Source organism: Canis lupus, chromosome 5, assembly GCF_011100685.1.
Source record: "Canis lupus familiaris isolate Mischka breed German Shepherd chromosome 5, alternate assembly UU_Cfam_GSD_1.0, whole genome shotgun sequence".
NCBI classification, from domain to species: domain Eukaryota; kingdom Metazoa; phylum Chordata; class Mammalia; order Carnivora; family Canidae; genus Canis; species Canis lupus.
The window spans coordinates 32,218,367-32,284,518 of record NC_049226.1 but is presented as its reverse complement, the minus strand read 5'-3'; the positions used below and the strand labels follow the sequence as shown (position 1 = coordinate 32,284,518).

Genomic DNA, 66,152 nt, shown 5'->3' with positions numbered 1-66,152 from the left:
TATTCCTGCTCGCATTCCTGATGCCTCATTATCTTATGTGTTTTACGAGGGTTCCCCCCCCCCCACTATATAAGCTCTTAGTTTTTGGAACTTTGTCTCCCAAAATTCTTTCAAGTCTGGTCTAGTGGTGTATTCCTCCAGAGAGGATTTGTGTTTGCTTCAGCCTGAGGTCCTAATGACTTGGGAGTACTTTAAATAAAGTGCTCAGCTGGAAAAAAATATGGGACCTCAAATGTGGTGCATATTTGTGCCCTGCTCCTGCTTAAGGCAGGCTTGTGGTTATGAGTTTTTGTAAGTTCTTCTCTACCCAGAACTGAGGCCAGGATGGACCAGTGTCCATCTCATCTTCTTTTTCTTCTAGATTCTATTTATTTATTCATGAGAGACAGAGAGAAAGGCAGAGACACAGGCAGGAGGGAGAAGCAGGCTCCCTGCAGGGCGCCCAATGTGGGACTCGATCCCAGGACCCTGGGATCACGACCTGGACCGAAGGCAGATGCTCAACCATTGAGCCTCCCAGGTGCCCCCCTCATCTTACCTTCTTTACGGTCTGTCTTTCTTTCTTTCTTTCTTTCTTTCTTTCTTTCTTTCTTTCTTTCTTTCTGATAGTCACACACACACACAGAGAGAGAGAGGCAGAGACACAGGCAGAGGGAGAAGCAGGCTCCATGCACTGGGAGCCCGACGTGGGACTCGATCCTGGGTCTCCAGGATCGCGCCCTGGGCCAAAGGCAGGCGCCAAACCTCTGCGCCACCCAGGGATCCCTTTATGGTCTTTCTTGAGGCTGCTATTATGGTCTTACTCCGTACCTAGGTGAACCCAAGGCTTTGTCACCTGTCACCCACTTGGGAATTCAGGTTGAAACTCTGTATTACTATAGTCAGGTGTTCACGCTATCTGCTTTAGCCTTTGCTTACCTCTCTGAATGTATGCTTCAACTCTAAAGGTCTCTCTTATTTTTTTTCTAGCTAAGCCACTAAACTAAAAGAGATATTTTTATTTATTTATTTATGATAGTCACACAGAGAGAGAGAGAGAGGCAGAGACACAGGCAGAGGGAGAAGCAGGCTCCATGCACCGGGAGCCCGACGTGGGATTCGATCCCGGGTCTCCAGGATCGCGCCCTGGGCCAAAGGCAGGCGCTAAACCCCTGCGCCACCCAGGGATCCCGAGATATTTCTTTTTTTTTTTTTTTTTTTTTTGATATTTCTTTTTTTATTCAGCATTTTTTAGATATTTTATAATGGGAAGGAAATATAGCTACCCTATTGGTAGAAAAAACAACTTAAATCTACTGCTTTACATTTATATATCTTGTATCTAGCCACCTTGCCAATATTTTTTATTAAGTCTGATAACTTTTTTATACTAGAACCTCTGGTGTTTTCCAGGTATTCAGTCTTATCAATATATATTTTCCTTTTTGCACTTGTTATAACCTCTAGAAATTGTTGAGTTATAATACTGCTAATGGGTATCCCTGCTTACTCTTTCTAATAAGGTAAATTTAAAGATTTTCTCTTTAGAATATTTGCCTTTTTAAAAGAAATGGCCTTTATTAAATTTAAGAAGCATCCTTCTGTTCCTATTCTATTTAGCTTTTGTTGTGGCTGTGGTTGTTGTTGTTGTAAATTAGAAAATGCTGCTGAAGCTCATCTAGTGGCTCCTCAGAATTTCTTGGTGTGATGTTATACCCAATTTGTAACCATGCCACGCCTGTGTAGCCATGCTGAAGCTGAGGGTCGGAGAGAGAGCTCTGAAGATAAGGTTTTCAGGCTGGATGGAAAGGATAAAGGGCCTTGTACTCCTGAGGGCAGTGGGGAGCCTTTGTGGGTAGATAACATCTGAATTTTGAAAAAAATCACTGCTGCAGTGAAGAGAATGGATTGCTCCCAGGTGGAGGCAGGGAGATCAGTTCGGATGTAGGTGTGGTCATTTGGACTTGGAGAAAGAGAGATATGCATGTATTTATAGCTGCTATCTTGATGCCCACAACATGCCAGACATTATGACAGGTCCTTTTTTTTTTTTTTTTAAGGATTTTATTTATTTATTCATGAGAGACACAGAGAGGCAGACACACAGGCAAAGGGAGAAGCAAGCTCCCTGCGGGGGTTCCAATGTGGGACTCTATCCCAGGACCGTGGAATCACACCCTGAGCCGAAGGCAGACGCTCAACCACTGAGCCACCCAGGGGCCCCTATGTCAGGTCCTTTACTAGAGTTTAGGTGTTTCTTCTTGCTTCTTGTGTGTATGTGTGGTGGAGGAGGGAGGAATTTGTGGTAAAAATCAGAGGCAACAAATTGCATTATTAGTAATGAACAACCCCCCACCTCCATGAGATTGGCCCTCTAGAGTAATCTTTGGTTTTCCAAACTCCTCAAGTTGGCGTTCATAAATGGTTTTGCCAGTACTGTTGACTTCCTACACAATGGTGCTTCTAAGTTTTTCCTCCTTCCTAACTGACCTTAAATGGTATTTAGGGATCCACCTTGTTTCAGATAGCTAGGCGCTTCAGGTGAGGCTGGCTCCAGTCCAGTCCCAGAGGTAGTCAATCATGGTGGTCCCATCCCCCTTGTTAGTTTCATCATGGGATACGAATCTGAACACAGATGATGGGCTGTCTTCTGGGGACAGTAGGGAAAGATTCACTTATGACTAAGGCAGACCCACCAGGAGAGATATGCTCATTTTCCCCTGAAACATGTTTGTGCCTGGATGCCACGTCTGAAACTGCTACTGCCATCCTGCAACCTTAAGGGGAAAAGCTAAAACACTGAGTCTGAGGAAACAGACTGAGAATACAGGAAAAACCTGATTCCCCGATGATGTTGTCGGGCCATTGATCTCCTAACTATGGGTATTCCTACCTCTAGTTTCATTAAGATGTGAGATAATATGCTTTCTGATTGTCCAAGCCGATTTGGAATCTTTTGTAACTTGCAGCCAGAAACATCATAACCAATACAGATAGTTTGTTCTGCCAATGAGCACACTTCCTGTGCTCTTCTGAAGGGTTTGTGATCATAGGCAACACAGTCTTCCCTTCCTTCTGGGGCTGACATTACCAGGAATGGCCATCCACTGAGCTTTCTGGGCACTGCCACTTCTCATCACCATCCCCAATACCGGATGGCATCATGGAGAAGTTGGACCTATAGCTGAAGACAAAGACAAATGTGAAAGTGAGAGACCATGAGACACTGAAGGGATGGGGTGGGTAACAGGTGTAGAGCGGGGCAGCAGAGCCTGAGGCTGCTCAAGCCCAGCAGGTCTCTTGATTTGCAACTTCAAGAGTTTCCCAGGTGAGATCTGAAACTGGCTCCTGGACACAAGGGCAGGGAGACACCAAAGAATGAGATGGCCACCCCAGATTGGTAGGTGGCAGGTTTAATAAGCATGTTAATCTTACATGTGGGGCTGGTCTTGGGCTGCAGCAAGATGAGTAGGTCTCTGCACCTGCCTTCCAGAATCTTAAAAGTTTATATAGAAGCCTTGACAGGGTTGATGCACATATCCAGGCCAGATGGTCTCAACAACACACTGTTCTCTCAAGAAAGAGAGAACTAGCTTGGGTCGAGCTTGAGGGCCACTTGGCAGTCATGTGCTCTTGAGTGTACATAGCTCCTTTCATGGCCTGAGGCTGCACACAACACTCTCTTTAGGTTCAGTAGCCCAGGTGAACTGAGATGGAACTTTCTTTTCTTTCTCTCCTTCCTTCTTTCCTTCCTTCCTTCCCTCTTTCTTTCCTTCTTCCTTCCTTCTTTTGAGAGCAAGAGAGCATGATCAGGGAGGGGTTAGGAGGGGCAGAGGGAGAGAGAGAATCTCAAGCAGGCTCCACACCCAGGGCAGAGCCTGACACATGACCCTGAGATTGTGACCTGAGCCAAAATCAAGAGTCAGATGCTCAACCAGCTGAACCACCCAGGTGCCCCTGGGATGGAACATTCTTAAAGACATAAGCAAACACTGAGGAATCCCCAGCTCTCCCACATTTGTTTATTTAAACAAATAAACTCTTAAGAGCTTCCTTCTTACCTAGGAATTATTCCAAATGCTTTACAAATATTAACTCAATCTCCACAACAACCCCACGAAGCTGTGCTGATAGTAACAAGGTGCTGTCATGACCACCACCACCATCATCATCGTCATCACCACCTTTTCTTCTCAGAAGTAGGTGCTATCTTACCATTATCTGTTTTATGGATGAGGGAACTATTGCAGAGATAGGTTAGATAATTTGTTCTAGGTCATACAGCTGGTAGGTGGCAAAGCCAGAATCTAAACCTAGCCCGTCTGGTTACAGGGGCCCTGTAACCTGTCAATATATATATATATTTTTTTTTAACCTGTCAATATTGTGTGTAGCAAAATACACTTAGGTTCCGCACAAAACATAAAATGTTTGCTGTTAAGATTTTTTTGAAAAATGTATCATGTCTGTTTTATTCCTCATCTTTTATCATGCTTGTGAACATCTTTTTTTTAAATTTAAATTCAATTTGCCAACATATAACACCCAGTACTCATCCCATCACCTGCCCTCCTTAGTGCCCATCATCCAGTTACCCCATCCTCCCACCCACCTCTCCTTCTGCAACCCTTTGGTTTTTTCCCAGAGTTAGGAGTCTCTCATGGTTTGTCTTCCTCTCTAATTTTCCCCATTCAGTTTCTCTCCTTTCCCTTATGGTCCCTTTCACTATTTCTTCTATTCCACATATGAGGGAAACCATATGATAACTGTCTTTCTCTGATTGACTTATTTCATTCAGGATAATACTCTCTAGTACCAACCACGTCAATGTAAATCGTAGGTATTCATCTTTTCTTGTGGCTGAGTAATAGTTCAGTGTGTGTGTGTGTGTGTGTGTGTGTGTGTGTATCCCACATCTTCTTTATCTCTTTATCTATTCATCTGTTGAAGGACATCATGGCTCCTTCCACAGCTTAGCTATTGTGGACATTGCTGCTATGAACACTGGGGTGCAGGTGTCCTGTTATTTCACTATATCTATATCTTTGGGGTAAATACCCAGTAGTGCAATTGCTGGATCATAGGGTAGCTTTATTTTTAGCTGTTAAGATTCTTGAAAGGATTTTCTTTTTTTTAAATTGCCTACAAGGAACTGATTGAATCCATGAATATTTAGGATAAATCATAGGAAGTGAGAAAAACTACCCCACAAATTGTTTTCCAACGTAATGAAATTTTAGGAATATGAAATTTGACAAAGAAGTTGATTGACTAATGTTATATTTTGTGTACATTTACTTAAATATGTATTTAGGTGTTTGATGGTTTCTTTTTGTATTTTAGACTTGATAAACTTATCTCAGGTCTGTAACCTATCTGTAAGCATTTGGAAAGCTTCTAGCCCTAAGCCCTGTGTACTCAGGGATAAATCTGCTATCCTCAAGGACGACAGGGAAATAAACCCAGAAATCACAAGCCACCTAATAACAGCCGGGCTTTACATACCAGGGAGCTCAGGCTCTGCTCTTACCCCACACTGCTGCTCACTGCTCTCAGCAATCACTGGCTACTGTCCCCAAACATCTGTCCCTGAGCCCTCAGCACCAAATTCCCACCTCCCAGATCTCTGGGTCCAGGAGGAGTAGGCCCATAACCCATAAATCAGGCTGCCTCTGCTAGATAGCTGGTCAACCAGATGCCCAAGGCCTTGCCTTCACCTCTGTTGACCCACCCAGATGTGACCTCCTTCCAGACCAGCTGCTGCCACCACCGTGTTCAAATAGACAGTAGTTATCACATACTACACATGTACTTTCAACTAGGATCCGTCCCACTGCCAGAGGTTCTGGTTGTAAATCAGGAAAGAGGGAGAAGACCAGATTTGAGTCTTGGGGAAGAAGGTTCAGTAAATGGCTTGCCTGATGGGATAGAGGGAAGGAGCCCTTAGGGAGAGAGACTGCCCAGGACTTGAAAAGCCTTGGGGAAGTAGAGAGAGGCAGGAGAGGGCTTTGCAGAGGTGGTGACGCTGGAGTATGGGGAAGGGCGGAATTTGGGGCAGACAAGAGGAGCTCTGCTGGAGGCCTAGATACTGCTCCCTGTACACAGACAAGAAGAGGTAGTCCAGCATCAGGGCCTCTCGGGGCCGCAGACCCTCCTGGCAGTTTTGAGACTCGCCCACCCAACTCCTCCAGTGTCTTCACAAGGGGGAAAGGAAACAGGCCCCCTCTGCTCATTTGGCCTCCAGAACTCCGTCTGACACATGTACGAGCGAGCGCCAAGATGTCTACGTTATTTCCCTGCAGGGGTGGGAAAACCTGTTCTGACTCCCAGTCTCCTCCCACCTTGGCTTTGGTCCTGGTTGACGGTGCTCAGCTGGGAGGCAGATTCCAGGGCCCGGTAGCCTGAGGGCAGATCCCAGGCTTGTCAGCTGAGTCTCCTAAGAGGCTGCTGGAGGCGAGGTCTCACCTGGGGCTGGGAAGGCAGACAGGGGCCCCGCAAATGCAGAGGTAGCTGAGAGGTTGGGTTACTGCAGAGGGGAAATGACAGGCCTCTCCCTCTCAAGACAGGAGGCATTGGACAGGGTAAGGGGGTAATGACGGGGTGACTGCCTGTGGTCAGAAGAATGGGAGGAAACAGACTGGAGGGGAACCTACCTTTGTTCTATGCTGTGTTGAGACACGATTGACAGTATGTAAAGCCCGGCTGTTCTTAGGTAGCTTGTGATTTCTGGGTTTATTTCCCTGTTGTCCTTGAGGAGAGCAGATTTATCCCTGAGTACACAGAGCTTGGGGCTAGAAGCTTTCCAAATGCTCCCCTTGATGGGAGGAAGGATCCATCTATCTGTGGATGCATAAAGCACCAGGTGCTCTCTCTCTCTCCTGATGTCCCTTCCACCTACGATGAGAGCCCGTGACCAGGGTTTGGGTGGTCAGGAGCACAGACCCTGGACCGAAATCTGGAGCTCACGGTGAGTGAAGCAGAGAATGCTCTGAGCAGCGGCAGCAGCAGCAGCAGCAGTAGTAGCAGCAGCAGTTTCCAGGTTCAGTGGTGGCAGAGACCAGAAGCAACGTCTAGCATCCAGTGGTGACAACAGTGGCCTTGGCAACTCATTTAGGCCTGGGGCAGCCCATGTTCTGCCCGGTTCTGTAGCCTTCTGGGTAATTCTGAGACTACTTAGTATCCTGTGACCAATCATTTCTCTCTTTGAGTCAGGGTTAGTGCCCACAGCCTATAACTAAGAACTTTGGGGGCACCTGGAGGGGCTCAGTCAGCTAAGCGTCTGCCTATGGCTCAGGTCATGATCTCAGGGTCCTGGGATTGAGGCTCCCTGCTCCATGGGGAGCCTGCTTCTCCCTCTCCCTCTGCTCTTCCCCCTGCTCATGCTCTCTCTCTCTTTCTCTCAAATAAATAAAATCTTAAAAAATAAAAGAACTTTGACATAGACGTTAGCTAAAGTCCCAGAACCAGAAAATGCCAGATAAGATACATCTGGACATTTAGACACGCAGACCAGGCTCAAAGCCTTTAGCTGGGCACTCCCACCATCCTGATCCTTTGGCCTTGGAAACTGGGCTGTCCGGAGAGACCCGGGCACCAGAGGTTACAGACCTTTAGCTTGGGAAGGTGTCTGGGGACACAGGGGAGGGGTGATGGCAGAGAGACTTAGAAGAGACACAGGAGACAAACTTGGCAGGGGGAGTAGGTAAGGTAGGGTAGGACTCGCTGCCTGCACAGCCCAGCCCAGGTCTAGGCTCCAGCCTCAGCTCTGTATCGCAGCTTCTGACTGTGATCCCATCACCAGGCTCCCCCAGCTGCAGACTCAGCAAATTCCTTACTACCCCCCCACCCCGGCCCCTGCCCTTCCCCCCACTGTTTGGGGGGGTGGGGGTGGGGGGCCTAGCTCAGATCTCCATTCATACACGGCCACCCAAGCGGACTGGTTCCCTGCACACATGGAGCCCCGCTGTCCCATGTGGGTGCCCCCCCGCTGCCCCCATGCTTCGTTACCCCCCTCTTCCCAGAGCGTCTCAGCAGATGTGCTGCCCTGGCTCCGAACCACGATTCCTGACCTTTATGCTCTGTTTTCTCCCACTTTTCCAGGCGCTGGGTCTGGCCCTTGAGGTCTAGGTTGACTTCCCAAAGCCTGGTCTCTGGGTGAGCTGAAGGAGAAGATTTGGGGGGTGAGGGGTAAGAGTCCCCTTTATTAGGCACTTAGAGGCCCTGGGTCAGCTGGACCAAACTCCAGAAAGCCTCATATTTTTGTGTACCTCAAGTACAGCCATTATTTCCTTGCCTGTCCTCTTCCCTCCCACCCACCCACCTCTGCAGAGGACCCCCCCCAGCCGGTAGACCCAGGGAATGGCTGGGCGCAGCTTGAGGCTTCCCCTGCCCCCCAAGAACCTCCTGCAGGCGCTTCCATGAGAAAGGCCCAAAGCAGTATTAGAGTTCACAGGCACAGATGCACTCCCAGATCCCATGGTCCCCAAAGGGAATTATCATGTATAGACTTGGACCCTCCCTTTTGATCTCTAAAGACCTGCCCTGGCTCAGCATCTGGTTTTGGGGCTTTCTCCACGTGGGCAGGCTGGTCCCTCAGAGCTGCTCCTTTTGATTCCGCCCCATCCCGTGGAGCACCAGGCCCTGGGTCTGCTTGTTTCAAGAGTCTCTGGCTCAGTACTGTCCCAGGGGAGGCGCCCACTGCAGATTGGCAGTGGGTGGGGACAGGCCATTACTGTTCTTGCAGGGGGTTTCGCTGCATCACCAGTGAGGACCTGGGGAGAAAAACTTAAATAATTTACTTAGTCATTTAAAGCATTATTTTCCCACACATCGAAGATTATGAAGTAGAGGGGGTGCCTGGCTGGTGCATGCAACTCTTGATCTTGGGGTTGTGAGTTTGAGTCCCATGTTGGGTGTGGAGATGACTTAAGTAAATAAAACTGAAAAAAAAAAAAGAAGAAGATTATGGGGGCCCCCTGAGTGGCTCAGTGACTGAGTATCTGCCTTCAGTTTGGGTTGTGATCCTGGGGTCCTGGGATCGAGTCCTGCATTGGGTTCCCCACAGGGAGCCTGCCTCTCTCTCCCCACCCCCTCTCTCATGAATAAATCTTTAAAAAAAAGATTATGAAGCAGAATGAAGTAGGATGCAAATGTCCACATGAATTTTCAAGGTAAGACAAGATGTTTCAAAGACATTTCCCACATCAAGAAAAGGTATAAGACCCCCGACTTTCTTGCCCACTCCGGCTGATGGGAGTCCCCATTCTCAGCTCAGCATCGAGTATTACTGACTACTAGTGAATGCTAACATCACTGGAAATTTGGGTGAAGCATCAGTCTTTGGGGAAGCATCTGGATTCCTTAGCCTGGCCTTTGAGACCTGTGACTATGGGAGTCTCTGCCCTGTGCTATCCTCCATGCTCTCTTGTCTCCACAGAGTTGCTATTTGCAGCTCTCCAAACAATAAATAATATGCCAAGCTGGTTCATGCCTTTGTGATTTTCCACAAGCTGCTCCCATTGCCTGGAATGCCCCTGCCCACGCAACCATCTGGCAAACTCCTACTCATCCTTCAAGACCCGGCATAAAGGGCTCCTCTTGTGTGAAGCCTTCCCAGCAGGCCCAAGTGGAATGAGTCAGCTCCTCCCATGCAGCACGCCGTGAGGTCTGTGTCCATCTCATTGTGTTGAGCTCTCTGCATTTCACCTTTTCCCTAATTTCATTGTGGGGGCTCGGAGGGGAGAGACTGTATTATTCATAGTTGTATCTCTAGCCCTAAGCATAGCATCTGGCATGGTTCATGTCTATAAATATTTTGTATGAAGGAGCAAACGAACAAAGCTTATTTTGACTCCTTTCTTTTTTGTTCATAGTCAAGATAGGGAGGCTAGCATTTTCTCATAAACTTTGGAAAATGCTAAGAAAACTGCTCACCATAAAGGAAAAACAAAAAAAAATCATAAATAAATAAAAAATAAAGGAAAAACAAATTCACTTGACCTTTTTGTCACCACTCATATCTTATAACCTGTGTAGTTCTGCTGAGAACTCATGAGACCAATATGGTTCTCTGCCGTCTAGGCATGTGGGGAGAGGGTGGCAGCACTGGAGGGTCCAGCCAGGGTCCTCCAATAATCGCAGCAACAGCGACTGACACATAGCACACTGCAGGCACTGAGCTAGGTCCCATAAACGTGTGTGTCTACACAATGACTCATTCCAACCCTGTACCAGCCCTACCAGGTAGCTACTCTCATGATCCCCATTTTAGAGATGAGGAAGCTGAAGCACACAACTTGCTCACAATCCTACAGCTAATACCTGGTGGAGAGTCCAGCTTGGGAAGTCCATTGTCCCAACCTCAATGCTGTGTGAGCTCCATAGGCAAAAGATGTGTAGTGATGATCATTTGGGCTAATGATCATCGAGGGCCGTGCCTTTTGGGTTTTTTTTTTTTTTTAAGATTTATTTATTTATTCAGAGAGAGAGAGGGGGGCAGAGACACAGGCAGAGGGAGAAGCAGGCTCCATGCAGGGAGCCTACGTGGGACTCAATCCCAGGTCTCCAGGATCCCACCCCCGGCTGCAGGTGGTGCTAAACCGCTGCGCCACCCGGGCTGCCTTTTGATGTCTTTTGATGATCACTTACCCCACTCCCAGGCTTTGGGATGCCCTCTGGGTTCATAAGTAACCCGTAAAGATGCTTGGCGTCACTTTGTACGTCTCCTAGACCCAGGAGGCCCAGTCTCCTCTTTGCGCTATATGTTTACTCCATGGTGCAGAGGGTGTGATTTGTTGGGGGGGAGGGGGCTCTGCTTGGGACTGAGTCCTCAGCAGCCAGTTCAGGACATAAGCTTCCTGCTCCTCCAGCTTCACCTGCCAGGTATCTCCCATAATAGGAGCCCAGAAACCAGTGAGATCACTTTCCTAGGGTGTACATGGCAGGACTGGCAACCCTCATGGACTCCCTGTTCTCCGTCCAGGACGTTTCAAGGAGAGGGGAGCCCAGATGTACAAATTCAGGGGTAAGGAAAAGCTAGGCATGTCCTTGGAGCAGGTGAGGCGCTTAGGGCTGTCAGAAGGGCACAGGAGAGAGAGGAGGGAGATGGGATGCCGCGGTGGGGGGAGTGCACTTTGGGGCATGCAAGGCCTAATATCCAAAGCAGAGAAATGTGGTTGTTTTACTCGAGTTGCAGATACGTTCTCAACAACTAGGAAACACTGCCACCATGTGGCTCTCAGGGAGGCTGGCTCCAAACTGTAAATTGCCAAATTTTCTGCTACCGTGTAACAATTAAACCAAAAAGCACATCTCTTGATTCAAACAGCTGAAGTAAAGTAACCTTGAGGTAAAAAGGATACTTTTAAATAAAGTTTGCTGAGAAATTAATGCTTTGGGTTCACTTATCGGATTTCTTACTTTGCTTTTAAAATCTGAGTCTTCAGTGGTTCCAATCCCCTGGATCCTTCCTTTTTCCCAGTGACCCTTCTCTTAGAATCGTAAACGCCCTGGCCCTGCAAAGGCCCTGCCATTTCCAGGCCAGTTAGGCATCAAACTGCCCCCAGGCCATTCCCTCCACTGTGGCATTCTGTTTCAGTCCTATTGCTGTTCTCTGGTACCCTCTGCACTTGGACAGATCCAAATTCAAATATTTCCACCATCTTTAAGCTGGGTGCTTTGGGGACGAGGCATCTAATCACTCTATTCCTCGGTGACTTCGTCTGTAAAATGGGCATGGCATCTTCTTCAGCCGTTTCATGTGAGCATGAACAGGTGACTTGCATCAAGTGCCTGGCACACTACAGCTCCTCAAAACGGGGGAATCCTCTTCCGCTTGGCCCTTGAGAGCTGGTTATTGTTGAACAAAGAATGAGAACTCAGTGGAGGTCGGTGATATGATATCCGACAATTATCTGCGCTCCCCCTCCCCCCCCCCAACAAAAGGTCCCTGAGAACAAAAATACTCATCGCGGCAGACTTTGGAGGATTTGCAAGGGTTGCCGATCCGCCCCGGGTTTGCCCGGGATGGCAATCCGCGCGTTTCCACCGCGAGCAGCAGGCCGCAGGTGCGTGGGCTTGAGCCGGGCGGGGGTGGAAGGATTGTGTGTAGATAATTCAATCCCCGTGGGACTCAGCGGCTGGCCTCACCCCCGCGGCTCGGCCGATTGGCTGAAGGTGTCGCCTCCCCCGCCCTCCGCACCCCAGCGTCCCAGGTGACTCGGTCCCCAGTGGCGATCTCTGTTTACCGAGAGAGCCGGCCCAGGTGGGGCTCCATCCCGGCGCTCCGCGCTCGCTCCCCGCTGGGGCCCCGCCCGCGCAGCAAGCGGGGAGAACACCTGGCCCGAGCTGCTCCTCGCCCTTCCCCTCCCCCGCCGCCCGGAGAGGTCGGGTAAGGGGCAGGGGTGTGTGTGGGTGGGGGCGTCCCGGGCCCGGGAGCTCGCGCGGACCCCGGAGATGTAGCCCTAGGCCTGGTTCCCATCCCTCCCCCGCGCCGTGCGGTGCTCGGGGTGACGTGCCCACCCTGGGCGAGCGGCCAGAACCTGGATCTCAGGGATGCCCGGGTCCCTGAGGAGGCACAGACGTAGTGTGTTCCCCTCTTCCCCAGACGGCGATGACCCCCAAGCCGGCCGGACCCCCGGACGGGGGCTGGGGCTGGGTGGTGGCGGCCGCAGCCTTCGCGGTGAACGGGCTCTCCTACGGGCTGTTGCGCTCCCTGGGCCTTGCCCTCCCTGACCTCGCGGAGCACTTTGACCGGAACACTCAGGACACTGCGTGGGTCAGCGCCCTGGCCCTGGCGGTGCAGCAGGCAGCCAGTGAGGGGGGCCCCCGAGGTGGGAGGCGGGCACCGGGGTGGCCTGGCGGAGCGTGTGCGTGGTGATGGAGGACCCACCTGATGACCAGACAACCCGAGAAAGGGGGAGCCGGTGGGATTGAGTTCTAAAAAAGAGAGGGTCTTGAGGTCAAGGGGAGGGGGGTGTTGGGCTGGGGAGGAGCTTAGGCCTGGCAAGCAGCCTAGAAGGGCTGGCTCGAGTCTGGGGGCCCAGGGGCGTGTCTCCCTTTGACTCCGCCCCCTCCTAGGCCCAGTGGGCAGCGCTCTGAGCACCCGCTGGGGGGCGCGCCCCGTGGTGATGGTCGGGGGCGTCCTCACCTCGTTGGGCTTCGTCTTCTCGGCTTTCGCCCGCAGTCTGCTGCACCTCTACCTCGGCCTGGGCGTCCTTGCTGGTGAGGGGAGCGGGACACCCGGGACCCTTAGGGGTGATGTTGGAGAGCGGCGCTTCCTGGGGGCTGGAGGCCAAGGGGGCGGGGCCTCCTGCGAGGGTCAGGGCTGGGATCACTGCGGCGCGCGCGTGCCCTAGCTCCCCGTCCTCACCTGGTCCTGTCGGTTCGCAGGCTCTGGCTGGGCCCTGGTGTTCGCCCCGGCCCTCGGGACGCTGTCCCGGTACTTCTCCCGCCGTCGAGTCTTGGCTGTGGGGCTGGCGCTCACGGGCAACGGGGCCTCCTCGCTGCTCCTGGCGCCCACCCTGCAGCTCCTCCTTGATACTTACGGCTGGCGGGGCGCCCTGCTCCTCCTTAGCGCCGTTACCCTCCATCTGGCCCCCTGTGGCGCCCTGCTGCGACCCCTGGTGCTCCCTGGCGACCCCCCGGCGCGACCCCGCGGGCCCTTGGCTGCATTCGGCCTGGATCTCTTCGCGCGCCGGGCCTTCCTAGTCTTTGCTCTGGGCACAGCCCTGGTCGGGGGCGGGTACTTCGTCCCCTATGTGCACTTGGCCCCCCACGCTTTGGACCGGGGCTTGGGAGGGTATGGAGCGGCGCTGGTGGTGGCGGTGGCTGCGGTGGGGGATGCGGGTGCGCGACTCGTCAGCGGCTGGCTGGCCGACCAAGGCTGGGTGCCCCTCTCGCGGCTGCTGGCGGGGTTCGGGGCCCTGACGGGGCTGGGGCTTCTGGCAGTGGGGCTGGCGCCCTTGCTGGGGAGCCCGGAGGGTTGCGAGGGGCCCCTGCTGGCCGCGGCGGGGGCCTACGGGCTCAGCGCGGGAAGTTACGCACCCCTGGTTTTCGGTGTGCTCCCTGGGCTGGTGGGCCTCGGAGGCGTCGTGCAGGCCACAGGGCTGGTGATGATGCTGATGAGTCTTGGGGGGCTTCTGGGCCCCCCGCTGTCAGGTAAGGGCCTGAGCCACCAGATCCCTCGGCCACCATCCTGTGCCCCTGGGTCCCAGGCCCCTGAATTCCTTTCCCCTTCTTCACAGGCTTCCTAAGGGACAAGACGGGAGACTTCACGGCCTCCTTCCTCACCTGCGGCTCTTTCATCCTCTCTGGCAGCTTCATCTACCTGGGGCTGCCAGGGGCGCTGCCCTCCTGCCCACCAGCCTCCCTGCCAGCCTCCCAGCAGGCCACCTCTCCTCCCCCTGAGAGGGGGGAACTGCTCCCCACTACTCAAGTTGCTCTGCTTTCCCCAGGAGGCTCTCAATCCACTCGGGACACCACTTGTTGACCATTTGTTTGAGCCACTCCCCCAATAAAGAATTTCTACCCAGTTTCTCACAAGCTCCAACTCAGCCAGTTGAGGAGGCTGAAAACATTCTTTCTACTTAAGATATTCAAGGGGGCGCCTGGGGGACTCCATCTGTTAAGCCTCTGACCTGATTTTGGCTCAGGTCATGATCTCAGGGTCGTGGGATTGTGCCCCCAGTGGGATCCCCGCTGGGCATGGAGCCTGCTCAAGATTCTCCAGTGCTCTCTCCCTCTGCCCCTCCCTCACAGTCGCTTCCCTCTTCCTCTCTCCCAAAAAGCAAGAAAAACAAAACAGGGAATCTCTGAGAAGCTGCCTGCCTATGCATTTCAGTGTGTTGGGGTGAGGGGGGTGGGCAGGAGGGGACCATCTGCTAACTCCTCCCTGCATTTCAGGCTCCTGTCCCTGGCCTGAGGGAAATGCTGGACCAGACTTCAGCTCTCGAAGCTTTAGTTCCCCTTCCCAAGCCACCCCCACCCTGTGTCCACCCTTATCTTCTACAGCAAGAAACAGGAGATCAGTGGCCACAGGGAGGAACTGTGGTCCAGGGTTAAAGTGGATACCTCCCCTCCGCTTCGTAGCCATGAGCTCATTCAGCCAATCCCAGGGCATGAGCCCCAGCTCTTTCTGAGTTTCTGACAATGACTTGGTTTCCTTATTCGGTTTTATCTCAAAAGGGCATCCCTCTTTCCCAAATGTCTGTCTTCAGAGAAGAAAGTTGGTAGGCAATGCTAGAGATCACAGGTAAAACATGTTAAGTCTCTTGACCTTTGGTTTTCATAGCTGATTCTGAGCTCTGGGCAGCTGGCTGAGCCCCTGGATTCTTTGGCAGAGGTTGTGGGAGCAAAGAAGAGATAATAGGCCTCGAGGAAATACTAGGTGTTGGCACTTGCATTGCAACCTCCCCCTGCCAGGCCTGCCCGGGGGGAGGTGGATCAGGATGCTCAAGGCACTGTGGTTCTGTGGGCACCAAGATGGGGCAGGAGGGGAAGATCTGGTGCTGCCAATGTCTGGCTTTCTGGGTCTCACAGCCCCTTTCTGGAGTTTAGTCCTCTTCTGGCTCTTCCTTGGACAGAGAGACTTTGGTTTCAACTGCCTCTCTTATGCGGTCCTGAGGCTTGGAGGTAGAGGCCAAGGAGCAGAAATGAGGCAGAGTCATGAGGATGCCACTCCCTGCCAGGAGGAAGGACCCCGCCACCACAAAAGAAGCTGTGTAGTTGCCCGTCACATCCCGGAGGTATCCTAGGTCCAAGAGAGAAAGAAAGAACACATATCGGTGAGCCATTTCCTGAGAGTGATGAAGGGAAGAGAGTAATCCTTAACCCATCTTCTCAGAAGAGTTAGAACTCACAAGGCAGGACCAGATGAGCTCGAGGACTCTGGGGTCTCAAGGTTTCTACAGGTAATTTCTGGAGGGTAATTTCAACCACCCTTCTGCCTTCAGAAAGGGCCTCTCAAACCAGCCAGCAGACACTTGGGTATCCAGGGGTGGACAGGCACACCTGTGCTTTTCTTTCAAGCAAGTGTGGCCCTCCTTTCTACACTTCCAGTTAATAGTTAAGAGGAGAGAGTCAAGGATCTGAAAGTTTTGGCGTCTGGGACATAGAGAACTTTGACCCAACAGCTCAGACACCTGGGCTGGGGCCCAGGAGGTCAAGGGAAAAGACAGCACCTGCAGGCTATGTCTGGCCCAGTCCAGCCAGGTCCTCAAGCTGTAGGCACCCTGCCAAGGGGCCCTCATAGCTTCTCTGGGTCTTTCCACAGCCCCAATTTCTCTGCCCTATGGACCCACTTGGGGGTTGCTCTGACCGGCCATGCAGGCTGTGTTCTGTGTCAGACTGGAGGGCAATATTCACATACACTAGAATGCAAATAGTCCCCTCCCTAAACTGCGTGATGTGGCAGCCCTGAGCCCTGCCTCCCAGAAACCCAGTCCTTCTTACCTGACAGAGGAGCCCCCAGCAGGCCCCCAATGCTCTCGACCATCTGTACCAGTCCCAGGCCACAATAAATCCTTCCAGTCCCCACTAATTCAGGCAACACAGAGAAGGCCACTGGGGTCAGGGCACCTGATGTGAAGCCATAGGCCACAGCCAGAGCCATCAGGGCCGTGGGAGTGTGAGCCACGGGCAACAGGGCCAGTGACACCCCAGTCAGTGTGGTCCAGAGCATCAAGAGCCGTGCCACAGGTCCCGGGACAGCATCTCCCAGCCACCCAGAGGCCACACGTCCCACGAGGTCAGAAATTGCCACAACTGACACCAGGAAGGCAGCGGACAGTGGGTCCCAATCCAGGTCCTGGAGGTGGGCTATCAGATGTACGTAGGGAATGAAGTAGCCAGTGTTGATAAGTGTGAGGGCAACAGTGTAACGGAGGAAGGGGCCGTGATGAAGGAGGGAGGTGAGTTGGGCCCCAGGGCCCCCCACAACAGGATCCTCCATCAGGGACAGTGGGCGGAGGAGAGCACCACAGGCCACCAGGTGGAGGGAGAGGGCAGACACCAGCAGTAGAGCCCCTCGCCAGGCATAGAGGCTGACCAGCCATTGGAATAGTGGGGCAAACGCAAAGGAAGAGAGGCCCACGCCGGTCAGTGCCAGCCCTGTAGCCAGGGATCGCCTCCGAGAGAAGTAACGGGACAGGCAAGCCAAGGTCGGAGTGAAGGTCAGGGCCCAGCCAGAGCCTGTGGAAAAGGAAGAAACAGGGATTGGGGGACCCTTAGGGAGCCCAGGGCACCCAGTGATTCCACCATGGGTAGCAAGAGAACGCAGCACAGGCCTGGGTTAGGACCCTAGTATCAATACTTCCCAGCCGCACGACCCTGTGCATTTTATTCACTCTCCCAGCCTCAGTTCTCCTCTCCTCATCTGCAAGACGCAGGTAAAACACCTCATCGGCAGGTGGAGGTTCAGAAATACTGTCCGTAAGAGCAGTGACTCGGTCAGAACTTTGGAAGTTAGGCACGGGCTATACCACTTCTGGCTGAATGATCTTGGTCTGGCAAGTTACATAAGTTTCCAGAGCCTTGTTTTGTCTGTTTGTAAACTGGATAATGATATCAGCAGCCACAGGACCTGGCACAACGTTATGCTAATTCTTCCTTACACTCCAGCCCCATCAGCCCTGGGCTTGCATATTCTGGCTTCCACAACTTTGAATTTCTCAATATGCCCACACCATGTTGATCACTTTAGTCATCCCTCCTAAGACTTGCCCTCTGGTACAGGTGCCAGCTCCTCCTGTAAGCCTCTGGGAAGGGGCAGGAAAGAAGGTGAGAGTCCGGAGCCGGCTAGCCCTCTCCTGCCCACGTCCTGGGCCTCACCTGAGAGCAGCCCGATACTGAGGTATAGGTGGGTCAAGGTGGTAGCAAGAGAGGCGAGCAGCATCCCCGACGCGGCCAAGATGCCCCCGGCCATCACCACCGGCCTGGGCCCGTACTTTGTGCTCAGGGCGCTGCCCACCGGGCCTGAGAAAGAGGAAGACGCGGTCCGCGAAGCTCTCCGGCGGCCTCCGCCAGGGTCTCCCCAGCCCCGCCCTGTCCTCTCCCGCGTCCCCGCAGCTCCCTTCCCTTCCGAGGGAGGGTGGCAGGCCTCCGGGCCGGCGCGGCACTCACTCCCGAACTGCTGCACCGCGATCCCTATGGAGGCGATCCAGGAGACCCGCGCCGCCTGCTCTTCAAACGCCGCCACTAACTCCACGAAGAAAACGCCGAAGGAGCGCAGCACCCCGAACACCAGCGCCGACTGGAAGAACGCGGAGAGCACCACCATCCACCCCCAGCCCCCGTCGGGGGGCTCGGCCCTGTGCGCCATCGGCGAGAGGATCGGGCTGCCGCCGCCCCGCGCGCCCGGGGCGGGAGCAGGGCGCGGGACCCTCCACCTCTGCGCACCCAGCCGCCCGGCCTCGCGGCGGAGCGCAGGCTGCTGCTGCCGCCGGGGAAGGCACCGACGACGGAGGGACCCAGCCCAGCGGCCTAGGTGGGGCGAGCGGCTCCCGGGGGTGTGGCTCCGCGGGCCAAGCGCAGCCTGTCGAGGCCTGGGCGGGACCGGTCCGGGGCGGGAAGCCGGGGGCGCAGACGTTCAGCCCGGAGCCAGGAGGCGGCCGGTCTCCCGGTGGGTTATCCGTCTTATCACTGCAGGCGTCAGCTACCTGCCGGACCTGGCCACGGCCCGGGTCCACCCGCCGCGGGTGGGGAAGCAGGACTCCCGTGCGGGGGTGGAGCCCGGAGGGCGGGGCGGGGCTTAGAGCTGCGTACTGGACCGGGACAGTGAGTGCAGCGCATGCGTCAGGAGGGGATCGCTGGAGGCCGACTGGATGGGCCCCGCGTGACTAGGGACCTACCGGGAGGCTGCTGCGTCTCCGGCCCCCTAACCGGCCCGTCTGTCCACATTCCCGCACCGCGACTCTCACGTGGGGAGTTCACGGGGCTAGGTGGCGGGTCACCCGGTTCAGGAGAGGAAGACACCCACTTGCTTAATGGGGGGTCCAATGGCGAGGTCAGGTCGGGGGTGAACAGAGGCTTCCTGCGCGGAGTCAAACGAGATACCTGCCCTAGGGCCTGAGTACGCCAAACCCTACATGCCTGGATCCCTGGGGGCTCAGGGGCCCAGGACGAGACCAGTGGGAGGCTGGCGTTCGTTTCTGCAGCGGCGACTCAGTTCCTGTTGCTTCTGTGGTCGCTAACAGGAAATCTACAAGTCACAGAAACCAAAAATAACTCGAGAGAGGAAGGGCGGCTGTGAGCGCACTCAGGACCTCCCCAGCACCACCTACACCCCTCCCTCGGTGGGGCTGAACTCTTTTCCTCCACCCTCTGCTAAAACTATTTGCTAACAGCGGGTTTTGATCCCCTGATGGGGTTGACTGAAAGACATGAACTCTTAGCAGGGGAGCAGTCAACTCCTCCTACCCAAGTAGGCAGTCCTCCACCATATGTAACATCGATGGCTTGGCTTTCTGTTTCTCCACTGTAATCCATGCTCCCTAGGATCCTGACCTTGCAACCTTAGGGAAGGAGGATTTTTTTTTTTTTTTTTTTTTTACAGAGAGAGTGCATGTGGGGTGGGGAGGGCTGGGGGGAGAAGTGGGGGCAGAGAAAATTTTAAGCAGGCTCCTTGTTCAGTGTGGAGCCTTACAGGGGGCTCAATCTCCCTATCCTGAGATCAACGACCTGAGCTGAAATAGAGTCCAAGGCTTACCCGATGGAGCCCCCCGGGCTCGTGGGGGCTGTGTAATATCAAAGAGTGAACTGAGCCTTATAATTTTATATGTAGGAAATAACAAACTTTGTTAAGTGGACTTAAAACTTTGGCAGGTGGGAAATGTGCCAAGACTTAGAAATCAATGTGTCTGTTTAACCTAGTATAGCAGTGTGTCATCTTTAAGGGTCTCTAAGACATTGAACCTCTCAGCTGGTTTTCCTAACTGTAAATTTGGTGATAATAATAGTACCTACTTTTGAGGGTTGTCAGGGAGAATCGAATTAGAAACCCTATGCACTAGAATGCTTCATTCAGGACCTGACAGGTAGGAGGGGATACATAAGATTAGCAGGCCTCATTTTCAACAGGGCATAAGCTGCTGTTTCTTTCTTTCTTTCTTTCTTTCTTTCTTTCTTTCTTTCTTTCTTTCTTTCTTTCTTTCTCTTTCTTTCTTCCTTTCTTTCTTTCTTTCTTTCTTTCTTCCTTTCTTCCTTTCTTTTTACTTAAAAAAAATCTCTAATCTAGGTCATGAGTTTTAAGATGGAGAAACACAACCACAAATGTCGAAAGGAACCGCAGACCATGTTAATGGACTTATTTCACAGATGAAGAATTTAAGCCCAAAAGGGAGGTAACTTAACAGAATTAGTGACCCTCTGCCCACGGGCAGAACAGAGTTCCACACCCAAGACACACATGGGACAGGGAAAGGGTGCAAGAGAAGCATGCCTTGGGCACTGGATAGATTCTAAGGTTCCACTGCTGGGGGAGGAGTAGAGCTAGCTGTTGGCTCTAACCACATATATCAACCTTCTCACTGCCACCTGCACACTTTCCTGTCCTCAGGGGACCTAAGTCCTATCCATTTTCCTTGGTGGTGGTGGTAGGCAGTGTCCCAAGCATTATGATCCCCAGCACAGATGCATCCCCCAGCCTCTTGATATTATTAGTGCCTTCCTGGTTTCTCCCTGCTGCCTCCACACCTCAGGCAGGAAGTGACTTCAGAGCAGCAGGATGCAGGTGGCTCCGGAGAAACTTCATGAAGTCACTGGTTCCTACACAATGAGCCGGAAGGCAAGGGTAGGGAAGGGGGAGAACAGGGCCATTGAAAGTGTCAGATGGGATAGGGTGGTCAAATGGGCACAGAACACAAGATGGAATCCAGGAGGAATGAAACCCTTTTTCCCCCATTTCACTCCATTCCCAAATCCTCCCAGACAAGAACCTGGACACAGCAGGTAGCACAGAGAGACTTCTTTATTCCAAGATTCTGATCTGGCAAGATCTAACATTTCTACCCCTTGGCGCTCTACACCTGCCCATCTAATTGGGAAACAAAACAAAACAAAACAAAACCAAAAAAAAAAAAAAGGTTCCTTCTCACAGCTCTCTTCTGCTTTCCCTGCTTCAATCCTGCAGTGGACAGGAAGGAGGAATGATAAAGAAAAGTTGTTTTCTCACTTGTCCTCAAGTGGCAGCCATTGGTCCTGACCTATCTTGAGGAAGCCCCACGGGACACAATTCAAAGTGCTCTCTAACCTCCACCCAAAACCCACAATCAAACAGCTCCCAAGGCAACAGGAGAAGGACTGTAAACCGAGGTTTCTGAGTATCATCTCACATTCCAGACATTCCATCTAATTAAGAAGCAATCCCATTCCCAACTTTCTACCTACTTGGCCTATACCAAAGACCATGTCCCCTCAACCAACCTCTTAGTCCTACCCAGATACTTGGTCAGCCAGAAGGCTCATCAGTCAATTACTCTTTTCAATCTTTTAAATACCTAATCCCAACAGTAATCCCAGTCATAATCCCAAACTACAGCGAATCTGGAATGGAACTCAGCCCCTTTTGTCTCCCTGTGGAAGGTTCTAGTGCATTCCAGACAGGAATGCAGTGATGGTTAGGCCAGGTCACAGACTTCGCTTTTCTAAGGTAAGAAAGTTACCAAGCACCTGTGACTTCTAGAGGCAAAGAAGTTTCTGGAATTCCGACACTTGCCAGAAGATGTCTAAAAACCCATTAAAGGAAGAAGGGGCTTCTCTCAGGTAGAGAGAACCCCAAGGAATATGTGAACCCAGACACTGCTACAGTAAAGGACTGGTCATGACTCTCTATCTTCTAGTCAAGATAGAGTTTAATTCTTGCATCGGTCATACCATTCTGGGCAGAATCAGAAAGGGTTGAGTCATCTCTGATAAGGAAGGGATCAACCCAGTGCTGGGAACAGGCCCCACTGGGAGGATCCTGGGCTCGATGAAAGCCCAATCATGACAGATTGACACAATAGAGCCAATCCTAGGTGACCAGACTCACAGGACAGTTGGGGCCATAAGAGAAAGCCCCTACAATCATCCCTCCAGTTCCAAGATTGCCAAAGCCCTTACATCAATGGCCCCCAGAAACACTTCTTACTTCCATTTCTGGCTCACCAAAAACGTTCCTCTAAGTCTTGGAACCAGAGGAAAGTCTATATGCAGTTCTAGCTCGCTAGAGAACCTACAATATCCAGAATATCGAAGAGGGTTCCTGACCCACTTCCAGAACCCCGCATGTCCACAGAGCTGCCCCTAGAACAAATAAGGTTCCAGACCTAGGATTTCGAGGGACAAGACAGAGGGACCCTTTCTCTGTTTTAAACAAACCAACAATCAGACACACACAGGAGAAACAACAATTCTAAAGATACAAGTTATGACAATAGTACACATAAAATAGTCAAGCCAAAGGAGACAGCCAAGTGCTAATCTCTGCCAGCAGAGCTATGTGTGACCTCACCTACAGTGCCTCAGGTCACTTTTGGTCACACTTGTAGAGGAGGGAAGTGGGGAATGCAATAGAGTGAAGGCCCTGGTGCCACCCACAGGCCTCAATAAATTATATTTACAGATAAACCAAATGAGAAGGGGAGGGCTGCAGGTGGAGGACTATTACCCCCCCACTGCCAGTCTCTCCCCGCCCCCAGCTCCCAGCTGGCTGTCTCCTCCAGAAACCATTTTGATCGTGGGGAAGAGGTTTTGACCAGCAAAACAGAGGCAGATCAAGCCGAGATCTGCCACCCCCGCTCTCCCCAGTGATAACCGAAGGTGGTGGTGGCAGTTTCTGATACTGGAGGGGCCTTGCACACCCAAGCCCGAGGGGGAAGCCAGCCGTGAGCCCGCGGCCGTCCCGGCTTCCGGGAAGCGATTGGGATCCGGGTGGGATCCGGGCCGGCGCTCAGCTAGAGGCCCCCCAGAATGTGGTACTGCACTTTGGTGTTGGTAGCAGCTCCGTGCTTCTGGCGCAGATGCAGGCGCAGCTGACTCTTGTGCCGGAAATGAAGGCCGCAGGCCTCGCACTGTGGGAGGACAAGTGAGGACAGCCGGGTCAGCTCCCTACCCCCCGCGCGAGGACTCCGATGCGCAAGTGCCCAACCCTTGGCAGAAGAGAAGCCCACGACCCCGGCGTCTTCCCGGATCCCCGGGCGGAGGCAAAGGACAGAGGCCCCGCCCTCTTCAGCGAAGTTTCCTCCCTCTCTGGCTGGTCCCGGAGCCTCACTTCGGTGCGCGGGCTCCCCTACGCGCGGCCCCGCCCCTTCTCCCCCCGGGCTCCGCCCACTCCGAGGAGCTCTCAGAGCCCCGCCCCCAGGTGGCCACCCGCGCAGGTACTCACGTGGTACGGCTTCTCTCCTGTGTGGATGCGAACGTGGCTCTTAAGGGTCTGTAGGTGGCGGAAGCGAGTGCCGCAGGTAGGGCAAGGATAGGGCTTCTCCCCGGTGTGGATGAGCACGTGCGCGCGCAGGTGCGCGACCTGGGAAGCAGGGCGACCTCAGAGAGCGCCCCGACGGCCCGCCCCGCCCTCCTGCAAATCTGCCTCGGAGCGGGCTGGGAGACGGGTTGCGTACCTGCACAAAGCGTGAGCCGCACGTCTCACACTTATAGGGCTTCTCTCCCGAATGGATGCGACTATGGGTTTTCAGGTTGGCCGGCCGGTTAAAGCGGGCTCCGCAGATGGAACAATGGTAGGGCTTCTCTCCTGGAGGCAGGGTGGAAGGGAGGTCAGGGACTCCGCCCCAGGACACCTGCAGGCAGGAAGGCCAGGGCCCCCTCCTCCCTTACCTGTGTGCACCGTGCGGTGACTGGCCAGGTTGCCTTTGTAGCGGAAGGCAGATCGGCAGAGCTGACACTTGTAGGGCTTGTCCTCATCACCAGGAGCCAAGGGGTCCAGCCCCGATGAGCACCCAGCCACAGCCTCACAGTTCTGGCAGCTGAAAAATTCACTTCCTGGGAGCAGGGATGGGTAATGGCGATTCCAGTGAATCCTCAAACCACATTGGAGATGGATTTTCTTTTTCCCAGTTTACTGCTAAGGTTCCTGGAGTTCATCTGACTTACTCAAGGTTACATGGTTAATATGAGGACAAGCCAAGATCCGACCTCATGTCTGTCTGACTGCGGAATACTCTGCTAATCTCTTCAATAGTGGTGGTGGTAGGTGCAGGCCCCAATTACTGGGTGGAAGTTTCTGTTTCTGTGTCCTCTCTTGGACTACTACTCTGCTTCACAGCTTGCCGGAGAGGCCCTGCCGAGTCCTGGGCCCAGCACTCAGCCCTGATGGGCAGAGGCCAGGAGTTCCCAGGCTTTGCTGCTCAGGGAAAGCTTTAAAAAATACCAATTCCTGGCTCCCACTTCTAGACATTTTGATCTGTGGGGTGTGACCTGGGCAATGGCAGTTTTAAAAGCTCCCCAGGTGATTCCAATTTGCAGTAACTGGGACAGGCCTTTGCTTTTGGCCCAAACACTCGCCTGGAGCAGCCCCAGAAGAAAAGCCAAGGAGGAGGTAAAAGGAAGGGCTCTTACCTGGTGGTGGACAAGCCTGTCCAGAGTGTGATCCAGTGGTTTCTTGAGCTGGGGCTGTGAGGAGATGCGGGGTATTGACTGGAGCCCCACATTTGAACTGTCCTGTGACAGCAGTTGGAGAGAGCCTAGGCAGGTGGCAAGCCCAGAGAAAAAGGTTAGGAGAGATTTTGTGGAGGGAGGGTCTCACCTGGAGGACTTAGAGCCAAAGACCTTCCCCTGGAGGTGAGCCATACTGACCAGTGAGCCAAATCTAATTGTGCTGCCCCCTCACTCCCTGCTGCTGACCACCCAGGCGCAACGGCTCTGCCTCCTAGCTGAGGTTGGCCTCTACAAATTCCTGAGGTTCCAGGTTCTGTACCTGCTCTGGGGACCAGGAATGGGTCCTTCTTCACTGCCGCTGCCACTGCTGCTGGAAGCCTCGTCTCCACTGGGGAGCCGGGCTTGGGGGCAGAGTTGACCAGAATTCCTCTCCCCGGCCAGGCTCCCTGCTTGGGAGGCCTGAGAGTTTAGCACGATGAACTTGTACTTTTTCCAGTTGCAGGCCTTGGGGTCTGGGCTGCCTGGACTGGGGGGGCCTTGACTGCAGCTGCGAGACTCAGTAGGTGGATCTGGGTGCCCTTCGGAGCGCCTGGGACTGCCTGGCGGAGGTTCTGTCGGGGGTGTGGGGGGTTCCGCCTCCAAAGGTCGCAGAGAGATGCCCAGAGGTTCGTAGCTGGGACAAGTGCGATGGATGTTAGTGCTTTTTCCTAAAATTGGCCTCTGCCCTTGACACCTGGGATGCCACCTCACCCAACAGAGGACTCCGAAGCTGGGGCTCTCTCACCTGGCCTGGATGAAGCGGTGGCAGGCCTGGACCACGTGTTCCATCTGCAAGTAGGTGGCAGCCGCCAAGACGGCTGGTGCAGTGGCTGGAGAGAGGCGCAGGCGTGAAGTGTACATGAAGTCCAGAAGAGGAGCGAAGCCTCCGGCTTCTGGGCCCGCAGGCAGGGAGAGCACATCCACCCCCACTCCAGCACGGCCTCGGAAAATTGAATAAAAGAAGCCGCTGGAAAGAGGGCAGATAGGCTACTTTAGGGCCTGGGTAACCCAGGGAGACACGTGCCACCGTAGAAAGCCCCACCTCCCCCCCAATCCCCTGAGGGGCTCAACCTCCTCTGGCCTCTTTATTTATTTATTTTTTTAAAAGATTTTGTTTATTCATGAGTGACACAGAGAAAGAGGTTCCCTGCAGGGAGCCTGATGGGGGACTCCGTTCCAGGACCCCAGGATCACGACCTGAGGCAAAGGCAGATGCTCAACAATCCAGGTGCCCCAGTCTCCTGCTTCTGGAAGGCTTGGCTTGGGATCCCCTGCCAAAGACCTTCTGGCTCCACCCCTCTCCCTTCGGATCCCGCGCCACCCCCCTGAGTTACCCCTCCAACCTGCAGGCGATCAGAACCGCCTTGTGAGCTCGAAGGGGTTGCCCGCCAACCAGCAGCGTGACGTCAGTGAGGATCCCGCGGAGGCGCAGCTCGTTCAGGTTGCCGAGCACGTCGGAGGAGTGGCGAGTGAACTCGCGGACGTAGCCCAGCGCGCCCTCGGGGGTGGCGGTGGAACCCATCGCGACGCAGGCCTGCGGGCGCCCAGGGACCCAGGCGGGGCTCAGACGCCTTCCCTCCGCAGTTCGCCCCGCCTCTGCTGCAGGGCAGCGGGAGCCGAGCCCCCCACCCGCCCCGAACCGTCTAATTCTTAATGCGCTGGGCTCCCCGGAGCTAGTTCCCCCCCACCTGAGACCCCTCCAGGGTGCCTGGCGCGAGTTGGACGCTCCCAGGCCGCGGCGTCGACGCCCAGCGTAGGCAATCGGCCAGCAGCGCCCTCGGTTTGCAGCGCTCGGTGCCCGTGCAACACCCCGCTCCCCTCGGCCTCGCCGGGCGCGCGAATCTCGAGTGAGCCACCTGCCCGGACACCTCGGACGGCCTGCGGTCCGCACCCCTCCAAACCCCAACCGAACCACCGAATTCCGCTACTGTCTGGTCCCGGACCCCCTCGTCTGGAACCTCATAACTGATCTCAGTCTTCCTCTCACCAGCAACCCCTTCTTGGGGACCCAGGAGCCCGGCTCCCTCAGTCCACGGTCCTTACCCCTGTCCTGCAGGGGCTGCGGCTGCTCTTCTCAGGGGGGCGGGGTCTCTCTCCCCTGTTGGACTCCGCGCCTTTATCTGGCCGGGATGGCGGGGGCGGGGGTGGAGGTGGGGTGAACGCCTGGGTCTGTATCCTTCCTTCCTCCCGCGCTCTCCAGATGGCGAGCCCGGGGCGGGGTCTCCGGCCCGAGGGCGGGACCTCAGGGACGCCGGGTGGTCGTCACATCGGGGGTCTTGGGCCTCTGAACGTGGGACCGGGGATGGGACTCCGGAATTGGGGATATCGAGATTGGACAATGTGGGTGACCCCGGGTCGTCGAGGGGGCCTGGGGCAAGCGAAAAGCGGTGTTATTGGCTTTTGGAAAGGGGGTGCCTGTGACCTGGAGAGTAAATGGAGCACAAGTCCCCCTTCCGACGTACGGTATCGAGGGACTTAGAGGAGAGCTCAGCGAGACGCCAGGTTTGGGGAGGCCACGGTGGACTCGCGTGGGGGCTCAGATGGCGGGAGGGTGCGGTGTGAATGACAGGCTCCTGCAGCAGGGCCTACCAAAAGGGGGGCTCGGATCGGGCGGGACCTGGAGGGGACGGATGTGATTTCTAGCTCGTTTCCTTCCATTGTCATGCGACCGGACGGCTCCGCCAGCTGCTTCCCCTCGAGGAGGTGGGGAAAGCCCCGGGTGGGGGGTGGGGGTCGGGAGAAGCGCAGGAGACCCGGGCGTCGGGACTCTGGCTCCAGACTCCCTTCTGAATCCTTTTAGGGATCCAGAGAGCCAGCCTCCCGCCCAAAGGGCGCTCGCCCTCCCCCAGTGCCCGCTCACTAGGGCCTCGGGCCCCCGCCCGTCGGCTGCGCTCGGGGGCTGGCGGGGCGCCGGGGTCCAGCGCGGCAGGGAGGCGAACCCTGGCAATGTGTGACTCCTTCCACGAGGGGGCGGACGAGCTCTAGCCTCGCCTCGCGGTCTCCGCCCGGCCGGGGTCCACTCGGACCGGGGCGCAGGATCCACTAGGTCTGAGCGGCTGAAACCTTCGTCCTCCTCCCCTTTGCGCCGGGTCATGTTGTCCCTCGGCCTCCTTAGGAGGGGACGAAGGTTGGGCGAGGGGAGGGAGAGTTAGGCGACAGAGGACACTGTCCTCCGAGGCTGGGGTTCCTAATCTGGGGGTGAGAAATCCAGCGGGCTTCGGGAGCAAGGGAACTGGGGGAGGGGGGGTGGAGGGGAGACGGAGGGGAGACAAGGAGTGGGGTCTGAACCTTGGGAGCTCAGGCTTTTCTTTTTCTAATTAAGCTAGACACTATTAATCGGTCGGTAGAGTTGAATTTTTAGTGAACATTAATCCGAAAGTTGGGTGGGGTGGAAAAAGAAAGGAAAGAAGACTGGGAAGGTCTCCGGGTAAAAGCAAGGAGAGAGGGCAGGAGGGGCTGATAACCCTAATTTTAGGTTCCTGATCTGGGAGATAGGCACGGGTCTCACCCTCATATTTTGTCTGGGGAGAGTTGGGGGTGGCAATGTTTGGGGGGGGGTAGGGTGCAGAGCTATCAGTGTAGCTGCAAAGCCAGGCTGTGCATCTTGCACAGGCGCCCAGAAATGACCGCCCATCACCCATGGAGCTGTGCACCCAGGCCTGGGGTCCTCCTCTTCAGACTTGAGCATACCTTTATTTGGGTGCAGGCAAGAACTCTGAGGAACTGGGAATCCCGGATCACTAGGGATTCAGGACGGTGATGTGGCTTTGGCATGTAAGGGGTAATGGGGCGGTCTCTGCTCAGTTTGGAGGTGGGCGTCCACCTGGGGGGACTCCCTTTCCTATCAGGAGGGAGTTGATTTTGTGTTATGTGGTCGGTTGTGAGTGCATGCTTATTAGGGGATGTGGACTTAGTTTGATTGTTCTGGGCCCTGGGGGGGGGGGGCGGGGGGAGAGGGCTGCATTCAGAAGGCCTGAGGTGAGTTTGAGGCGTGGAGCTGATTTTGCAGCTCTGTTAGTTTTGGGGATTCTGACACCCATAATTTGGAGACTGTCGTCTTGGAATATCAGGACATCCCACTTGGCGTCCTTGAGGTGGATGAGGGTTTTGTTTGGGGAATTCATAGCCTTTGGTGTCTATGGATAATCTGATTTCAAGTAGAATAGTCTTGCTGATTTTGGGGTGCAGTCTGTTTTGGGAAGCCATATATGCTTCAAGGTTCAGGTTAGATTTGGGGGAACGTGAAATTCAATTTGGAGGGTTTTTTGTTGTTGTTTTTTAAAAATTAGCTTGAGGTAGAACATAATAGGAACCTGGGAGCAAGTTTGAAGGCCTTCTGTGATTGTGGGTCATTGAGGCAGAGCAAAGCTTCATATTTGAATGTTGTGGAAACTTACTTTGAGGGGGGATAGACCGCTGTATGTGTAGATAGATAGCCATGAGGCTTTTTCCAGGGAAAGACACAAGGCAAGGGACCAAGGTAGGAGACTAAAGTTTTGGGGTGTCCTTATTTCGGGGTGTTTTGTCACTCTCTGGGTGTATTTGATGAAGGCGAAGTTGATTCGAGGGTTCACTTAATTCAGAGCATGATGCTGGTTTGAGGTGTCCTTTGCTTACAGCCAGCTCTCTCTCACCCCAGAGTCAAGAAATCTCTTTCTTGCCTGAACCCCCAAATACACCCAAGGACTTGAAGGGAGAAATCCGGAAAGGTAATGGGGGCAGCACATCTCCTCTTATTTCTCTGAGGCCTGGATGAATCTGAGGGAAAGAAGGTGGTTTCAGACTCCAAACCCCCATTTCTTAAGGGAGCACACCTCACTTTCCGGGAAAGGGGGGGGGACATAGGGTGTCCCAGCTGTCAAGGAAAGACCCCAGACTAGGGTGGTGCTGTTAGAACTTGGGCGAGGGGAGGTGGTGGTGGGGTGTAAGGGGGTGATTCATGTTCCCAGAGTTTCTAGGGTCAGAGCCCCAAACAGAAAGCGGCCAGAGGGCTGGGAATGCGGTCGAGGTGGGTGGGGGGAGGGGCTCCCCCACGGCCGCAGGGGCGAGGGGGTCAGCCGGGCCGGCCCTGCACGCCTGGGTCCCCGCTCCCTTCGGCTCTCCTCCCCTCTCTCCCTCCCACCGCCCACCCCCCCAACCCAAGGAAAAAAACCTGCCTGTGCAACAGCAATGGCAGATTCCAATCCTCCAGGCTTTCCTTAAACCACCACGGAGACCAGCGGGGGGGGTGGGGTGGGGGTGGGGGGGGGAGGGGAGAATCGAGCTTTCCTGCTTCCCTAAGACTGGGGCTATGAGCTTGACCTCCTGGCCCCTAGCCCTTCGAGGAGTGGCCCCCCTCCCCGGTCTGGAAGCCAGGTTTCCTGGACCCCAGCCCCCGAGCGGGGGGGCCTGGAGAGACGGGGAGGAGGAAGGAGGGAGTGACTTCCAAAATTGGCATCGGGACAGAGCAGGGCTGGCGGGAGGCAGGTGAAAGACAGAATTTTCCTGAAAAAACGGGGCTATCTGAGGACCCCAAATTTGGCATGCTAGTCCAGGACCGTCCTGCCAACATCCTAGATTTTTTTGGGATTTTTTGGGGCCCCCGGGACCCCTCTAGATGGGGTGAGGAATGTAGTGTTGGGGGAATCTGACTGGGGCATTGCAGCTGCCTCTCCCGCCGAGTTGGAGACGGATGGGCTGGGACGGGTTTGGGGGGGTGTCCCCAATTCTGACTGGGAATGGAGGAACCCCCTTCTGAGCTCTCTTGTGGGGGTCCTCCCTCCCTAGGGCACTCCCCACTCCCTGAGCCAGCCGAGAGGAAGGAGGCCAGCGATGCGACTGGGGCGGCTCCTTTCTCCTGCACCCCAAATGTGAGGGATGCACCCCAAATTTTGCTCCCTTCAAAATAGGGGACCAGGATCTCAGGGGAGAGTAGCTGAGGTAAGTGAGGAGGGAAGTGTCCCCTGTTTTCAGGAGAGACGTGGCGGTTGGGGGGGAGGTTTGGAGGTGCGTGCTGGGGTGGGGTTGGGCTTTGTCAGTCTTGGAACTGGGGGGATGATTGGAGAGGCTTTCCCCTGTGCCCCTAAACTTCAGTCCCCCAGATGGGAACCAAAGGCTGAGACCAGAAGGCCCCCCAGCACCCCCAGCTGTTAGCACAGTGTTTGATTTGTTTCACCCCCACAAAGGCTCTGCCGAGAATGGGAGCTGGGGGCAGTTGTTCAGTTTGGGGGTGATGGAGGCTGGAGTGAGGAGCAGGAGGCCTTGGCAGGATCTGGTGTGGGACAAATAGGGGTCTTGAGAGGGGTCTGGCATCCCCCGGGGCCTAAAAAGACTGCTTACACCCACCATCTTAGATCTTTCTGATTGCTAAGAGTTTTGGGGGGTGTGTCGGAAGGGGGGGTGGTAGCGGGTGGAATGGGATGTAGGGGGAAAACTTTTAGGTTTCAGAGGATGTTATTTTGATTTGTGGAAGGGATCCGAGCCCTTGGATTGTGCTTGGTGTGGGGTGCTTTTAAGAATCATGTCCTGGACAGGAGGGAAAGGCTGAGGGAAGGCCCTGGGTGGGGGTGGGGAGAGGCATGTTTGTCTCAGCTTAAACGTGGCTTTATGGGGTGGGCCCGCCTTCCTGGGCCTGGTGGATGGTCTGATGGGGGTCGTCGCAGGGGGCCGGGCGTGGGTCCTGGGGGGACAGTGGGGGCTGGGGACAGTGCTGGGGGTTGAGTACCTGGCCCCCAGGTCCAGACAGCCCTCTTCCTGGGCCCTGCTGCTCCCCTCTCTCTCTGGTCTCCATTTCCTGCCTTTGGCCTCCATCTTGTGGCAGGCCCAGGGCCCAGGGCGACTTCCGGCCCCCCTCTCCCTACCATGTTCCGGCCCCACCACCTCTGGATTGCCAACTCCCAACCCTGCTGTCCTTAGCCTTGTGTCTCTCCTTGCTTTCTCTTGGGTTCTGACCCAGGGTGGGGAGAGACGGACACAGGAAGCCTTGGGGCCCTGCCTCTGCTGAGTCGGGAGGCAGAATGTTGGCCCCCCACGATCATTCCCGGTTTCCTCTGCCTCCGACCCCACCCTAGGGATCCCCTGAGCAGAGTTCCTACAGAGGGAAGATGGTTCCAGTCTTATCACACTGCCAGCTCACTCCTTAGGCCTGTCTCCCTCCAGGTGCTTGTCAGCTCCTAGCCCTGGTTGCTTGCCCCCGCGCCTCCCGCCCGCCCCAACGCTTCTTGGGGCCATGTTTGCCTTCTAAACCTTCCCTAAGTCTCTGCTCTGGGTGTTGGGGGTCTTCCCAGCACCATCTTGTGCTCCCTTCCTCTCAGCCCACCCCAGTCCTGCTCCCGCCCCAGCAGCACACTGTGGTTTGTACGGTACTGTGGCCACGTCCAGACCACACTGTGGTGTTAGGGTGAGGGTGGGGGAGGCACCGCTGAGGCTTGGCCCTGAGAGGCTGCCCTGGAGAAGCAACACACAAAACATCTGGGCCTTTTTGTGAGGTGGTGGTGGTGGTGGTGGTGGTGGTGGGGGGGGGGTCGGGAAGCACTGGAAATAGCCCCTCTCAAGTCCCTAGCGCAGCCTCAGGAATACTGACTGCCAGAGATCTTGGGAGTTAGGTTCTGCTTTTGGAGAGCAAAGTAGAGTCTTTGTTGCCCACACCCAGCTCCCCTGGCTCTAGCAGCACAGAAATATTGGCACTGGGAAGAGAGTCTGCCAATATTGGCTGTGCTGCTCTAGGCAGGGTGGTGAGCACTGCGAGGAGGGGCCGAGCCCCTGGGGCTCAGGAGGGAGGCCGTCACCCACCACGCCCCAATAATGTTATGCCAAACACACCAGGCTGAGGGAACAATCTTTATTGTTTTCTGTATAAAAAAAAGTCTGTCAGTTGGAGGTCAGAGGGCTTGGGGGCCGATGCTCGCACAGAACTGCAAAGGTGTGCTGCCCCAGCAGCCTCTTGACCTTCTCTCGTGCAGACTTGCTCGGAGTCCTGGGCGATTCACAGGTCCAGAGGGAACAGTGACAGGGGTGAGAGGTGGAAGGCTCAGCGAGAGAGCAGAGGGGGGTCAGCAGAGGTCATGAGAAGGCCAGATTCCAGGGTCAAGCTGTCTGGAACAGGAAGCAAAATGGGCCGAGATGGAGCGAGCCCCAAGAATGTTGCCAAGACCACTCCTACCTCCCCAAAGTACCTGGCTCGTTGCTGACCCAATCCCCCCTGCACTGCATACCAGGGAACCTTCTCTTCCGAGACCTCTGTGCACAGGAGGGGGCTCCTATGGAGACTCTCCCCTGCTGTCCAAGTGAGCACCCCGCCCCCCCACAGCTAGCCTGGGAGTGGGAGAAAGACCCCTACCTTGGTCAAAGCTGAGTCTCCACCCCCCCTTTCAACTGGCCAGAGAGTGAGAGGAGGAGGACCCCTACCCTGGTCGAAGCTTAGTTTCTTGGTTGGAGGAGTTTCACCCAGCCCTTCAATATCCACCAGGTCGCTGTTGGCGTCCGAGTCATTCAGAGCACTGAGTGTCACATCTGGGGGGGTGGGGAGGTGGTAAGCTGGGCTTTAGATTCTCTGACTGCTCCCCAGCTTCCCAAAGCTTCAAGCCCCCACTCCCTCTGACAGCCCAGCAGCTGTCTGGGAACCCTGACAGGGAAAGGAAGAGATCTGTTCTTTGACCCAGCCCCCGATTCTCTCCCGAACCTGTGAACTTTTGAACCTTGGACAGGACCTTACCCCCATCCCCTGCCCCCGTGGCAGCTCTGCAGCCCTCACCAGCCTTCTGTTTCTTTATGGGGGGGCCCCCGGCCTCAGGGACACTGGTGCTGCTTGGTGGAGGGGCGGCTGGAGGAGGTGACAAGACACTGGATGGCACCTTCTTGGCCCCTTTCTTGGGTGACTCAGCTGGAAGAGGGATGCCAGAGTCTTCGTATACCTTGCGCTTCACTGTGGCCTTTATCTGAGCCCTGGAGAGACGAGAGTGGGTTAGGAAGAGAGTCCTCACAGCGACTTAGGGAAGGGTGGGGAGGGGCAGGGGCAATGGGCCACTCTGAAGGAATCCTGGGGAGCCCCTTCATGAGCATCACCGTCAGGGCCCCACCCCTTTGGCAGGGCTCTCAGTTTCCCCTGAAGCTTTGTGTACACTCAGAACGGACAGAATGTGATGAGTGGACTCCCTGAACCCATTGCCTCATTCTCTTCTGGGAGAGATGTGCAGATCTGGAAGGCCACCAGGTAAGCCCTGGTGAACTACAGGTAGACTGAGACTTAGGAGAAGATCCCGCTCAACTAGTTCAGAATCACAGCATCCCCAGAAACACCGCAGCAGAATCTCCAAGGAGCTGCATAAACCACCAGGGAACTCCCATCACAGAATTCAATTGTTGGGTATCTCGGGCAACCCCAAAATAAAATTCTTGGAAGGTCCCGGTTACCATAGCATTTCAGTAACTTCTGACCCACTCTTTTATTTTTTTAATCTTGGAGGAGATGCTAACAGAACTAGCAGCGAGGTAGAGTTGGGAGTTCTCAGGAAGAGATGGAAGGCGGGTGCGGAGGAAGAACGTGCCCACCCCCCTTCCTCTGCCGGCCACCCTCCCTCACACTGTCCGTTCCTTGATGACACAGCTGATGTGATTAAGATCGTCCCCAAACCGCTTCACGGCAGCCCTCAGCATCTCTATCTCCGTCTCCGTCCACTTGGCACTGTCAGAGAGGAGAGGGAACAGCGAAAGTGGGAAGAGGGGGGTGTGCGGCCAGCCCACAGGCTGTGCAGGCCACAGCAACCAGCCTCCACCCCCCAGACCCTGGGGCCCCTTCTATGGGTCCCTAAAGAGGGCTTCCTTGAAAAGAAAAGAAAAAAAAAGCTCTTAACGCCCGGTGGGAATCCTGAGGACCCCCAACCACACCTGTCCCGACAGCCACGTTATAACGAAGAAAGTCTCTCCCCCACCAGCGCGAAGCGGCTGCTGTCAGGGACCGCTGAAGGCAATCCAACCCGCGGGGGTCTTGCGGACAGAACCCGGTCGCGGTGCGCAGCGCCCGCAGCGGGGCGGAGCGGTGGCCCGGGTCCGGGTCCGGGTCCGGGGCGGGAGCCTCAGGCTGCCGGTGCATCCGTCGCGCCCTCCGCCGACAGGCACTTCTTCGCACCCACTCCGCGCAGTGCCAGGCGCAGGGCGCACTCCCACCTGCCCCTGCCCTAGGGCGAGCGTCCGCGTCAGTGACCGAATCCGCGGCCCGGCCCGGCTCACGTACCCCGCGGGGGAAGAGTCGGCTACGGGATGCAGCTGCATCGTCAGCTCCCCGAGCTTCGTGAAGGCGGCGCCCGCCGCCGAGAAGATCTCTCCGACCTGGGGGCGGGGCGGCGTCACGGGGGGCCGGCGCACACCCCAGCGCCGTCCCGCCCGGAGCCCCTGGCCCCACCCCGGCCGGCTCCCGCCCCTCACCCCGGGCGGAAGAGCCGGCGCCGCCGGCAGGGCGGGGGTTGGGGGCCGCCCTCCCGTGGCCGCCAGGGAGCGCTGTCCGCGAGCGAGGGCGAACCTTGGTGGACGCTGACGTCATGGCCCCGCGCGCCTCCCCACGGAGGAGACGCCGCCGCCGCCGCCGCCGCCGCCTCCTCGCCGGGGACCAGGGAGCCGGGCGACCGAGCGGCCCGGGGCCCACCGCAGGAAGTCCCGTCCCTCCCCGCAGCCGATTGGCTCCCTCGGCCGCTCCCCGCCTCCTCGCAGCGGGGACGGCGGCGGCGCCCGCCCAGCGAGGCCCGAGTGGAAGACCCCGCCTCACTTCCGGGCCGGCCTCACTCCACTTCCGTCGGCGGGTCGGGACTCGGAGGCCGGTCTGCAGCGCCCTCACCCTCCACCCGGTGCCCGTCCCAGTACCCAAGCACAGACACGCGGCTCAAGAGGGCAGCTTCGCTTTATTGTGGACGGACGGGGGACGGCCAGCCCCGGCCTCTCTCCGCGGGGGCCGGAGACCGGAGGACAAGGGGTTCAGTCTCGCCGCAGGGAAAGGGGATCCCACGGAGGGCGCCGGCATGGGGGCGGGTGGGTAGAGTCCTTAAATAGAGTCGGGAGCTGGACAGGCGAGACGCGACCGTGCCTAGCGCACCATGTATTCCTTGCGCTTGTTGAGCCGAACTTGGCAGAAAGAGAAGCCTCCGAGGAGGAGGTAAAGGCCCGCGGCGATGAAACAGTTGTAGCTGACTCGCTCGTAAAGGTCATATATTTTCTGAGGGTCTTTCCTGGGGGTGGGAATCAGGTAGACGAGTGTCAGAAGCATTCCTCGCGGCCAGCCTTTCCCGGGCACTGTGGCCAGGCACCATCCCAAGCGCTTGTACACCTATTATTCGAGCTTCCTCCTAACCCTATGGGGTGAGCTTTAAAGTTGCACCCACCAGGCGGCCCGGGGAAGTCAAGTAAACTACCGAGGAAGCCACATCTGGAGTGTTGGGTTTGGGGTGGCTGCTGAGGCCTGACTCCAAAGTGCGCTAAGGAGAAAAGCTCCCTGCACGCAGTTCTCCAGCCTCGAGGGGCCCGCAAGCATCCTGCCACCTGCAGTTACCTGCCACCTTGCACACCTGCCCTCCAGCCCCGCCTCTGCCACCTCGCAAACCTGCCCCCAGCTCCGTCTCTCCCACCTACTTACTCAAAATCTTTCTCGGTGAAAGGAACGTCCTCGATCAGCACAGCGGAATGGACGTTGAAAAAAATTCCGAGCATTATCTGCAAAGAGGTGACGGATAGGTTGATGAACGCAAGCACCTAACCTGGTCCGCCTCTAAACCCCTCCCACTTCTGTAGCCACAACATCTGGGTCTGGGAGCTACCAGAACGCGCTGGGGTTGGGGTGGCTGCTGCTGGAACCAGGATCAGGGCGTGAGCTGGTGCAAGGGCAGCAACAGTGAGCCACCCGATGATCCTCCTCTCCAGGGGCGTCATTGTCACGGGACTGGGAGGAAGCGGTCAGGGGAAATCAGCACTTCCTAGGATTTCTTCCTAGAGTGGGGCGGGTGATCCTGGGGAAACACGACCCCTCCCCCCACCAGATGCCCATTTGGGGAACAAGCGTTCCCTTTCCGCACTGCCCTCCACTCAGCGAAGGCATCGCTCGAGACCCCAGCTCTTCCTCCTCTAACGGGGGGGTGGGAGGGTGGGGAAGTGTCTCCAGGTTTACCAGCCGTGGTTCGGGCTCCAAGCTCCAGCTCCAGCTCCACACCCCCCCCCCTCCCCGCTCGAGTTCCCCATTTCTCAATCTCGGCTGTCTCGTTCCCCAGCGGCTAATCACCACCCCCCACCCCCGTCCAGACTGCCTGCTGCTTCCTAAGGCCCGCAGGCTCCCAGCCTTCCGGCCCCCGTCCCCGGGGCCCCCTCGGGCCCGGTCCGGCCCTCGCCGGGCGGTCCCCTCACCAACATGATCACTCCCCAGGCGCTGAGGACGATGCCGCAGGCGGCCAGCTTGGGCCCACAGCACAGGAGCGACGCCATGAAGAATGGGGCCGGGGATCGCCGAGCTGCGGACCGAGCAGGAAGGCGGCGAGAGGAAGGCCCGGACGCGCCAAGGAAGAGCGAGCTGGACTGCGGGTCTCGCGCCGCGGAGGACCGGCCGCCAGGAGCTCGGCCACGGGGGCGTGGCCTCCGGCCTCCACCATCGCGCCGGGGTGGGGGGCGCCGGGCGGGGACGGCGGGGCGCGTCCGGGCCCTCCCGGGTCCCCAGCAGGGAAGGCGGTGTGTGAGGCCGAGACAACCCCTCAGGAGCCCGTTAGGACCCGTGTAGCGGGGGCGCGGGCATCGTGGGAGCAACGCTTTCCGCTTCTTGTCCCCCTCGCCCGCCACCGCCAGGCCGGCATGGAAGGACCCAGCACGTCACGTGACTGGCTCGGGCAAGTCACGTGACGCGGAGCCCGCAAACGCCAGGCCTAGGGCCGAGCGGGTCTGGCGGAGCCCCTGGTCACCCGGGCGACGGGCTCTTAGGTGCTGGGGATCCGAACTACCCGGCTTTCCCGTCAGATACCTTTTTTCGGGTGGTGTCCTGTCATGGGGGCATGGTAAGTGAGACTTGGGGGTTTACCCCGGGAGAGACGCCCCTGTCTCCCGTCTCCGCATCCCTGCCTCCAGACGGAGATGTTGTGACACCGTGAAAGGATATAGGGACCCCCTGCCCGACGCCGAGCGCAGCTGTGGCCGGAGCGCTTTGAAGTTTCACGGGTTCCTGGCATTGGGAGTGCTTAATTAAGTAACTTTTTTGGGGGGGAGGGTAAAGATTTTTATTCGTTTGACAGAGCGTAAGTAGGCAGAGGGAGAGGGAGAAACAGGCTCCCCACCAAGCAGGGAGTCTGATGCGAGGCTCGGTCCCAGGACGCCGAGATCATGACCTCAGCTGAAGGGAGACACTTCACCGCTGGAGCCACCCAGGCGCCCCTAAGTAACATTTTGTTCCCAAACAGGGGATACTGAATTCCAAGTTTTGGATGCAGAATCCAGGAAAAGTGTGGGCTTTAGGAAAAGCGCAGGGAAAGCAAACCCAGGGAACAGGTGGTGAGGATGAGTGGTCATGCTAAATGTATTGGAGAGCTGGGTATGGTCACTTTGCTTCTCTACTGTAAACCAAGGAAACCGATCATAGGTCCTTTGAGAAGGTGGGGTCCAAGATTTTAAAAAATATGTATAGGTGGGGACGCCTGGGTGGCTCAGCGGTTGGGCGTCTGCCTTTGGCTCGGGCATGATACCAGTTCCGGGATCGAGTCCCACATCAGGCACCCTGTGAGGAACCTGCTTCTCCCTCTGCCTGTGTCTCTGCCTCTCTCTGTGTCTCTCATGAATAAATAAATAAAATCTTTTAAAAAATATGTATGGGTCATCCTCTCCAAAGAAAAAGGTTTTTTTTTTCTCCTTAAGATTTTATTGGGCAGCCCCGGTGGCGCAGCGGTTTAGCGCCGCCTGCAGCCCAGGGCGTGTTACTGGAGACCCTGGATCGAGTCCCACGTCGGGCTCTCTGCATGGAGCCTGCTTCTCCCTCTACCTGTGTCTCTGCCTCTCTTTCTCTGCATCTCTGTAAATAAATAAATAAAAAATCTTAAAAAAAATAAAAACAGAAAAACCCAAATTAAAAAAAAGATTTTATTTATTCATGAGACATACAGAGAGAGAGGCAGAGACACAGGCAGAGGGAGAAGCAGGCTCCCTGCGGGAAGCCCGATGTGGGACTCCATCCCAGGACCCCAGAATCTCCATGTGAGCCAAAAGCAGATGCTCAACCACTGAGCCACCCAGGTGCCCCTCCAAAGAAAAAGTTTGTATGCTTCACCAGTGAGAGGCAGATCTGTAATAATTTTTTCGGGAAGTTGGGTGTTTGAAGAACACAGTTTTGCACTGAGCTTGTTGTACCCATTCTGGTGAGGATAGTGATCACAGCACAGTTGGAAGGGGTCATTTGGGTCCCAAGACCCCAGAACCACACAAAGAGACACTAACAGTGATTAACAACTTTATGGCATTTTTTTTTGTTCATTTATTTTATGTACATCGTTCTTTTTATTTTATTTTTTTATGTACATCGTTCTTAAACAGGTTGTGAGAGAGAACTTGGATCCAGAGAAATACGTAGACCCCAAGAGACTACAGAGGCTGGGAAAGTGGCCTTGGGACATGAATTTTATGTCTCTTTTTCATGAGACTGGGGAAGGATTACTCAAGGACTTTGGGCGGGTGGGGGGGGGGTAGGTGTGTGAATAGGGGGAACAGAGTGGAGGGAAAGTTGCCAAAGCAGAGTCAGGAAGTTTTAGGTTGGCCACCATGCAGGATGTCTAGGTCCTGGGAAAGGAGAGTTAGTTGAGGTAGTTGATTTATGCAAGAAATCTTCTGTGTCCCACCTCTGATCATTCTCTGGATGTGTGGCAAGTAGGATCAGTGCCTCAGGCTAGTGCGATGTAGCCCTGTGCAAATACGGCCCCTGAGGGTCAAATCCAGCCCACAGCCTATGCTTGTCCCTCTAGAAGAGCACGCTTTCTGTTTGCATATTTAAATGTTTGGAGTAAACCAAAAGAAGAGTTATTTTGTGACACGGGCAGTTCATACTTTCATACTTTACTGCTCATAAAGTTTTCCAGGAACACGGTCACACTCATGCACTTACATGTCATTTGGGGCACTTTTCTGCTCTATCAGGGGAGGGGAAGTAGTTGTGACAGAGACTGTGGCCTACAAAGCCTAAAATATTTATTATGTGGCCCTTTACAGAAGAGGTTTGCCGCCCCACCCTGGGCTAGTGGCATATTGACATAGGGGATTTGGTTGGGGGAGAAAATAGAGTGTTAGCATCAGAGACTTTGGAAACCATGACGTTCGAGATGGGCATGTGAGCCCCAGAGCCGATCTGAAGTCTTGTGTGTATGTGGGGAGGATACTGCGGGGCTCAGATAGTGACACTATTCTCTATGCGGCTGGGTTTCAGGTAATCATAGGGCAGGTCGAGCTGCTCATTCCGGGCTGTAATCTCTCTTTCTAGGTTTTCCAAATCTGTTTGGAATTGGTTTAATACAGCCTTGGCCTTGGGGCTTGAGAAATACTTTTCTTTGTGATGTCCCAGAGGCACCTAGGAAAGGAAAAAGGATCAGTCAGTTCCTAGTCTGGAGGCAGAAGTGTGTAGAGCCAGACTCTTCACTCTGACTTCCCTTCCAACTGTAATTTCCCTTTTTTCCAGGGTCCCCTCTTACCATGTCTGGCTGGCGGCGACCCAGATGCCACGTGATGGTCATTTGAAGACAAGCCTGTCGGACATCAGGTAGTGAGCCCATCACTGTAGCCATTTTCACCTCTTCCTTGGTGGTAGGTGGGGGCATCCGCATTGTGCATGGGGCATTAGGGACCCAGGCATACCAGTCCAGCTGGGGGAAGAAAACTGCAACCCTAGGATCCTGATCCTTATGCTTTGAACCCCAAGCTTTCCCTTCAGAATCCCCAGGGCCAGACACTTGCTTTCAGGAACCTGGGCTTTCGGCTGTCCTACCTGGCCCTGGTTGATGGCCCCGTGCTGAGCAGTGCATGTGAAGATGCACATGGTAAGGAAGTGGCACAGTTGCTTCCGGGACTGGAAGGAGATGGGGAAACCTGGCAGAGAGGAACGGGATTTAGAGGCTCCAGTGTGAGAAGAGGGAAGTGATGTCTACACGAGTTGGGTTTGAACTGCCTGGGTCCGTTTTTATGCGAATTTTTTATTGTACATGAATGTATTTGCTCTTCCTTATAGTTTTCTTCATATTTTCTCTTCCCTAGTTCATTTGACCAGATGTGAGCATGCAAGATACGGGTGAATTGACTCTTTATGATCTTGGTAAGGCTTCCAGTCAATAGTAGGCTCTTAGTAGTTTTTTGTTGTTGTTGTTTTTTGGTGGGGAAGTCCAGAGTTATTTGCAGATTTTTGACTGCTCAGTGTGTGTGGGGAAGGGTCTGTGCCCCAAATCATCCCTCCTTCCTGCACTGTTTGGGGGTCAACTGTATTTTAGCATTGATGGGTATTCATTTGTTTATTTATTCAAATATATTTGCATTAGACCTGGGTTTCAATTCAGATTCAAGCAATATAATTTGGGTGCCTTAGCCCGATTACTTAATCTCTCCCTGAACTTCCATTTCTTCACCTATAAAATGTGGATGATACCCGCTTTATAAATGAGATACTATATTGAAATCACCTAGTATATAATAAATGCTCCATAAATAATAATTATTGTGGAGGGGCTGGGGGCTGAAAAGTCTGAGTGATTGAATATCTTCTGCCTCAAAAAGTGGTTAAGAAGTTAGGGATAGGGATGCCTGGGTGGCTTAGTGGTTCAGCAGCTGCCTTTGGCTCAGGGCACAATCCTGGCCCTGGGATGGGAGCCTGCTTCTTCCTCTGCCTGTGTCTCTGCTTTTCTCTCTGTGTCTCTCATGAGTAAATAAATAAAATTTATTTATAGGAGGGACATTTCCTCCTATTCCCAAAAGGGGATTGTAAGTGCCTGAGTTATAAAGTGATGAACAAGAGAAATCACATATTCATAGTGTTACAGGCAAGAGAAACTTTCCACAAAGGTTATCTCGGGCAACTGATTTTACAGTGGAGGTGGTGACTCCGAGAGCCACTAATTCTATCGGTTAAGTGGAAGAAATATAATCAGTCCCTTTCTGTAGATTTAAAAGAAAGAAAGAAAAAAAAAAACGGAGAGAGAAAACTGCTTGTCAGGATCGCATAGTTGGGAAGAGGCCAAGGCTGACCTTGAATTCAGGTTCCTGACTGCTGCTCTCAAGCTGTTTATAATTCAGTGGATTTCCTCTAGAAAGGCTGTTGGGAAAATTAGGCAAAGTGCACAATGAGAACCGAGGGGGGTGGAGACAGAGAGGATGAGAGGCAGTTGGAGATTAAAGCTGACATATGAATGTTTATTTTTGTTTCCCAAATGTAGATAGTGGCTGTGGAGAAGAGAAGCAGGGAGAGCAAGGAAGAGAGGGGTCTTCTGGGGGCATGTGGGACCTCAGGGACGGTTCTGAGACGTGCAAGGCAGAGTTTGGTCCCGGGAGAGTGAGTTCAGGCATTGGTTTATTGCTGGCCGCATCCCCGGGCCTGGCCGTAGTGGCCCTCTGGTTCATAAACGTCTGCGGTTGTCCCACAGAGGCAGAGATGCTGGCATGATGAGTGAGGGGCAGCACAGAAGGGATGAGAAAGGCTGTTTCTTCCCCAGAGGTGAAAATGCAGGTGGGGTTGCTCACAGTGGCGGCTAGATCCCAGCCAAGGGGAGAGGAGGTAAGATTGGTCCCAAAAACCTGGCCCCTTGGGACGCCTGGGGGACTCAGGGGTTAAGCATCTGCCTTTGGCTCAGGACGTGACCCCGGGGTCCTGGGATCGAGTCCTGTATTGGGCTTCCTGCTTCTCCCTCTGCCTGTGTCTCTGCCTTTCTGTGTGTCTCTCATGAATAAATAATACAATCTTAAAAAAAATAATAAAGAAATGTGGCACCGAGCAGCTCTGCAGGGAGTTCCGGTTTGTGCCAGTGCTTGTACAGTACTGAGCTTGTCCTGGAGATGACTATACTGTGGGAAATGTGCAGTGTACCCAGAATGTGTATGTGTGTGTGTGTGTATGTGTGTGTGTATGTGTGTATGTGCACATGTGTGCTGGACAGTAGCAGGCAGGAAGAGAAGGAAGGGAAAGCAGCATTGACATCATGTGTTTTGGTGGAAACTTCTCGCATTTATATACATCCTCACAAGGGAAAGCAGACAACCATGAAAAGAACACAAGCCCCAGCAGAGCCTGGGTGGATCCTTCACTGGTTGTGGTTCTGGTCTTCTTGGGCCCCGTGCTCTGGTGGATTAGGGTCATCTGTGACTCGGGCAAGGGGGTGGTGGTAAAGGTTGATGGCCAGGGTGTCTGAGCAGGACAGCCCCTGTATATCTAAAATAGTCTGGAGTCTTAGGAGGTGGGAATGGGATTCAGATGCCTTGTCCCTGGCTGGAGAGAGGGGTGTGATAAGGGGTTGGGGTCCTGAGCCCAGGACGACAGGACTGAGAAGGGGCTCGGGGCAGAGTGTCCCAGGGGCTCCCATCTCTGGGGAGGGATCCTACCTCGCTCCTGGGCGTGGCACAGCCCCACCTCAGTGATCTCCCGACACCAGGCCTGCAGCTCAGAGTCCCCTCTCACGACGTCATCCCGGTGGTAGAAGAGGTGGACAATGCCCTCCACGTACCTACCCAGAGGAGTAGGCAGGTGAGCTCCTTGAGAGAAGAATGCGCCCACCTCCCAGCTCCACACCTTTCCTGCAGCCTCTGCCCGGCTGACTCCCACTGGATCTGGGAACCGATCTTACAAGACTTGTTTTGGGGGATGTTCCCTAGGTCTCTCTGAACACTGATTTAGAAAGGAAGGAAACATTTTAAGAATTAGTTTTAAGAATTTTGGACCCATGGCTGAAAAGCATTCTTTCCATCAAAATCTCTGACTCCACCAGACCCCAGGGTTTACCCACCCACAGCTTCATCTATCTGCACTTCCTGTCTCACCATCCCCATCCTTAGATCCTCCCCATTGCCTCCCGACTTCCTGTCTCCCCAGGGTTCAGATCCTGCCCTTCCTGTCCAGACCTTCTTGTTTCCTGTGGATTTTGGCACCATGCTGACCTCAGGTCAGGTCAGAGCCCCACTCTCCCCCGCCCTGGCACCCCTCCATCTCTCAGTGGCCACTTTCACCCACTGGGCAATGATCCCCCAGAGCCGTAGAGCATCGTGGGCATAGAGGGCACTTGGGATCCCCAGCAGGCCCCGGTCAGCCAGGTCATCAGGAGGACAGAGGGAACGGTAGGTCAGCTGAGCCATGGCCCGACGGAGCAGCTGCACATGGCCCCCTCCACCCGTGCTCACCACCTGGGACGACAATGAGCAGAGGCCATGAGAGAACAGATGGAGCATAGTGTACAGGGCTCAGAGGCGGGGCTGCACAGAATGACACAGTGTAGGGAGACAGGCTCAGAGTTTGAGACAGTTGAGACTGACTTTCCCACAGTCAGTCTGGGCTCCTGAAAGTGGCAGGAGGTCACGGAGAGCCGGGTGATTAGTGTCCCCAGCCCCCAGCACCCTAAGCCTCCTCACCTTATCGAATATTCCCCCTTCTGAGATGAGCTGGGTTCTGGCCCGCGTGTTGATCTCCATGGTGTAGCGGATATGCGGGATCAGGAGCTGAGGTGGAGGAGGCCAGAGGGGCTGGTTACGAAGGCCACGCTGGGCCCTTGGTCATGGGGCATGGCACCCTCCCTGGTGGCCTTGTCCCCTCTAGAGGCTTGTGTGCTGCTGCCTAGACAGGCCCATCTGCTGCTTGGATCAGTCCTGCCTGTGCTTTTTACTGCAGAGCACGGTGGGCTCTGGCACCAAGCTGACCCAGGTTTCAGTCTGTACTATTAGTACAAACTTTGGGGCTCATCCAAGGTCACAGACCCCCTGAGTATTCATCTGTCATTGGGGGTGATTACAGGGTTGAGCTGGCTTGGAGCCTCCCACGTGGGAGCCGTTACCACGTTATTGTTCCCACCTTGAATGTGGGTGTCTTCCAACATCACCCCCTTCTTATCCTCTTTTATGTTACTGTCATTCACGTTCTCACAGCTGGGCAGCCTCCGTGCTGTTAGCAAAGCCCCACCTCCATCCTCTGGCTGCTTCCCTGTTGGGGCGGGGGTGGTGGTGGCGGTGGGGACATGGGGACACGTACCTTCTTGGGGGTGGGTTCTGAGTCACCTGCAGGAGCCACTCGGAGCTGCCTGCTGACGCCACACCTGCCCCGACCCCCAGCTGGGCAGTTAGATCCCTCTACTTTTAATAGCTTTAACAAAGAGCCTTTTATTAGCATTTTAAAAAGGCTATCTGATCCTCTCAGCTATTTCCTAGATCTGAAACTATTCTGTTTTATTTACACCTGGTTTATGTGCCACTGTCGTGCAGTGTTGCTATTTATCTGAGGTGTAGATGCTGCACACAGGGAAGGGCCCAAGTGGTGCCTTGGGTGGCAAGATATCAAAGCAGCTCGCATTGGTCTGAAGCTTTCCAGAAAGTTCCTGAATGGGATCCCTAGGTGGCGCAGCGGTTTGGCGCCTGCCTTCGGCCTAGGGCGCGATCCTGGAGACCCAGGATCGAATCCCACATCGGGCTCCCGGTGCATGGAGCCTGCTTCTCCCTCTGCCTGTGTCTCTGCCTCTCTCTCTCTCTCCCTCTGTGACTATCATAAATAAATAAAAATTAAAAAAAAAATTTAAAAAAAAAAAAAAAAAAAAAAAGAAAGTTCCTGAAGGACACTGAGTGTCCTAGAAGGCCCAGAGTCCACTGGAGGAGAGCGGATACCTGAGGACAAACAACCCCTAATAACAGTAGCAGTAACTGCAAGAACTAAAGTGTTCAATAGCTTTTACTTGGTGTTCCGTGGTTATGTTCTGTCGTTCTGTCCTTTCATGACCCCACGATGGAGCTCCTGTGATCCCCATTTAGAGATGAGGGCACTGAGCCCGCATCTGGGAGGTGCTGAGGTCACGATTCCAGATGCGCTCTGCAGCATCCAAACCAGAGCCTGCACATGGAACCTCTGTGACCTGAGCAGGCTGCATACTCTCCTGCAGGACTGGTAACAACTCTGCTGTCTGCCATGGGGCAAGGTTGTGGGGAGTGGATGCTGGTGGGGACAAAGCTGACCTAGTGACGGGGGATCTCAAGCACAAACCGAAGCCCAGCCTATCCCAGATGAGCAGAGGATGGTGATGCAGGAGCACCACGACATCCGTAAAATCCAAGATTCTGCTGTGCACACTGGTCCCTATCTTGGGTGTGTTATCCTAGGCTTGGAGAGGCCACACATGGCTACTAGTGGCCAGTTTTGGGGGCTCAGGAAGCCCTCAGCTGAAGCCCCCAGCTGCAACTCATGTGCATGGCCTGCCATTGTTCCAGTTGCTTGTACTTAACATGGAACCCCCTCATCTTTGCTTCCAGACTGGCTCTTCTCCTGACTGTCCTGTTTCTGACATGCTTGCATCAGTTTTGTCCCTTCTCTGCCACGTCTCTGTCTTGAAGTGTTGTCAATGTTTCGAGAACACTTTTTTAAGCACCCACAAGTCTTATTTTGCTGTCTTCTGCCTGGCAATGGATACTCGACTCACTCTTTTATAAAATTTCAGTATTTCTAGGTCATTACTGCACCCCTGCCTGGTGGGTTCCTGGGTGCTACAGGAGCCTGGACCTCTGGCCTCTCTCTCTCCAGTCTGAAACCCAGGCACGCTGCAGCTGCAGTTCCCCTGTCTCCACCAAGTGTTTTATTCCTTTTCCCTTTTCATTCCGATCATCTTGCCAGTGCCTGTCTTCCTCCACCTGTCTCCTGGGCAGGTATAAGTAGCCTGCTGGGGTGTGCCGCCGGCCTTTTGACCTGTTCCCACTTATCAACCTTCTCGGTTGGGGGAGAACATTCTCCATCAATTCTATGGTTTTTGTAGACTGTCTCCTGTGGTTTCGAATTCTCATTCCAGATATTGGTCTCTGGATGGTTCTCACAGGCATCACTTGTCCTCCTGGCTAAATAGGGAGCCTCCTAACGCAGGAACAAGACTGTTGTTTTACAAACAGCATTGTGGCTATTACTCCAGGCCCATTGCTAGATCATCGGCCCTCCAAGAATTTCAGAGGGCTCCGCAATAAGATGTCCAGAAGGAATGGTCAGTGACTCAACTTGTACTTTAAGTTTTAGCGTACATAGTCTTCCTTCTTGTCCCCCTGCTTTTTTTCACAAACCGATAGAGATATGTTGTTGCAATATCTTTTCATATCGGGCTGTTTCCTCTCTCTGGGGTGTGACCTAGGACCCAGAGGGTGGAGGATATACCTTGAAGACAGGGTGCAGCCCCGGGAGGCACCTCATGGTGGCCACAGCCATGACCTCGGCCACCAGATGAGTGTTTAGCAGGTGATACTGGAGCTGGTGCAGTTGGAAATCTGAATTTCGGACCCAGACCTTTGCCAGGAGCCAGGCAAGTGGGGGGTCTGAGGGCAGGAACAGCGGCGAGGTGGGGGAGCTGGGGCCGGGAGGCTGGATCTGCAAACATAAAATCAAGCCGTTAATTGAACTTCTGCTTTATGGGTGCCATTCTGCTCAGCATTCCGGGGGAACTGCGGATGAGTAAGGCTCCAGAGAGATTAGAGCGTTTCTCAAACCATGTTCCCAAACCAGCAACAGCAGCACTTTGGGACTAGTTAGAAATGCACATTCTCAGTCCCCACCCCAGACCTCCTGAATCACTGTGGTGCCCCCCTAAAGTTTGAGAGCCACTGGATGGCTTAGTCTTTGGGTGAGACTCCAAAAGGCCCTTATGACTCTTGAGCAGAACAAGACCTTCCAGTTGGGTGAGTCAGGGGAAACCAGACTGCAAGCAGACAAAGAGGGACAAGAAGACAGGTCTTATTGTGTAAGGATGGAGTTTGGGAGCTAGGAAGCAGGGGGCTGGACCCCCGGGAGCAGAGGTTGGGGTGAACAGAGAGTGGTGTGTGTGTGTGGGGATGCCCAGGGCACCTTACCTGGATAAGCATGGGCAGCAGCTTCCCATTGGGTTCCATCTTCAGCAGGACGAGGGGGGCAGCCAGGTACTGCTTCTCTCCCCGGATCACATTGGTTGGAAGTCCATCCAGGAGGATGAAGTCAGCCTCGAACAGAGAACCATTCTGGGGAGGGGAGGAATGTGCCTATGGTCAGAGCTGAAAGTGCACCTGAGGGCCAAGGCAAAGGAGGAGACGTTTATCTAGCTTCTTGCCATTGTCATGGTCGGTACCAGAGTCCTGTTGGCAGAACTGGAGCATCTGGTCCAATTCCTCTCATTGTATCTAGTGAGTAAACAAGCAGCACGCATGGTGGCAGATCTGGGTTCGGAACTGGGCCTGCTTGTCCGGTCTGTGCTACAGGGATTGTAAGCTGTCCTTTTGTAAAGCTGGCTGGTCCCCCTCGCCATCCCCTTCAGTGGTCTGCTCCTTGTGTGTGGCGCCCACCAACTCAGCAAACAGAACTCTTTCGCTTCCTCCCCAAGTCTCCTCTTCTGCTAAGTAATCCCCAGAAGGCCCCCCAACTACCGCGACCACTGAATCCAGCGCATGCCTGCACCTGGTCGCATCCAGCTTGTCTCTTCCAAACCCAGCTCTCCTCTGGGAAACCTCCCCAGGTTTGCACACCTGACAGCGCTTCCTCCACCTTTCTCCCCGCCCATGATGCTGGTGTTGGGAGTATGGACATCAGCCAGGGAATGTCACTGTCCCTACTAACATCTCTGACCCTACCTGTGCCCTGGGAATTCATCCCTCCATCCTGGGAGCTCCTTTTACTTTCCCTGTATGCCCTGTGTCATCCCTAGGCTTTTCCAGCACAGGACTCTGCACCTAGGCACCATGGGTGACCAAGCCTCCCTTCCCCTGACTTACCTTTGGTCCCTCCCCTTCACCACTTCTCCTCCCCACACAGCACAGGGTGGGAGGAAGTACCTGGAGCTCTCTCTCCAGCTGGGCCCGAAGTGCCTCCATCCCTGGGGGCAGCACTAGACGGGAGGGCAGGCAGGCAGAGCGTCTCAACAGCATGGGGTTGGCGCCATTGAGGAACTGGTAGCCAAAAAGCTCATCATCCTGCCAGCACTGGTGAACCTTCTCTGTGGGGTCAGGTGGAGTGCAGGAGGGGATATTTATCACAGCCCAGATGCCCCTCTTTCCTCCAGGCTCAGGGGGCCCAGGCACATGACCCGCGGGGCCCAGGCACACGACCGCCCTGTCTCCAGCCTCTGGCTTTTCATTCTGGAGGCCTCATAAGGCCTCAGCTGGGAAGGAGTCATGGGGGGCTGTCAGGTGTGAGGGTCGGGTCATCAAAAGGGGCCATCAGGGATGTATAGAGACCTGGGGCAACCACTGACCAGCCAGAATGCTCTTCTGGCCCCAGAAGATCTGATCAAAATCCTCCAGGTGGTTCCAGGAGCTCAGGAGAGTGTAGATGCGTTTGAGGACCATCTCCAGTGCCCTAGGACAAGTGTGGAGACATGAAGCCAGTCGCTGACCCCTCAGGCCCTCACTCTTGACCACCATTCTGGGACCTCCTGGCCCCGTTCTGCTTTGAGTGCCAGGCTTTTCCTCACCCCGCCTTCAGTGCCCACTCGAAGTCCAGCCTCTTGTCCTCATGGAATCTCATATTTGGAGGCAGATCATCCTGACACCCGGCTGCAATTGTCAGGGGCAGCCCCTCCTTCCAGGTGTCCCAGCTAGGAGATGGGGACCAGGCTTCAGGGAGGGTATCTGGGTCCGTGAGGGGGGGTGGGGTCGGGGAAGGGGGGACTGTGCCAGGGGCTAGTGGGCCAGCACTCACCAGTACAGCTTTTGTCTTTCCTTCAGTTCTTTCTCTCGATGCTTCTGGAACACATCCAGTGCATTATCTCCTGCCAGGCGTGCTGGGGGGACAGTAAAAGGATTGGCCACAGCGATTTGTGTGGTCCAGTGCTCTCCCCGTCTCGTAGTCGGAGCTGGAGTGCTCAGTGCTGCTCTGTTGCTGTGCCTCACTCCACTGTTCACCCAGACACTCGCATCCCATCTCGGCCAAGTTGGCCCTCCTGGATTCTCAGCTCTCAGTGCTCATCCCTTGCCTTAAGACAAAAACCTGTCGTTTTGTCACCCTTTCTTGTTGATTTTCCTTTCCTGCCTGAGCCTATTTCACCAATAGCTATGGTTGGATTAATCACCTTAATTAGGCTGATAAGATCTCAATCACACATGTGACCACACCCAGGTCTACCATCAGTTGCTCCCTTAATTTCACACGTCCTGAACCTCACCTGTCACACCTCCCACTGTCCTCCAAGGAACAGCTGTGTTGACTTTCTCTATATGAGCTCACCTTTCTCCATTTACCATCGTCGTCTGTCCTTGTGGATGTGTTCCTGCCCCTCTCTGTGCCTGTGCTCACCTGCACCAAAGTCCTATCTTCCACCTTTCCATCGTCACTGTCCTGGCCCTCGTCTGTCTCTGGATTCATCTCTTGTTTCCCACAGCAACACATTCTGTATTGTCTGTCTTCCTTCGTCCCCGCCCCGCTGTCGGGGTGCGCCCCGTCCCACACAGCCGGTTTTCCCAACCAAGGCTGCTGTCTGGCTCACACCGTTTAATGCCTTCCTGTAGCTGCCACCTGCTCAGGGTCCCCCAGCTCTTGCTGCATGTGCCCCCCTTACTGTCCCCACCCTCACCTGTCCAGCCACACAGAGATCTCCCTCCCACTATCACTTGGCTCTCCTGTTTTCCATCATTGCTACCGCCCCCAGGTCCGTCCCCTCGTTGGAAGAGGGCATCTCCGGATCCTGTCCTTCCATCTCAGGCTCCCTGGCAGCCCTTCATCTGGGTGTAACCCTGGGGCTGTACAGCGTTGCCCCTGATCCCTGCTTTCTTCCCACTGCATCTGCCCAGCACTTGCTTTTTCCAAGCCCCTGTGACTGTCCCCCTGCCGGACCCCACTCCACCGGTGGGTCTGCAATCCCTGTACCCGAGTCCCCGCCCCTGCCCTCACCGGTGCCCTCCGGCAGGCTCAGCACGCCCTGGCCCTGCACCCATTGGTAGCAGGGGAAGGCGGCCTCCTCGGAGGCTCCCGGGCCCCGCACCGTGATGAGGTCGCAGAACCAGGCGTCGTCCACCAGGGAGTGGTGTTTGCACAACTTCACGAACTGCAGGGGCCCCAGGTCCTTGGGAATGTCGAGATCAAACTCCTCCTCCTGTGGGGACCGCGACCGGCGACTCTTAGTAGGGGCCCAGGACAGGCCATTGGAGTGGGCGTCGGTGGCACCTTTGAGGAGCCCCCGGAGACAGCAACCCTGCTCCCTGCTCAGGACACCTGCGCACTGGGTCGGGGCAGGGGGTGGTGGCGGCGGACGAAGGAGCGAGGACCAACGCCCGCGGGGCCTGCACTTGGTGACTGGGTATCGTCACCATCATCCACGGCGGGTCGTCCCTGAGCTGTCCCCGCGCCCGCGCCCTCTGAACAGCCTCTGAACGGACCGCCGCTCCCGCAGTGACAGGGCTCTGGGGTCACTGCGGGAAGCGTCCGGGGCTGCAAGGACCACGTCGGAAGGGAGAAAGGGCTGGAGCCCATCCCCAGCCGGCTCCTCCCCACCCACCCCCGCACGTCCCCTCCGGCCGCCTGGGTACCCCCCAACCCCCGCTCCGCCCTCCCGCCACGAGCCGAGGTGGGGGGGCTACCCCCCTCGGCCGCTGACCTGACCCCGCGCCGGCCGCAGCTGCAGCTCCAGCTCCGCGTCCCCGCGCGCCCCGACCAGCCAGAGCTGCACGCGGTTATGCGAGCCTGAGAAGAGCCAAGCCCCGGTGGTCACGCGGACGCAGTAGCGGCCCATGGCCCTGGCAGCTCGGGCAGGAGCGGGGGCCTGCGCGCTCTGGGGATCGCCCGGGGCAGCCGGCGGGTGTCGGAGCGCCTTCGGGCCAGCTGCGGGCCTTTAAAGATGGGCCTGCGTCCCCGCCCTCCTCACCGCTCTCGGGCGCTCCCCAGTCCCCGCCCCAGACGAGCCCGAACCTGCGGCGGTGGAGCCGGCTGGGGGGCAGGGAGGGCCCGGCCTGGGCGTGGCCGAGAGGATGGAGGCCCCCCGCCTGGGGTTGGGGGGAACGGTCGTGGGCCCCGGGTTGGAGGCAGCGAGAATGAGGATCCAAGCTGTTGGGAAAGCAGGAGGAAGAGGGGGTACGGGGGTGTTCCAAATGAGGGAGTCGCCTGTTTTCTGGGCTGGCACCCGGGGAAGGCTGGTCTGGGAGGCCGCGCTGGGCCCGCAGCGCCCCAGGAAGGCCTTTGGCTCCTGCAGGAAATCACCAGGGGTTTCCTAAAGCCTAGAAAAAGTAGCAGCTCAAAGCCCAGTGTCACACATGCTAGCTTTGGGACCCTAGGTACTCCAGAAACTGAGACAGCCCTCATGGGCAGGGCAGCGAAAGCTTCTTTTGTCCCACTTTCATAGTAGGTGCAAAAAATGTTAGGGACTGAGGTGTTAGGGTACAGTATGGAGTCCTGGAGGCACCCACATAGAAGGGCAGTTCCCATGACCTTTGTCCTTTCTAGGTAAGTGCAGCCCCTTTACCCCGCACCCTACAGAATGTTCCAGATTAATTTCTAATTTGTCCTCCTCTCACTGACCTGGACCCGTTCTTCCGCTACCAGAATTGTTTTCTGCTAAATAATTATATGTAAACAGCTTTTATTAGGCATCAAGTCCTATTTCTTTCATCAGCCCTGTTGTCCTTATCTCCACCTCTCCCTCCAGCTACTTCCTGCGTAGCTGTAAGGGGAGGAAACCAGGGGCCCCATGCTGGTTAGGGACCTAGTAAGGCCTGGGAAGATGATTCTGGACTCAGACTTGCCCCCTCCCCAGCCCCCACTCCCAGAATCTGAGGAAGCTTCCTGCAGGTCCCTGTCTAGATCCTACTCCAGGTCACTGTAAGTGTTGGTTCTATTTGGGTATGTCTGGTGGCCTGGGTCAGGGCAGGGCAAGAAATCTGCTTTCTTGAGCCTGACCCTCAAAAATGATTTGGCGTGTTGGTAATTGGGGACGAGAGGGCTTCTAGACCTGCGAGACGGCCTCCAAACCTCACGGGTGCCATTCCTCTTCTTATTTCTAAACCCACTCCTGCCCGAATACTCTGTGCTCAAGACTAGGTGCCTGCCACTGGCCAGCTCCCAGTTCTTCCAGTTTTGGGGGACACCCTGTTCTGTAATATCCCAGTCAAGTGGCTCACATTCCCATCCTATGTAGTAGCCGGATCTGACCTTTTCCACACAGACCCTTTCAGAGGTCACTTTTGCCTATAAGAGAGTTTGTCTCACACCTATTTCCAAAATCAGTCCATACTTGAACCTGCTTGCCTGCTGTTCTGTGACACCTTTGCCGCCCTGTCTAGTGCACCGCGGGTCATATGGCAGAGGGGGGAATGAATAATTGAGAAGAATCTCGGTTAGTGCATATGCTAAATTAATTAATAGGTTTACAACATTTAGATGATGCCAGTAGGTTTTATCTGCTATTATTCTGTTATTTACAGACTGTAAACAATTTTCCATTGAATGTCTGCATCGCTCCCCGAAGTTCCTCTGCTTCCGACCCCCACCCCACCCCACCCCACCCTGGCACCCACTCCATGTTTTTCCATGTCCCTTCAAAGACCCCAGCCTCCCACTAGGGGTCTTACTCCTCTAGAACCTTCCTCCCACTTCTTCCTTTTTAAGCACTTGCATTATGTTAGGGTGGGGGGAATATAATTACAAACAAAAACCACCAGCCCAGAAAAACCTCTCCACAAAGGTAGCAGATAGAGAAACAGCTTCATTTTTTTTAAAGGTGGGATGTTCCCATTTTTATTTTATTTTATTTAAGATTTATTTATTTATTTATTCATGATAGACATAGAGAGAGAGAGAGAGGCAGAGACACGGGAGGAGGGAGAAGCAGGCTCCATGCCGGGAGCCCGACGTGGGACTCAATCCCGGGACTCCAGGATCGCGCCCTGGGCCAAAGGCAGGTGCTAAACTGCTGAGCCACCCAGGGATCCCCGAAACAGCTTCATTTTTGAAGAAGCATTAAACCAGCATGTGATGTGCCTCTCAGGCAACTCACTATGAGACTGCAAAGACAGAAATCTTACCCTTCCATGTAGTCAAGGAGGTGCAGCCCATGCACCGTGCTCTCAAGATAAGCAGTAACTCTGCCCTCAAGTAAGAGGCTCAATGGTACCATTTGTCACACACCGTTCATCCTCACTTTACCTGGTAATGATAACCATTGGTGTTATTACTAGACTTAATTGTAAGAAACACAAAGTTCTTGTATCTTTATGATGGGAGGTGGTTTTGCAACCCGGAGCAAGGAGCCCACCTAAGTTAGACTTGCAGCCTCCCACAGTAGCTGGGAAAGAGGGGTGCTGTTTTCTTTGATGTTGACATTTCAAAGTGGCGGATCCCAGGTCCTTGGGAAAGACATTCTTGGATCATAAAGCCCACAAGAGGCATGTTTAGCTCCTCAAAAGATTTACACACATTTCAAAGAGACAGAGAAAGAACTTAAAATGACAAGTTTTTTTTATCATAAATGCTCTCAAACTGGGGAACCGGAGGGAACTCTTATTTTCAGTAGGGAGAATTCAACCTCTTACGTGAATTTTTTCTTTGTTTCCTTGGGATGACCATTTTGTTTTTCTGCATGCTGCCAAGAAGGGCCAGGGCTTGATTGTGCATGGCCCTTTGCCGTAGGGAAGTCCTCTGCTGCCACATGAGCACACCAAGGCTGCCCTCGCCCCCTTCTTCTCAGCTCCCAGGCCCTGTTCTCTGCGCCCACAGCCGACTCCCACATTCCCATTACCTCTCCTTGCAGGGCAGTTGAGCTTCTGGATCAAAGCTCTTCTCACCCAGTCATCCTCAGGGCCTGTGAGTGAGGGGGATGGGCCCTTATGCTTCAGATCCAGAAAGGCTCATGACAGTGTTTTCCTAAACATAAGACCATTTCATCCCCTTCCTCTGCCCTGGGCCAGTGTAACTGGAACTGCAGTGGGTGTGGAGGGTATGATGCGGGTGCCCTGCCCCACAGGTGTCTGGAGCCCAGATTGGGCACAGGGCTGGACACCTTTCTCTTTGTTCCTTGATGACCAACCGGACGTACAGGTACGGCATTGTAAACCATATAACTTCAGACTGTGTAAACACAGGACCTGATTCCAGGGGAGAAATTATATCATCTGTTTTTCTAGTTAGTCACTTGAGGACTCCCGTGCCCCTCCTTGCACGAGGTCCTTACTCGCTGGTGTGACTGCAGGAACACCATCCTGCAAGATCTGACAAGGTTCTTTCCCAGTGCTGCAGGGACCCCGGCGGGGGCCACTAGTAGTCACATACACCTGGGCTTCCGAACTCTTAGTTCACACAGGCTTGGGCAATGTCCCTAAGAGTGACTCTGGTGCGAGGGGGCTGTGCCTGGGCCATGTCCAGCTTGAGCCTCTTTTTTGTTTGTTTTTAAGATTTTATTTATTTATTTGAGAGAGAGAGAGAGAGAGTGCATGAGAAGGAGGAGCAGCAGAGGGAGAGGGAGAAGCAGGCTCCCCGCTGAGCAGAGAGCTTGATGCAAAACTTGATCCCAGGACCCTGGGATCATGACCTGAGCTGAAGGCAGATGCTCAACTGACTGAATCCCCGAGGTGTCCCCAGCTTTAGCTTCTCATTTTAGCTTTTCAAACTGTCAGGCCTTGGTGCTGAGCCTACTCATTTGAGCACCCACTTTAGTCACAGAGGGCCTCTTTTGGGATTCCTGGTGTTCTCTCCTATTGGTAGATCTCTACCAGAACCTTCTCAGTCTCTCCCAGAGGACTTGATTAACATTGAACAAGTACAAAAGAATTCAGACCTCAGTCTCTTTTCTTCCAGGCAGTGTCTTGGACCCTGTAGGCAAATTTAGCCCCTCCCCCTCCACCACCGGTTCTGCATACCCAGGGAGTCCTGGGGTGGGGTGGGAGACAGCAAGGGTGTGGCAGGGAAGGAAGAGCCTTTGTGGGACCTCAGAAGGGTGCTGGAGAAGGGCCCAGATGGCTTGCTCTCAGGGAGCTGTGTCCGTGCAGAGAGAAAAAAACCTGCCAGGTTTTTGCCCTTTTGTGGCCTCCCTGCCCTCAGTCCTAGCACGCATGCCCAAGGTAAGCCCCAAAGGTCCACTCAAGTTTCCGTGCATTCAGAGAATCCTCTTCAATCATGAATACACTGCTAGGACAGTTTGGTTTTGGTTGTTTAAAAATATCTTTGCCGTACTATATACATTCTCGTGAAGCTTGCTTTTCTCAAGTAAGAGGTGTTGCTCATGGAAACTTCTGGAGTTCAGTAGTGATTCCACCACTGCATTCTTTTAAACGGCTGTGTGGTACTCCGTGTTCATGTGATGAATGCTACGAAGGGCAAATGTGTACTTACATTCTCATGCCCTTGGTGGCTTTATTTCTCTGGATTAGAGTCCAAGAAATAGGGGCAAAGAATAAAAGACCACTAGAATAACAAGACCCACAAAAATAAGAAGAAAATAAAACAAATAAAATGAAAACAATCATGCTGAGTCTTGTGAGTCAGAGGAATACACCAGGGGACACATTTTTTAATTTTAAAATTTTATTTAAATTCAGTTAATTAACATATAGTATATTTTTGGTTTCAGAGGTAGAAGTCAGTGATTCATCAGTCTTATATGACACCCAGTGCTCATAACATTCCGTGCCCTCCTTCATGCCCATTCCCCCATTACCTCCCCTCCAGCGACCCTGTTTGTTTCCTGTGATTAATAGTCTCTTATGGTTTGTCTCTCTCTCTGATTTTGTCTTGCTTTATTTTTTTCTCTCTTCCTCTGTGATCCTCTGTTTTATTTCTTAAATTCCACACACAAGTGAAATCATATGGTAATTATCTTTCCCTGATTGACATATTTCACTCAGCATAATATTCTCTAGTTCCATCCATGTCATTGCAAATAATAAGATTTCTTTCTTTTTTTTAAATTTATTTATGATAGTTACAGAGAGAGAGAGAGGCAGAGACACAGGCAGAGGGAGAAGCAGGCTCCATGCACCGGGAGCCCGATGTGGGATTCGATCCCGGGTCTCCAGGATCGCGCCCTGGGCCAAAGGCAGGCGCCAAACCGCTGCGCCACCCAGGGATCCCTCTTTCTTTTTTTTTTGATGACTGAGTAGTATCGCATTGTATGCATATCCTACATATTCTTTATCCATTTATCTGTTGGTGGATATCGTGGCTCCTCCCACAGTCTGGCTATTGTGGACACGGCTGCTGTGAACACTGGAGTGCAGGTGCCCCTTCGGATCACTACATTTGTATCTTTGGGGTAAATACCCAGTAGTGCAATTCCTGGGTCGCAGGGTAGCTCTATTTTCAACTTAAAAAAAAAATTTTTTTTTTTTAAGTTTTCAACTTCTTGATGAACCTCCAATGTGAAAATCTTCAGCAGAGTAGAAACAGTTGTGGTGAATCACTGCATTTAGTCCTGCCATCTGCCGGGCAAGTGCTAGTCAGAGTTCTTCCACGTGGGATTGCTGGGTGAGAGTGTGTAGGAGCCTGGGACATGCTGCTCTTTGTAATGGGATGGAGGCAGGGTGCAGATCAGAGTGTAGTGCACCCACCCGGGAAGGAGGCCACAAAGGCAACAGAGAGAGGGCCATAGCTGGAGACGGGTGACTGGAAGACAGTGAGAGGGAGATATTGAGGTGTAGGAGAACGGGGGTGTGATGAGGGAAGACCCTGAGGGGGCAGATAAAATCCAGGAAGGCATGGAGGACCTGAGAATAGATCCTGAATCCTTAGATGGGGCAGGGCAAGGTTTCGGATATTACAGTGGTTTGTGTCCTTCCCAAGGGCCACATGTGTAAACAGATATATTAAGGTATTAACATTTCAAGTGGTAGGGGCAGAACACAATTAAGAAACCAATGTCTTATGGGTTCTGTAAGGGGATGATAAAAGAGAGAAAGGTAGAGAAACATGGCTCAGGGCTGTGATTTCCCCAGCAGTACTCACTGCTTGGTTGTTAGACACAAGAAAAATAAAAGGTTGCAATCATCCAGATTGTTAATAAGTGGAACAGGGATCCTGAGACTCTGTCAGGAGGCTGACATGAGCTCCTCCCTGCTCTTATCTCCCCAACATCAGTGGTGGAGTAGGTGTGGACACCAGGCTGAATTCTTACATGTTATCAACTTGCATTTTAAGCAAACATGGTGTCTGGGTAGGCCTCCTAGACCCACTTCCATGAGATTGACATCTCTTAAGCTACTTGGATTTACTTGGTCCAAAGCTGGCTCTTCTCAGCATTACTTTCTTTCTTTTTTCTTAAGATTTTATTTATTTATTTATGAGAAACAGACAGAGGCAGAGACACAGGCAGAGGGAGAAGGCTCCCTGTGGGGAGCCTAATGTGGAATTCGATCCCAGGACCCCAGGATCATGCCCTGAGCCAAAGGCCAACTCTCAACCACTGAGCCACCCAGGTTTCCTCTTCTCAACATTTCTGAAGAGGTTGACAAGTTAATCCTGGACCCTCTCTCCAGCCCCAACTGCTGCTCTCTGTTTGAGACCCAACATCTGACTCCTGGTTTATCTTTTAAGGACTGAACTAGAGGATCATGCCCACGGCATCTTGCACCTTTCACTCCATCTCGGAGAAACGAAAGGTAGAAGAAAAATGAATGTGAGGTCTACCACAGAGGATACAGCAATTCCAGTCCTTTTTTTGGATCCTTGCCAGCACCCTCTAACCATCCCAAACTGCTTATCTTTTTCTTTTTTTTTTAATGTTTATCTTGTAATTGTACATTATTAAAATTTCTTACACTGATTTCCAGATAATTTTCATTCTTGCCTGATGGTCTCCATTCCTGTGATGTCAGATGTTCCATGTAACAGACTCGTATTGAAGGTCTGAGAGGGTAAGAGCCAGGGCAGGGACTACGGTGAGGCGAGTAAGTTGGGCACATTTAAGGGGGCCCCCAAAACTCAGTAATCAAGATATAAAATATTTCAATGAAATATTAAAAAAAATCAGAATGAATGCAAAGAAAAAAATGTGCTGAACAAGATATCAAAATTTAAAATAAAGCCCAGATTTTGTAAGACTTAATATCAGCCGTCTATATTCTAAACACTTTTTGCAGTCATTCTTTCCACCAGAAAGTTCTCTCTGGTTGACCTGACCTCCAGCACCCCCATACCCAAGCCAGAGGTGCCTTGTTGTGGAAAATTCTTACTGTATCTTATTTCTGTTTATTCGCAGGCCCTCTCACCTCCTTTCCCCTCTTCCACCCTCCCTCAGCAATGGCATACTTGAGGAAAGTCCATATTTTTCTTATGGTGCAAAACGACGTATTTCTCATAGTCTCATCTCCTCTTCAGACTCTGCCCTGCCTCTTGGCTTTCTGAAATCATGACGGCTCTTCAAGCTGTTTTGTATATAATAGGCCATCTGCTACTTTAGCCACATACATAAGTGATTTCCCAAGATTAAATTCTTAGGTACCGTTGTCTTTTCCATGAGTGTCTGTAAATTGAAGAGAGCAAAGACTGACTGTCTTAAGATTCATACATTGCCATCCCCATCCCAAGCAACAATTGGCTGCAGTCAGGGTGTGTGGTGTGTGTGTGTGTGTGTGTGTGTGTGTGTTTCATGAGAGTAAGAAAATGCATGCAATTCTACAAGACTCGAGAAGTAGATATCATTACTTCTGTTACATAAATGAGAGCACTAAGGCTCAAAGAGGGGAAGGAATGTCCTCAAAGTCACACATGTAGCAAGCAAGTGGAATAGCCCAAGAACAGTCATGGGCTTGATTGATATTCTCATCACCCATTCTCTCTTTGACTCTTCAGTGTCACCTTCTGCCCTGATCCCTGTAATGAATCCCTTCCCAAAGCTTACTTATAACCTCTTCATTCTTATATCTAGGTGATCAGTGTTGTAAAGTGTTATATCTAGGTGATCAGACTTGTAAAAGTCTCCATTGCTTTGATTAGGGTTGTCTCTGCAGGGTCTCAAGCAAATAATTTTTTGCAGGCCCCCTATCTGTATAAATGATTTGGTTAAACTGTATTGCAGAACTCATGGGTCCACGTTAGATATGGTGATTTATCAGTAAAATATATGGAAAAATGGTTAGTGAGATAGTACTTACATATTTATTTATTGTGCACCCAGTGGCTGGCATGAGCATTTGCTCCAGTGGCTTTCTAAGGAATGCTTATGAGGTACATTTCTTGAGATCTTGCATATTTGAAAATGTCTTTATTCAACTCACACTTGATTGGTAATTTGTCTAGGCCTAGAATCCAGGATGGGAAATGAACTTCCCTCAGAATTTTGAAGGTATTTTTGTTAGTGTAAGGACAGGCTAATTTCCATAACAAAGAAATCTCAAAATACAGCAACTTAAACACCCGATTAATAGTCCATATACTGGGCTCTGTGCTGGGTGTGGAGCCTATTTTAAAAAAAAAAAAAGTCCGCATATTACTTCTTCTAATTTCCAGCTCTTTTTCACTACTAGTTAGAGATTTCCTCAACTTCATCTTCACTTTTTCTATTAAATTAAAAATATTTGTTATTGAATCTTTTCTGTTTTGTTTTTCATTACTTTTGAAAAACACTTTGCTCCACCAAAAACAATGATCCTAGGAGTAAACCTAGCCAAAGAGGTGAAAGACCTGTACTCTGGAAACTATAAAACACTGATGAAAGAAATTAAAGATGACACAGAGAAATGGAAAGGCATTCTATGCTCGTGGATTGGAAGAACAAGTAGTGTTGAAATGTCTATACTACCCAAAGCAATCTACAGATTTAGTGTAATCCATATCAGAATACCACCATCATTTTTTGCAGAGCTAGGAAAAACAATCCTAAAATTTGTATGGAGCCACAAAAGACTCTGCATAGCTAAAGCAACCTTGATAAAGAAAAGCAAAACTAGAGGTATCACAATTCCAGACTTCAAGATATACTACAAAGCTATAGTCATCAAAACAGTTTGGTCCTGGCACAAAAATAGACACACAGATAGATGGAGCAGAATAAAAAGCCCAGAAATGGACCCACAAATATATGGTTAACTAATCTTGGACAAAGCAGGAAAGAACATCCAATAGAAAAAAGTCAGTCTTTTCAACAAATGATGTTGGGAAAACATGACAGCAACATGCAGAAGAATGAAACTGGACCACTTTCTTACACCATACATAACAATATATTCAAAATGGATTAAAGACCTAACTGTGAGACATGAAACCATAAAAATTCTAGAAGAGAACACAGGCAGTAATTTTTTTTTAATATTGGCTGTAGCAACTTCTTTATAGATAGATCTCTTGAGGCAAGGGAAACAAAAGCAAAAATAAGCCATTGGGATTTTATCAAAATAAAAAGCTTCTGCACAGTGAAGGAAACAGCAAAACTAAGAGGCAGCCTACATAATGGGAGAAGATATTTACAAGTGGCATATCTGATAAAGGGCTAGTACCCAAAATACATAAAGAACTTATAAACCTCAACACCAAAATATGAATAATCCAATTAAAAAATAAGGACGAGACATGAATAGGCATTTTCCCAAAGAAGTGCAGGTGGCCAACAGACCCACGAAAAGATGTTCAACGTCACTCATCATCAAGGCAATGCAAATTAAAATCACAATGAGATATCCCCTCACACCAGTCAGAATGGCAAAAATCAACAACACAAGGAACAACAGGTGTTGGTGAGGATGTGGAGAAAAAAGGAGCCTTTGTGCACTGTTGGTGGGAATGCACGTGGGTGCAGCCACTGTGGAAAACAGTATGGAAGGTCCTCAAAAAGTTGAAAGTAGAACTACCTTAGGATCCAACAATTGCACTACTAGGTATTTACCCAAAGAATACAAAAACACTGATTTGAATGGGTACATGCATGCTGATGTTTATACAGCATCACTTGCAATAACAAATTATGGACACAGATGTCCATCGACTGATGAATGGGTGAAGAAGATATGGTATAGATACAATGGAATATTATTCAGCCATAAAAGAAGGAAGTCTTGTAATGACATGGATGGAGCTAGAGAATATTATGCTAAGTAAGTCAGAGAAAGACAAATACCACATGATTTCACTCATATGTGGAATTTAAGAAACAAGAAAAGGAACAAACTGATGGTTACCATGGGAGAGGTAAGGGGGAGGATGGGTGAAATAGGTGATGGGGATTCAGGAGTGCACTTGTGATGGATGCCAGATGGTGTATGGAAGAGTCAAATTGTTATATTGTACACTTGGCACTAATATTACACTGTATGTTAACTGAAATTTAAATAAAAACTTAAAAAAATACCCCACCCTGCTCTTGTTTCAAGGATGTTAAGTCTCCTCTAATATTTCTGAACATGATAATTATAATTGAAATTAATTCATGATAATTAGAGTTGAAAAAACCCTATTCCTGCACTGTTCCTGTGGGGTTTTTTGGTTTTGTTTTTTGTCTGTTCGTTTTTGGTCCCTTTCTCTCTGTAAATGTCTGGTGATCCTTGGCTTTCTCTTCATATTTAAGACTGAGGCACTTAAGAAAGTGATTGTACCTGTTGTGGGGCTTTCAAAGGAATGAGCAGAGACCAACCCATTGGTGTGGGACCTTCAGTATCATTATTTGTAGGCATTTCTTAGTGGGATGCTTCGTTTCTCCAGAGAGTAACATTCCAGTTTCCTGTTTGGGGTATGTAAGTCTGGCCATCAGCATTCTTGGCAGCATTTGGAGAAAGAGGACAGGGGTCTCACCTTTTGGCATGTTGACTTTCACTTAGATTTTCTGTTTTCAGCAGGGCATACCCACTTGATGCCCCGAACCCAGATTCCCCTTCCCTATAAGAGGATGAATTTTTAGTCTTCTTTTGGGGAGAAGGAGAGAGAATTGCCTGAGTGGGATGATAAAAGACTATGGGGGCCATTTGCTTGCTTCTCACTCAGATTTTCAAGCAGTTGTACTCTGCTCGGTCTCCCCTACACCCCTAACTGCAAGGTTCATTGGTATTCCAGTTCCTGAGCCTTTCTGGGGGATCTGTGTGGACTGGCCCACCCACATCCCTATAGACATTTGACTTTTAACTTTCTCTAGTGTGCTAAATTCGTGGCCACTTTTCCACCTGCTTTCAGCTTCCAAATTTATAGATGTCATCTCTTATCTACCCTTGCATCATCTCTGTTGGGAGAGTGGTCAAGAAGACATGATCGAAGTTCACCTGAGAGCTGCACTCAGGCATTGGAGGCTCCTCGCCCTGCCCCCCACCCCCGCCCCCAGGCCTGGAATCTGTGCTCTCCCCAGTACTCCCATGGTGGGAACCATTTTCAAGGACACAGAAAACAATGTGTGTGGAGACCATCTGGATGATATGTATGACTGAGTCCATCTATGGCTTCTTTATAAACTTTTAAGATTGGCAGGAAGGTGTGGAGAGCTGCTCGTCTTGCAGCCACCCCAGACAAGCCTCATAAGTAAGTTCCCTTGCTTATTAAAACTGCCATGTGGCAATCTAGAATGATCTCTTTCCTTGCCCTCTCTGCATACAAGGCCAGTTTGCAAACCAACAATCTCCAATTCCTTTTGTAATTATGCTTTTTAAAAAGCCCTTACCTGAAATTTTGGTGGAGAAAGGAATGCGCAAAGAGGAAAGAGCTCCAGTCATTCATGATTACTTGCAAGATCATTTCTTTTTCTTTAATGCTACCCTTCCATTTTTCCCCTTCATCTCCGCTTCTTGAAATTTTGGATGGGATGGATGTTAGAACCTCTGGATTTATTCTCCATATTTCTTCTTTGCTTTACAATAAAAGTGATATTTCTGTGTTTCGTACTTTGAGAGAATTCCTTGGCTGAGTCTTCCAACTCACAAATTCGCTCTTAGGTGTGTCCATTCTGCCACTGAGTTGTAATCTCAACAATTCCACTTTCTCATGCCCTCCTTCTCTAATTGCTCCATTTAATAACTTCCAGCTCCTGTTTCATGATTGCACTACCTACCTTTATGTCTCGGAGGGTATTATTTTACTTAAAGTCCTATTCTGATACTTTATTAATTCTGTTTCACTAGGTTTAAGTTCTTCCAGTTAAAAAAATTATTTTATTTTATTTAAATTCATTTAATTAACATATAGCGTTTCAGAGTTAGAGTTCAGTAAGCTCTTCCAGTTTTTGAGCATACATCACTCTTAGGACGTTAGAAACATCTCAACTGCCTCCTAATTCTTTTTTTGCATACTCCTCTTCACAGTTGATGTTATCTATTAGGTTGTGTGCTGTATTGGTTTTCACAGCTCAGTTGGGGAGAAGGGCTGGAGTCACTGTCAGAGTTGCGCTCTGTTTGCTTCCACTGAAAGTTGGAAGTTGGTGGATGTGCTGCTGGCGAAGCTCAGAGTGTGATTGCTCCATATTCCCTATGGATGGCTTCCACACAGCTCCCACACCTCAGGGCATTGGTCTTGTTTCCTCCTGGGGGAAAGGAACATAATCCTTTTTCTGTATTCCTGCTGATGTTCTAGGCTGGTTTTCCCTTTCAATCTAGTATGTCTTCTGTATTTTAGCAAGTTCTCCCTCTCTTTCCTACCAACTATTCACTTTCTAATTTTCGAGCATAGGTATTCATTTACCTATATTTCCTATTGTGTCTATGGTTAAAGTTTGGTGCAGAAGGTAGACTCTAGTTTCTATCAGCCTGCCAACTCGTAATCAGCATTGGGTATTGGTATTGATTTATTCCTTATCAACTCCCCTTGTATTGGGGATTGAAAAGATAATTTTTAAAAATATTTTATTTATTTATTCATGAGAGAGCCAGAGACACAGGCAGAGGGAGAAGCAGGTTCCCTGCAAGGGAGCCCAATGTGGGACTCAATCCCAGGACCCCAGTATCACACCCTGAGCTGAAGGCAGACACTCAACCACTGAGCCACTCAGGTGCCCCTGAAAAGATAATTTTGAAAGTCTCATGATTCTCAAACTATGAATCAAAGAAGCAAAAGAAGTTTAACCAATATATCCTGCTTCACCAGTTTGTTACAAAATTGGGTTACATTTCTTTGAATATTTAGATTAAACAATTCTTCACCTCCAGCATGCCTGTTAGGATATGTTCTTTTTCCTCCTCCAGGATGCTTCTGTGATGTTAGCTAACAGTTCCACAGTACTTACCTTGGGCCAGACACTCATCTACGTGCTTTTTACATGTATGAACTCATAACTCCAGACCCCTCAAAGAAGCTTATTAAGTTTAATGTGTCAGTACTTGTTATCCTTTTCCAGAGGAGAACAAATCTGAAAACCTGCTCAGTCTGTCAGAAATTCGTGTGTTTGCTTGTTTGTTTTTTTGCTTTGTTTTCAGACTCTTGTTGCTTTTACTAGAATGTAGATAGTTGTTGAATCCCAGGGTGCCTAATGGTTTTGTTCCTTGTCTACTGGTAACCAAGCCATTGAATACCAGTCAGTGATAGTACCATGTCCTCTGAGACACATGGTTGGTCAAGAGGGGGACACTTGGCCCAAGACTGGCTCACCAGAGACAATGAAGCCTACTTCTGAGACTTTGGTGGAAACGGGAGGAATGAAGTCTTTGTGTTTTCACCGTGGCTGCCAACCTTGTGGACTCTAGTCCTGTTGACCACAGTGCCTTCCACTTGGAGGAACTCTGTCAGAGAATAAAGCCGACATAGAGGAAAGGAAAGCTGGGTCATGGAGAAGAAAGACCGAATCCTGATGATAGTGTTTTAACCCCTTTGATCCCGCCACATCTGAGGTCAGACTACTTCTGACTTTTTAAATTATGGATACCAATAAATGTCTTTTTTTTTTAAAGCCACTTTGAATTGAATTTCTGTTACATGTGAACAAAGAATCCTGAATAATGCAAGGGGTAAGGCAGGGGCACAGTTTCTGAGCTGGGGTACGAGGGCATCTGTGGTCTGCGTCCAAGAAAAAGTGACTTAAAAACTGTGCCAACCTGTGAGCAATTAAATATTTTACTGTATGTTAGAATATTTTTCTTCATAAAATTATGTGACTAGGGATTTTTTTTGTTTTCTTGTGAAGTAATTTTACATCAACTTTGGTGAGGTATAGTTTATGTACAATAAAATGTATGTATTATACATTCCCATGAGTTTTGACAGATTTATACATTCTTGTGTCTATGACCACATAAATACATGGAATATTTTCATTAACCCCAAAATGTTTCTTTGTGCCCCATACCAGTCAACCTCCCTGGCCCTAGGCAACAACTTGTTTGCTTTCTGTCACCATAGATTAGATTTGTCTTATCTAGGGTTATATGTAAATGGAATCATATATCATATACTCTCTTTTTAAAAGATTTTATTTATCTACTCATGAGAGACACAGAAAGAGGCAGAGGAAGAAGCAGGCTCCCTGTGGGATGCAGGATTCGGTCCCAGGACCCCAGGATCACGACCTGAGTCGGAGGCAAGACGCTCAACCACTGAG

General features: G+C 52.7%; 6 protein-coding genes, 1 long non-coding RNA gene and 2 other non-coding genes across 21 annotated transcripts; 4 read left to right on the top strand and 5 right to left on the bottom strand.

Annotated features, from left to right (window-relative positions):
* The first annotated feature begins 11,831 nt into the window (after positions 1-11,831).
* On the top strand, positions 11,832-14,512 carry SLC16A11 (solute carrier family 16 member 11). Of its 5 annotated transcripts, none has more exons than XM_038536606.1 (5): positions 11,832-12,044; positions 12,584-12,791; positions 13,057-13,200; positions 13,369-14,136; positions 14,223-14,512. In XM_038536606.1, exons 2-5 carry the CDS (start codon positions 12,590-12,592, stop codon positions 14,465-14,467), a joined length of 1,359 nt encoding a protein of 452 aa, XP_038392534.1. In that variant the 5' UTR covers positions 11,832-12,044; positions 12,584-12,589; the 3' UTR covers positions 14,468-14,512. The 5 variants fall into 5 exon arrangements, with proteins under 5 accessions (XP_038392534.1, XP_038392533.1, XP_038392536.1 ...); XM_038536605.1 differs by lacking the exon at positions 11,832-12,044 and adding an exon at positions 12,089-12,241; XM_038536608.1 differs by lacking the exon at positions 11,832-12,044 and adding an exon at positions 12,118-12,362.
* Positions 14,513-14,788: 276 nt separating this feature from the next.
* Positions 14,789-18,719, bottom strand: SLC16A13 (solute carrier family 16 member 13). Its single transcript, XM_038536610.1, has 4 exons — positions 18,097-18,719; positions 17,806-17,949; positions 16,429-17,166; positions 14,789-15,727 (listed from the first exon to the last, which is right to left on the bottom strand). The coding sequence occupies exons 1-4, from the start codon at positions 18,293-18,295 to the stop codon at positions 15,531-15,533; spliced, it is 1,278 nt and encodes a 425-aa protein (XP_038392538.1). The 5' UTR covers positions 18,296-18,719; the 3' UTR covers positions 14,789-15,530.
* A 2,204-nt stretch (positions 18,720-20,923) lies between these two features.
* On the bottom strand, positions 20,924-26,739 carry BCL6B (BCL6B transcription repressor). Of its 2 annotated transcripts, none has more exons than XM_038536603.1 (9): positions 26,647-26,739; positions 25,947-26,137; positions 25,349-25,570; positions 24,884-25,237; positions 24,526-24,650; positions 23,785-23,949; positions 23,571-23,701; positions 23,339-23,476; positions 20,924-23,024 (listed from the first exon to the last, which is right to left on the bottom strand). In XM_038536603.1, the coding sequence occupies exons 2-9, from the start codon at positions 26,123-26,125 to the stop codon at positions 22,908-22,910; spliced, it is 1,431 nt and encodes a 476-aa protein (XP_038392531.1). In that variant the 5' UTR covers positions 26,126-26,137; positions 26,647-26,739; the 3' UTR covers positions 20,924-22,907. The 2 variants fall into 2 exon arrangements, with proteins under 2 accessions (XP_038392531.1, XP_038392532.1); XM_038536604.1 differs by having other exon boundaries at positions 26,591-26,690.
* Positions 26,740-31,919: 5,180 nt separating this feature from the next.
* MIR497 (microRNA mir-497) lies at positions 31,920-31,986 on the top strand. Its single transcript, NR_049331.1, has one exon. It is a non-coding gene; the product is annotated as a microRNA mir-497 (primary transcript).
* A 259-nt stretch (positions 31,987-32,245) lies between these two features.
* Positions 32,246-32,306, top strand: MIR195 (microRNA mir-195). The gene has a single exon (NR_049332.1). It is a non-coding gene; the product is annotated as a microRNA mir-195 (primary transcript).
* Positions 32,307-32,408: 102 nt separating this feature from the next.
* C5H17orf49 (chromosome 5 C17orf49 homolog) lies at positions 32,409-35,260 on the bottom strand. Of its 7 annotated transcripts, none has more exons than XM_038536595.1 (6): positions 35,099-35,259; positions 34,814-34,908; positions 34,163-34,264; positions 33,296-33,525; positions 32,989-33,093; positions 32,409-32,676 (listed from the first exon to the last, which is right to left on the bottom strand). In XM_038536595.1, exons 1-6 carry the CDS (start codon positions 35,117-35,119, stop codon positions 32,612-32,614), a joined length of 618 nt encoding a protein of 205 aa, XP_038392523.1. In that variant the 5' UTR covers positions 35,120-35,259; the 3' UTR covers positions 32,409-32,611. The 7 variants fall into 7 exon arrangements, with proteins under 7 accessions (XP_038392523.1, XP_038392524.1, XP_038392525.1 ...); XM_038536596.1 differs by having other exon boundaries at positions 33,335-33,525; XM_038536597.1 differs by having other exon boundaries at positions 32,409-32,672; positions 33,335-33,525.
* A 195-nt stretch (positions 35,261-35,455) lies between these two features.
* On the bottom strand, positions 35,456-37,200 carry RNASEK (ribonuclease K). Its single transcript, XM_038536602.1, has 3 exons — positions 36,964-37,200; positions 36,203-36,279; positions 35,456-35,798 (listed from the first exon to the last, which is right to left on the bottom strand). Exons 1-3 carry the CDS (start codon positions 37,039-37,041, stop codon positions 35,657-35,659), a joined length of 297 nt encoding a protein of 98 aa, XP_038392530.1. The 5' UTR covers positions 37,042-37,200; the 3' UTR covers positions 35,456-35,656.
* A 113-nt stretch (positions 37,201-37,313) lies between these two features.
* LOC111095870 lies at positions 37,314-58,484 on the top strand. 2 transcript variants are annotated; one of them, XR_005359452.1, is made up of 5 exons: positions 37,314-37,601; positions 40,256-40,336; positions 40,828-40,885; positions 43,643-43,712; positions 45,019-45,135. It is a non-coding gene; the product is annotated as an uncharacterized LOC111095870 (long non-coding RNA). The 2 variants fall into 2 exon arrangements; XR_005359451.1 differs by lacking the exons at positions 43,643-43,712; positions 45,019-45,135 and adding an exon at positions 58,250-58,484 and having other exon boundaries at positions 37,433-37,601.
* On the bottom strand, positions 39,624-51,584 carry ALOX12 (arachidonate 12-lipoxygenase, 12S type). Its single transcript, XM_038536594.1, has 14 exons — positions 51,333-51,584; positions 50,630-50,831; positions 49,442-49,523; positions 49,215-49,337; positions 48,996-49,099; positions 48,577-48,737; positions 47,626-47,769; positions 46,937-47,146; positions 44,176-44,262; positions 43,781-43,950; positions 43,156-43,277; positions 40,562-40,662; positions 40,269-40,439; positions 39,624-40,147 (listed from the first exon to the last, which is right to left on the bottom strand). Exons 1-14 carry the CDS (start codon positions 51,465-51,467, stop codon positions 39,968-39,970), a joined length of 1,992 nt encoding a protein of 663 aa, XP_038392522.1. The 5' UTR covers positions 51,468-51,584; the 3' UTR covers positions 39,624-39,967.
* Positions 58,485-66,152: the final 7,668 nt, after the last annotated feature.

Bases quoted from the DNA above. Each gene is read 5' to 3' on its own strand.
- SLC16A13 (XM_038536610.1), bottom strand. From the start codon at position 18,295: ATGGCGCACAGGGCCGAGCCCCCCGACGGGGGCTGGGGGTGGATGGTG. The intron at 17,950-18,096 runs GTGAGTGCCGCG...CCTCTTTCTCAG, and splicing joins CGCGGTGCAGCAGTTCGGGA to GCCCGGTGGGCAGCGCCCTG. The intron at 17,167-17,805 runs GTGAGGCCCAGG...CCTTTTCCACAG, and splicing joins CAGTATCGGGCTGCTCTCAG to GCTCTGGCTGGGCCCTGACC.
- RNASEK (XM_038536602.1), bottom strand. From the start codon at position 37,041: ATGGCGTCGCTCCTGTGCTGTGGGCCCAAGCTGGCCGCCTGCGGCATC. The intron at 36,280-36,963 runs GTGAGGGGACCG...ACCTCTTTGCAG, and splicing joins CCTGGGGAGTGATCATGTTG to ATAATGCTCGGAATTTTTTT. The intron at 35,799-36,202 runs GTAAGTAGGTGG...TCCCACCCCCAG, and splicing joins TTCACCGAGAAAGATTTTGA to GAAAGACCCTCAGAAAATAT.
- BCL6B (XM_038536603.1), bottom strand. From the start codon at position 26,125: ATGGGTTCCACCGCCACCCCCGAGGGCGCGCTGGGCTACGTCCGCGAG. The intron at 25,238-25,348 runs GTGAGAGAGCCC...CACTTGTCCCAG, and splicing joins CACCGCTTCATCCAGGCCAG to CTACGAACCTCTGGGCATCT. The intron at 23,950-24,525 runs GTAAGAGCCCTT...CCCTGCTCCCAG, and splicing joins ACAGGCTTGTCCACCACCAG to GAAGTGAATTTTTCAGCTGC.
- SLC16A11 (XM_038536606.1), top strand. From the start codon at position 12,590: ATGACCCCCAAGCCGGCCGGACCCCCGGACGGGGGCTGGGGCTGGGTG. The intron at 12,792-13,056 runs GTGAGGGGGGCC...GCCCCCTCCTAG, and splicing joins GGCGGTGCAGCAGGCAGCCA to GCCCAGTGGGCAGCGCTCTG. The intron at 14,137-14,222 runs GTAAGGGCCTGA...CCTTCTTCACAG, and splicing joins TCTGGGCCCCCCGCTGTCAG to GCTTCCTAAGGGACAAGACG.
- ALOX12 (XM_038536594.1), bottom strand. From the start codon at position 51,467: ATGGGCCGCTACTGCGTCCGCGTGACCACCGGGGCTTGGCTCTTCTCA. The intron at 49,100-49,214 runs GTGAGGAAAAGC...CACTTGTCCTAG, and splicing joins GAGTGGGCACTGAAGGCGGG to GGCACTGGAGATGGTCCTCA. The intron at 40,440-40,561 runs GTAGGACAGCCG...TTCTTCCCCCAG, and splicing joins GGGCCATCAACCAGGGCCAG to CTGGACTGGTATGCCTGGGT.
- C5H17orf49 (XM_038536595.1), bottom strand. From the start codon at position 35,119: ATGACGTCAGCGTCCACCAAG. The intron at 34,265-34,813 runs GTACGTGAGCCG...CCTCTCTGACAG, and splicing joins GCCGACTCTTCCCCCGCGGG to TGCCAAGTGGACGGAGACGG. The intron at 32,677-32,988 runs GTAGGGGTCCTC...TTCCTGTTCCAG, and splicing joins GAAACTAAGCTTCGACCAGG to ACAGCTTGACCCTGGAATCT.